The sequence below is a fragment of the Zingiber officinale genome, chromosome 11B (genome assembly GCF_018446385.1).
Source record: "Zingiber officinale cultivar Zhangliang chromosome 11B, Zo_v1.1, whole genome shotgun sequence".
Taxonomy (NCBI): domain Eukaryota; kingdom Viridiplantae; phylum Streptophyta; class Magnoliopsida; order Zingiberales; family Zingiberaceae; genus Zingiber; species Zingiber officinale.
In genome coordinates this window covers 6,473,840-6,545,928 of record NC_056007.1, presented here as the reverse complement: position 1 = coordinate 6,545,928, position 72,089 = coordinate 6,473,840, and the positions used below count along the sequence as shown (strand labels likewise).

The 72,089-nt window shown below is 37.6% G+C and overlaps 3 protein-coding genes and 2 long non-coding RNA genes across 6 annotated transcripts; 3 read left to right on the top strand and 2 right to left on the bottom strand.

The window, feature by feature from the left end:
• Positions 1–21,710: 21,710 nt before the first annotated feature.
• On the top strand, positions 21,711–22,677 carry LOC122035085 (protein LURP-one-related 15-like). Its single transcript, XM_042594470.1, has 3 exons — positions 21,711–21,996; positions 22,084–22,308; positions 22,392–22,677. Exons 1-3 carry the CDS (start codon positions 21,748–21,750, stop codon positions 22,548–22,550), a joined length of 633 nt encoding a protein of 210 aa, XP_042450404.1. The 5' UTR covers positions 21,711–21,747; the 3' UTR covers positions 22,551–22,677.
• Positions 22,678–27,503: 4,826 nt separating this feature from the next.
• LOC122035005 (protein LURP-one-related 10-like) lies at positions 27,504–28,573 on the top strand. The gene is made up of 3 exons (XM_042594366.1): positions 27,504–27,780; positions 27,865–28,080; positions 28,166–28,573. The coding sequence occupies exons 1-3, from the start codon at positions 27,535–27,537 to the stop codon at positions 28,394–28,396; spliced, it is 693 nt and encodes a 230-aa protein (XP_042450300.1). The 5' UTR covers positions 27,504–27,534; the 3' UTR covers positions 28,397–28,573.
• Positions 28,574–46,428: 17,855 nt separating this feature from the next.
• On the bottom strand, positions 46,429–47,408 carry LOC122035133. The gene is made up of 3 exons (XR_006126908.1): positions 46,845–47,408; positions 46,699–46,768; positions 46,429–46,595 (listed from the first exon to the last, which is right to left on the bottom strand). It is a non-coding gene; the product is annotated as an uncharacterized LOC122035133 (long non-coding RNA).
• A 4,542-nt stretch (positions 47,409–51,950) lies between these two features.
• On the bottom strand, positions 51,951–54,731 carry LOC122035132. Of its 2 annotated transcripts, none has more exons than XR_006126906.1 (4): positions 54,350–54,731; positions 54,156–54,225; positions 53,824–54,052; positions 51,951–52,103 (listed from the first exon to the last, which is right to left on the bottom strand). It is a non-coding gene; the product is annotated as an uncharacterized LOC122035132 (long non-coding RNA). The 2 variants fall into 2 exon arrangements; XR_006126907.1 differs by lacking the exon at positions 51,951–52,103 and adding an exon at positions 53,282–53,341.
• A 9,073-nt stretch (positions 54,732–63,804) lies between these two features.
• On the top strand, positions 63,805–66,472 carry LOC122033739 (protein LURP-one-related 15-like). Its single transcript, XM_042592903.1, has 4 exons — positions 63,805–64,053; positions 64,134–64,358; positions 64,456–64,595; positions 66,370–66,472. Exons 1-4 carry the CDS (start codon positions 63,805–63,807, stop codon positions 66,470–66,472), a joined length of 717 nt encoding a protein of 238 aa, XP_042448837.1.
• Positions 66,473–72,089: the final 5,617 nt, after the last annotated feature.

Genomic DNA, 72,089 nt, shown 5'->3' with positions numbered 1-72,089 from the left:
ATTTATTTTAGTCTTATTGACCTCAACTAACCAAGACTTCCTTTATCTAACATTTGGTCAATCTTGATATGTCAGGACTTCCATTGCTAAGCATCTAATCAATCTTAACTTATTGGGACTTCCTTCGCCATTCATTCAATAAACCTTGATATACCAAGACTTCACGGATGTCAAATATTCAATCTTCCATAACTTATTAGGATTTTCACCTTTTTCAAGTGTCTGATCATCTTTCACCAACTTGGACTCATATCTTATGTCAAGTGTTCAGTCCTCCATGAACCACTTGGGATTACTTCTTATTCCAAGTGTTAAAGTGATGTGTATAATCTACAAGTGTAAGGTTGTCGTTAAGTAATAAAAGATATCGAATCCACAAGAATTGGATATAAGCACTAAAGATCAATCACAGTGAATTAGCTAAACGATCAATGATTGAGAATTTATGGACTAAAGTAAAGAGAAGTAAGATTAGGAGAAAGAGGAAGAAAGAGAGAGAGAGAGAGTGAGAGAGAGTTGAGGATTGATTAAGGACTTTGGTTGAAGGAGACGTCCTAGGAGTTCAGTTTCATTGTGATGCTTATCAATGTACTAAGGATCACCAATTATACATCCTCTATTCCTATGTGCATGTAGGAAGTTTAATTCAGTATTGACACTTCCCTGTGGTGGTCATGTCAGAGTATCATCTCTATTAATATTCAATGATATCTAGTGGAAGTGATTCCTATGCAGTTCAGTCCTTGTCACTAGCCCCCCCCCCCCTCCGGGTCATTAATCCACAATAATATATAAAACACTTGATAACATGAACATAGAAATAACTCAATAAGTCTAATTCTACACTTCCTTGTAGAGAATTACTCTCCCTTTTAAGATGATACTCTAGATGTCCAGTTAAAGGATTACCCATATCACTAGGGTCTCCAGTCATATGAAATAGAGCATCCCCTCTGTAAGGTAAATAAAACCATATAATTATTCAACCAAACATGAGAATTAAGTATAAACACATCACACACACATAAGATAGAATGAATACAAGGAATAAGCAATATCATGTGATAAGGCAATTGGCAAATCCAAGAGTATACATCAATCACACATCACAATTACTCTCTTAATCCTAGAACAATAAGATCTACTCCATAACATGAAGGAAATAATCCAAAAATAATGAAATCATAAACTTAAAACCCAATCTAGAGAGAAGAAAGGGAGAAGAAACTTATCTAAGACGTTGAGTTATCTTCGGATCCAATCCCACGATTTCAGAGTCGAAGGAGATGGTGAAAACGGCTTTGGATTTTCAATTGAACTATAGAGAGAGCGAAGATTTGAACCAAGATGGATTTTTCAAAGGAGAGAACCTTTCTCCCTTGAAGAAGGGGAAGAACTCCCCTTAAATAGAGCAGGGCACGGGCCAGGGCACGGGCCAGGGCACGGCCCATGTTACTGCCATGCCCTTTGGCATGACCTAACCTTGAAGGTGCACTATTTGAGTGACATGGCCATGCCTTTTGGCATGGCCAAGGCTTGATCTGGTTCTAGTTGATTGGCATGATCGTGCCTTTTGGCATGACCCTAGTTTGATTGAGTTCTGGTGAGCAGGCATGGTCGTGTGAAACCATATGGCTAGAGGTGAACTCTTCTCTGAATGGAAGGCATGACCGAGCCTTTTTGGCATGACTGTGTGCTGTTTGGCCATAGGTGAAGGGGCACAGCCATGTGAAACCACATGACCAAAGCTTTGTTCTCTTCTTTTGTCTCTTCGAAGCATATTTCAACACCGATTTTACTCTAAAAATATATCCTGTTAACAACAAATCTAACAAAAGAAGATCTCCAACAAAGAGTGTAATTATACTAAAAATATGACAAAGAGGGATAAAAATGCATAGAACATATGCAAAGAAAGCAAGTGATTGTTTGTTAAAACATGCATAAAGTATATATATTCTACACATATCACACCTCAGACTTAAACTTTTGTTTATCCTCTAGCAAACTACCGCAATCTAGATCCATGTGCTAATATTATACATCATAATCTCTAGTGAATCAATCCAACTTTATCTACTAATTTCATTGATGAGTATGATCATAGAATAACTTAAGAATGACCTACCATAAGTTCTTAAGCATAGTGCAATAAGTGACTTAAGCTCTTCAAGTTTCAATCCCTAATCATAGTTAAGACGTCATCCAAATGAATTCCTTGTGTTCCTATCGATAGACACTTACCTGCCACACATTTTGTTCATATTTCTTAGTCTACCCAAAGTCACAAAGGCATGTCGACATCAAGAGAAACATAACATTTATTTTTCTAGTAACCTAACTCGGTCTTAAAAGAGTAACTTGCTAGTTTTCACTTGCGAAACTATTTTTTTATATCTCTTATTCTTCTCTCCTTTTTTTCCTCAAAGTGATTGCATTGTGCAACACTTGAATTTTTTTTTTTTGTGCTTTAAATGTAGCACTAACAACCATAGGGATATTCAGATTTTTCCAAAAATGCTTACATCATACGAGCATCATCTAGTAATAAAAATGTAGTCTAAGAAATCACCATGAAAACCTAAGTACTAAACAAATTAGATGAATCATGACTATTCTAGAGTTATTTACTATTTAAGCTTACGAAAAATGAAAATAAGATCCTTAAAATCGGGCTAACACTCAGATTTTTCTCATTACAATATGATGCTCACTTCATGTTATTAGAGATAGAGAAAAGAAGTTCACCAAACATACTAGCACTATCTCAAATAACAACATGGTGGCAAAAGGTGAATACGCTCACCCCCAGCGATCTCAAATAACAACATGAATCTAGATATAAACGTACAAATAGTTTTACTATTGGACAAGCTAGCAGTAAGGTGAAGATTGATGTTTTCAATATGCCACATAATCAACCAAAAAGATAGTCGAACTGACAATCAAAACAACTAAAGAAAAATTGCACTCAAAGCAAGAAATGACATGAAAACAAGTAAAATGAAACTAAGCTGAAAGAAAATGACACTATGTACAACACTCCCCAGACTTAAAACTTTTAACAATTAGATGAAATCAATACGGTGGAGGAGGGGGAAAATCAGGGAATTCAAGAAGATCAGGAAAGGTATTAATGAACCACCTAACACTATCTCTTAGATATTTATGATATTTATAGATCATGTTAATTTCAATGTGAATTTGTCTGATGAATCCCCTGAAATCCTCGTTCAACTTTATTTTATTCCTTTGAGGGTCCATAAATTCAGAATTTTTTTGGCACAATTCTCTCTCTCTCTCTCTTAAAACACTCACGCAAATATTGAAATTGCTTGTCTGACAAACATTTTTGTTTCATCAACAAATCATTATGTAATGCATGGTTATGATGAAGGGTGTCTAAAATAGGGAGAAGCTCTTGGAAATTTAATCTAGCAATGTCTCAACTACTTGAAGGGATATTTTTGGAGGGTAGCTTGGAGAAAGGATTGCTTATTGGAAATAGACAAGAGCCAATTATCCATAATTTGAATGGTGGTTAATCCTAAATTTGGTAATTATAAATAAAAATATTTTTAAGCATGAGACAGTACCCATTGTTAGTTAGAGCCTTAGAACCAATCATTTGATGATTGTTGTATGGACTCGTTTTATCATATTCTTGTATATAAATAAACGTATTTGTTTTTGGTTATTATACTTACTTGTATTGGTGCCAAATAACTAAGTATAATAGCGTCCTTAAGTAGAAGGTTCTTACCTATATCAATCGATTGGTTGAATCGATAGTGAGATGATATAGGGAACACTACTCTTAATCATTCTTAGTCAAGTATTAACATTCAGGAATAATGTTAATGCGACGAGACTAGCATGTAGGTCAACTCGATGACTTGATCTCACAAGTCATGGATATGGAGATATCAAGTTGACACATGAGTATGCATTGGAGAATGTATACTGAATGACCTGCCATGAGAAAGTATCATGGATCGTTATATGAGTGTCATATACTTTCTCATGTGGCTATTAGTATAACTACTAGTCCTTGGACCTGAAGTCACCATGGCTCCCTACATAAGGAGTTACGTACTTTGGCTTCATCAAACGTCACCCATAACTGGGTGGACTATAAAGGCGATTACTGGGTATGTAACAAATTATGCGGAGGGATGTGAGTGATGTAGATGAGATCTATCCCTCCTATATGACGGGAGTGACATCGATATTCTTGATAGAGTGAGACCACTAAGTGCATGACCATGCCCAAATGAGTCAATATGAGATATTGAGCTCATTTGATTGAGTGAGTCTATTTGGAGCTCAAGATTTAGATTGATTAGAGGATGACACGGTCTATGCCTCATATTGATCAATATAGATGTCTAGGATAGAAGGACAATGTCATATATTGTGAAAAGTCACAATTAGTAGTCACAAGGTGATGTTGGATCTCAACATTCTTATAACTTGGGTAGTAATGATGTGTTGCTAGATACCGCTCATTACTTATGCTTCTAAATGAGTTTAGGAGTATTGCCAACGTTATAAGAACCTATAGGTCACACACAAAGGGCAATTAGATGGAGATTATGTTTATTTGAAGAACCTAAAGGATTAGGTTCATGTCATGAACCAAATATGATTAAGAGTAATCCAAATTAGGCTAATTGAGTTGGTCTCAATTTGGTTCATGTGTTAGATGAGTATAATTTGGACTTAGACTCATTGAATCAATTTAATTCAATGAATAGAGATTCATTAAATTAAAATTGACTTGAACCAATGATTTGATTAGATCAACCATGGTCAAGTTTGACTTGACTTGAGAGGAAGATGAAGGGTCAAGTTTGACTTGACCATTTGCCACCTCATTGGTGAGTTGGCAAAGAGTGGGTCAATGATAATGCTCCACATCATCATGGTTGCTTAAGTGGGATGTCACCTCATGGGAGTTACCAAGAGTTGTGACTCTTGGCATTCCATGGAGGCTATAATCTCTCTTAATGTGGCCGGCCACATGAATTCAAGTGTAAGTTTCATTTTGTGTTGAAACCTCCTTTTTCCTCAAGCTCTCAACCTCTCTCCCTCTCCTCCTCTTTGGTTGAACCTTTCAAAGGTGCTAGCACACCTTTTTGTTAGGATTTTCCATCTCTTGCTTGTGTGGATACACATAGAGGAGTATCTACTTTGATACTCTCGAGATCCAGCGAACCTTGGACGAGTGAGATTAAGCGAAGGGCTTCGCATCAAGGGTAAATTCTTATCTTGTAGATCTAAAGTAGATCTAGGCTTAGAAAACTCGTACGTGAAAGCTTTTACGTAAATTTATTTCTTCGCACGGATCCGGTGGCGGGGTTTCGGGGTTTTCGCAACGCAAAAAGTGGTTTTTACGGCCCTAAAAATCCAACAGTGGTATCAGAGCCACGTGCGAAGCGCGTACAAGTTTTTATTTTGAATTTTATGAAATTCTACAAATCTGTAATTTTCTGTGTTTTTATGATTTTTATAGATTTTATGGGTAATTTTCTCGTAGAAGCGAAGCACAAGTGTTTAGACACTTGTAGGCTTCGACTACCGAGAAAATATTTCCGAAACGGCAAGGTTTCGCCCAGCGGGCTAAGGCACTGTAGGATCACTTAGGAACACTCGCGATGGTTATATCGCGGGTAGGGGTGCTTCCCCTGACCCCGCAAGGGACTTCGTTCCGCGATTGCGCCCGAAAATCGCTAAACGGGATCATCGGGAATTTTTACTCATAAAAATTGTAAAAATTGTAAGAAAAACTATAGAAATTTATAGAAATTACATAATTTAGAATTATGTATTATTTTTTTATGGTCATGGCCCAAAAGACCCAATTTGATTGGATATTGTGTATTGTAATTCATAATACGGCCTGCGTGCCGTCATGTGATTGTGCGTGTTGTATATTTGATACGCGACCTGCGCGTCGTGCCTTTCTATTTATTTATTCCTATTGTAAATAGTTTAGACTCGAATGTAACTCGAGTTTCACTTTTGTAATGTACAAAATGGAGCGGTGGAAGGTCCACTCGAGACGGAGTTACGAGGAGGGCGCGAGCAACACGAGGTGGTCAAAGGATGGAGCTTGAGAAGCTGTTGACCTTAGGTTGACCATCCGATCTTCTCATTGGCTTGATAAGATCGTAGTAGGGCCATGACTAATCACAAAAAGTTTAATTAATTGCTTGTGTGTGTATATGTGATGCATGCTAGATTAGTAATTAATTAGTGTCTTAACGATTAGATTAGATCTAAGTCGCGCACATGATGCACCTCCACGATTAGATTAGATCTAAATTGAGTATATGATACGCATCGACGATTAGATTAGATCTCAATCGTGTTAACTTGAAATGCCTACCATGCCGTGATACTCATCACTACCTCGATCGCATGTTGTTGTTGAATCTGCCAAAGCAGAGCAACGCATACTATCTTGGTAGGGTGCGGAGGGACAATCTTGGTCCCGCCTATCAATGCATGGGTGAGTACAACTCAATTAGATTGAGTAACTAGTTAACTCAATTGGATCGAGTTTAACTATAGGCATTTTCTAATTGTTGGTAGATATGACAAAATCACGTTTATATTAACCCTTGGGCGTATTAGCCAAAGCTAACTCGAGTTTTAATATAAATGTGAATCTTGATCCTATAAACAAGAGTTGTATAGAGATGTAATTGGTAATTAGTTATCTACCGATCATACTAAGTCTTGGGCGTTTTAGCCAAAACTAACTCAGGGCATAGTATGATGTGGATCTTGTCCCGCATGAATTATAGAATTTAGTGGGAGCATCATTTAATTAAATGCCTAATTAAATGATTACTAGAATATGATATTTATTTATTTTCTGCATTTTCTGTTGTAGATTGTCATGACGTCAAATACGAACTCTTTCTCCCTGCGTTCCGTCCTTGAGAAGGACAAGCTTAACGGAGCTAATTTCCTGGACTGGTACATGAATCTGAGAATCATTCTCACACAAGAATGTAAACTGTACATTCTGGAGCAGCCCATTCCAGAGGCACCTCTAGTCACTACCACGCGAGCTGACCGTGATGCTTACAAGAAGCATCAAGATGACGCATTAGATGTATCATGTCTTATGCTCGCGACCATGAAATCTGAGCTTCAGAAGCAACACGAGTTGATGGACGCTTATGATATGGTTGAACATCTTCGTCAACTATATCAAGGACAAGCGAGGCACGAGAGATTCGAGATCTCTAAGGCACTGTTTCAGTGCAAGATGCAAGATGGGACTCCTGTAGGCCCATATGTACTCAAAATGATTGGGTATATAGAAAACCTACATAGGTTGGGATTCCCACTTGGCCAAGAGCTGGCCACTGATCTGATCTTGCAATCCTTGCCAGATAGCTATAGTCAATTCGTTCTAAATTATAATATGAACGAAATTGACAAGCCACTGCCCGAGCTGCTTAGCATGTTAAGAACTGTTGAGCTCAACCTTAAGAAGGTTAAGCCCAACTCTATTCTGATGGTTCAGAAACATAAGGGCAAGGGCAAGCTCAAAGGTAAGGGAAAGTCTCAAGCCAAGGGTAAAGGCAAGGCACTGAAACCCAAAGGAGGGGTCACCAAGGATGCTACCTGCTTCCACTGCGGTCAGACCGGGCACTGGAAGAGGAACTGCAAAATCTACCTGGAAGATCTTAAGAAGAAGAGAAGTGAGACTTCCACTTCAGGTATATATGTTATAGAAGTCAATTTATCTATTTCTTCATCATGGGTATTAGATACCGGATGTGCTTCTCACATTTGTACTAATGTGCAGGCGCTGAGAAATAGCAGGGCATTAACAAAGGGCGAGGTGGACCTACGAGTAGACAATAGAGCACGGGTTGTTGCTGTTGCTGTAGGAACTTATCATCTATCTCTACCTTCTGGGCTTGTATTAGAATTAGATGAATGTTGTTATGTGTCTGCTTTAACTAAGAACATAATTTCAGTTTCTTGTTTGGACAAGAAAGGTTTTTCATTTATAATAAAGAACAAATGTTGTTCAGTTTATTTAAATGATATGTTCTATTGTAGTGCACCTCTGATGAACGAACTATATATTCTAGACCTTGAGAATCCTATCTATAACATAAGTACCAAGAGGTTCAAGTCAAATGACATAAACCAAACCTATCTCTGGCACTGTCGCTTAGGTCATATAAATGACAAACGCTTATCCCAGCTCCATAAAGATGGTTTGCTGGACTCATTTGATTTTGAATCATATGAGACATGCGAGTCATGCCTTCTAGGCAAGATGACCAAGACTCCCTTTAGTGGACACAGTGAGAGAGCGACTAACTTGTTAGGTCTTATACATAGTGATGTATGTGGCCCTTTCAATGTCACTGCTAGAGGTGGTTATAGGTACTTCATTACATTTACTGATGACTTCAGTAGATATGGTTATGTGTACCTGATGACACATAAATCAGAATCCTTTGAAAATTTCAAAGAATTCAAGAATGAAGTACAAAACCAACTTGGTAAAAGTATTAAGATACTTCGATCAGATCGAGGTGGTGAATACCTTAGCCATGAGTTTCGTGACTATCTAGCTGAGTGTGGGATTCTATCTCAACTCACTCCTCCTGGAACACAATAGTGGAATGGTGTATCTGAAAGGAGGAATCGTACCTTATTAGATATGGTACGATCTATGATGAGTCACACAGATCTTCCTATGTATCTTTGGGGCTATACTGTAGACACAGCAACCTTCATTCGCAACCGAGTTCCATCTAAGGCTGTAATAAGGACACTATATAGGATATGGACTGGGAGAGATGCCCAGGTGTCTTTTATGAGGATTTGGGATTGTGAGGCTTACGTTCGACGTCAAGTCTCGGACAAACTGAGACCCAAATCCGATAAGTGCTATTTTATTGGATATCCCAAGGAAACGAAGGGATATTACTTCTACATTCTCAGTCAACACAAGATAGTTGTGGCTAACACTGGGGTATTTCTAGAAAGGGATTTTGTTTCTAGAAAGACTAGTGGGAGTACGTTCGATCTTGAAGAAGTTCAAGATGTGGACCATAGCACAGAAGCCTCGATGGAAGTTGAACTGGAACCACAAAGTGTTATGGATGATGTTGTTCCACAAGGAGTTGAGGAACCACAACCAGTTCAAGTAGACCTACCTCTTTGCAGATCTGATAGGGTACGTCGTCAGCCTGAGAGATACTCATTTCTCTTGTCTGACCATGATGACGTTGTGCTCATTGAGGATGAGCCTACCTCCTATCAGGAAGCTGTGATGAGACCAGATTCCAAGAAATGGCTAGAGGCCATGAAATCCGAGATGGAATCCATGTACACTAACCAAGTATGGACTTTGGTTGATCCACCTGAAGGAGTCAAACTCATTGGGTGTAAGTGGGTCTTTAACAGAAAGACTGACATGGATGGACTTATTTATAAGGGTCGCTTGGTAGCTAAAGGTTTCAAGCAAATTCATGGTATTGACTATGATGAAACATTTTCTCCAGTAGCGATGTTTAAATCCATTCGGATCATGCTTGCTATTGCAGCATACCACGATTATGAGATCTGGCAGATGGATGTCAAAATCGCGTTTCTGAATGGAAACCTGCTCGAGGATGTGTACATGACACAACCTGAGGGTTTTGTAGATCCACAGCATACTGGCAGAGTATGCAAGCTGCATAGGTCCATTTATGGACTAAAGCAAGCTTCTCGGAGCTGGAATCTTCGATTCGATGATGCAATCAAATAGTTTGGTTTCATCAAGAATGAAGATGAACCTTGTGTCTACAAGAAGGTTGTAGGGAACACAGTTGTTTTCCTTATATTATATGTGGATGACATACTACTCATTGGGAAAGACATCCCTTTACTGCAATCTGTCAAGACTTAGCTAGGGACTTATTTCTCAATGAAGGACTTAAGTGAAGCATCCTGTATTCTAGGCATATAAACCCATATAAACCCATATAAACCTATATTAGCCAACTTATATTGAACCCATATAAACCCATATAAACCCATATAAACCTAAATTCATCATATAGGACTGCCTAACATCCCAGTTAGGACTTCCCAGTCAAGTATCCGGTCAACCTTGACCTACTTGACTCTTCTTCATCCAACCTGATCAGACCCTGATCAGTATCTCTCCGCATGGACAACTGCACCTGCATTGTCCATGTCTACATGTCTTTCTGTATTGTCAAACATCGAAACCATGACCAAAGTTTACGCTTGGTCAACTAGGTCAACCTTGACCTACTGGAAATTGCACCAACAATTAGGATTGCCACCTTTTTCAAGTGTTTGATCATCTTTCACCAACTTGGACTCATACCTTATGTCAAGTGTTTAGTCCTCCATGACCCATTTGGGATTACTTCTTATTCCAAGTGTTAAATTGATGTGTGTAATATACAAGTGTAAGGTTGTCGTCAAGTAATAAAAGATATCGAATCCACAAGGATTGGATATAAGGACTAAAGATCAATCATAGTGAATTAGCTAAATGATCAATGACTGAGAATTTATGGACTAAAGTAAAGAGAAGTAAGATTAGGAGAAAGAGGTGTTAGTTAGAGCCCTAGAGCCAATCATTTGATGATTGCTGTATGGACTCGTTGTATCATATTTTTTTATATAAATAAAGGCATTTATTTTGGTTATTATACTTACTTGTTTTGGTGCCAAATAACTAAGTATAATAGCGTCCTTGAGTAGAAGGTTCTTACCTATATCAATCGATTGGTTGAATCGATAGTGAGATGATATAGGGAACACTACTCTTAATGATTCCTAGTCGAGTATTAACATTCAGGGACAATGTTAATGTGACGAGACTAGCATGTAGGTCAACTCGATGACTTGATCTCACAAGTCATGGATATGGAGATTTCAAGTTGACACATGGGTATGCATTAGAGAATGCATACTGAATGACCCGCCATGAGAAAGTATCATGGATCGTTATATGAGTGTCATATACTTTCTCATGTGGCTATTAGTATGACTACTAGTCCTTGGACCTGAAGTCACCATGGTTCTCTACATAAGGAGTTACGTACTTTGGCTTCGTCAAACGTCACCTGTAACTGGGTGGACTATAAAGGCGATTACTGGGTATGTAACAAATTATGCGGAGGGATGTGAGTGATGTAGATGGGATCTATCCTTCCTATATGACGGGAGTGACATCGATATTCTTGATAGAGTGAGACCACTAAGTGCATGGCCATGCCCAAATGAGTTAATATGAGATATTGAGCTCATTTGATTGAGTGAGTCTACTTGGAGTTCAAGATTTAGATTGATTAGAGGATGACACGGTCTATGTCTCACATTGATCAATCTACATGTCAAGGATAGAAGGACACTTGTTATATATTGTGAAGAGTCACAATTAGTAGTCACAAGGTGATGTTGGATCTCAACATTCTTATAACTTGGGTAGTAATGATGTGTTGCTAGATACCACTTATTACTTATGCTTCTAAATGGGTTTAGGAACATTGCCAACGTTATAAGAACCTATAGGGTCACACACAAAGGGCAATTAGATGGAGATTAGGTTCATTTGATGACCCTAAAGGATTAGGTTCGTGTGATAAACCAAATTAGATTAATAGTAATCCAAATTAGGCTAATTGAGTTGGACTCAATTTGGTTCATGTATTAAATGAGTCTAATTTGGACTTAGACTCATTGAATCAATTTAATTCAATGAATAGGAATTCATTAAATTAAAATTGACTTGAACCAATGGTTAGATTTCATCAACCATGGAAGAGAAGTGGTCAAGTTTGACTTGACTTGAGAGGAAGATGAAGAGTCAAGTTTGACTTGACCATTTGCCACCTCATTGGTGAGTTGCCAAGAAGTGGACCAATGATGATGCTCCACATCATCATGGTTGCTTAAGTGAGATACCACCTCATGGGAGTTACCAAGATTTGTAACTCTTGGCATCCCATGGAGGTTACATTCTCTCTTAAAGTGGTCGACCACTTTAGATGAGGGAGTTAGTGCATTTTGTGTGCTTGGTGAGTAACTCCTTCTTCTTCCTCAAGCTCTTCTCTTCTCTCCCTCTCCTCCACCATTACTGATCTTCTAAGGTTGCTAGCACATCCTTAGAGATTCTCTCCATCGAGTTGTTCGTGTGGATACATATAGAGGAGTATCTACTTTGATACTCTCGAGATCCGGCGACGAACCTTGGACGAGCGGGATTGCGAAGGACTTCGCATCAAGGGTAACCTTTTTCTTTTGTAGATCTAATGTAGATCTAGGAGTAGAAAACATGTATATGAAAGTTTTACATAATTTTATTTCTTCGCACGGATCTGTGGCATGGGGGTTTCCGCAACGCAAAAAAAAATGGTTTTTGCGGCCCGAAAAATCCAACAAGAGGAAGAAAGAGTTTGAGAGAGTTGAGGATTGATTGAGGACTTTGGTTGAAGGAGACGTTCTAGGAGTTCGGTTTCATTGTGATGCTTATCAATGTACTAAGGATCACCAATTACCCATCCTCTATTCCTATGTACATGTAGGAAGTTTAATTCAGCATTAACACTTCCCTGTGGTGGGCATGTTGGAGTATCATCTCTATTAATATTCAATGATATCTAGTGGAAGTGATTCCTATGAAGTTCAGTTCAAGGGATTCCCTTGTCACTAGCGCCCCTTAGATCACAATGCATAAGATAAAGCACTTAATAACATGAACATAGAAATAACCCAATAAGCCTAATTCTATACTTCCTGGTAGAGAATTACTCTCCCTTTCAAGATGATACTCTAGATGTCCAGTTAAAGGGTTACCCATATCACTAGGGCCCCCAGTCATACGATCTAGAGCATCCCCTCTGTAAGGTAAACAAAATCATATAATTATTCAACCAAACATGAGAATCAAGTATAAACACATCACACATACATAAGATAGAATGAATACAAGGAATAAGCAATGTCATGTGAAAAGGCAATTAGCAAATCCAAGAGTATCCATTAATCACACATCACAATTTCTCCCTTAATCCTAGAACAATAAGATCTACTCTATAACATGAAGGAAATAATCCAAAAAATAATGAAATCATAAGCTTAAAACCTAATCTAGAGAGAAGAAGGGAGAAGAAGCTTATCTAAGACGTTGAGTGATCTTCGGATCCAATCCCACGATTTCGGAGTCGAAGAAGATGATGAAAACGGCTTTGGATCTTCAATTGAACTGTAGAGAGATTTGAACCAAGATGGATCTTTCAAAGGAGAGAATCTTTATCCCTTGAAGAAGGGGAAGAACTCCCCTTAAATAGAGTAGGGCATGGGCCAGGGCACGGCTCATGTTACTGCCATGCCCTTTGGCATGATTTGACCTTAAAGGCGCACTGCTTGAGTGATATGGCCATGCCTTTTGGCATGGCCAGGGCTTGATCTGGTTCTAGTTGATTGGCACGGTCGTGCATTTTGGCATGACCCTAGTTTGATTGAGTTCTGGTGAGCAGGCATGGTCATGTGAAACCATATGGCTAGAGGTGGACTCTTCTCTGAATGGAAGGCATGACCGTGCCTTTTTGGCATGACTGTGTGCTGTTTGGCCATAGGTGAAGGGTCATAGCAATGTGAAATCACATGACTAAAGATTTGTTCTCTTCTTTTGTCTCTCTGAAGCATATTTCAACACTGATTTTACTCTAAAAATACATCATGTTAACAAAAAATCTAACAAAAGAAGATCTCCAACAAAGAGAGTAATTATACTAAAAAATATGACAAAGAGGGATAAAAATGCATAGAACATATGCAAAGAAAGCAAGTGATTGTTTGTTAAAACATGCGTAAAGTATATATATTCTATGCAAATCACACCCCAGACTTAAACTTTTACTTATCCTCTAGCAAACTACCGCAATCTAGATCCATGTGCTAATATTATACATCATAATCTCTAGTGAATCAATCCAACTCTATCTACTAATTTCATTGATGAGAATGATCATAGAATAACTTAAGAATGGCCTAACCATAAGTTCTTATGTACAGTGCAATAAGTGACTTAAGCTCTTCATGTTTCAATCCCTAATCATAGTTAAGCCATCATCCAAATGAATTCCTCGTGTTCCTATCGATAGACACTTACCTGCCACACACTTGGTTCATATTTCTTAGTCTACCCAAAGTCACAAAGGCATGTTGACATCAAGAGAAACATAACATTTATTTTTCTAGTAACCTAACTCGGTCTTAAAAGGGTAACTTGCTAGTTTTCACTTGCGAAACTATTTTTTATATCTCTTATTCTTCTCTCCTTTTTTTTCCTCAAAGTGATTGCATTGTGCAACACTTGAATTTTTTTTGTGCTTTAAATGTAGCACTAACAACCATAGGGATATTCAGATTTTTTTCAAAAATTCTTACATCATACGAGCATCATCCAATAAAAAAAATGTAGTCTAAGGAATCACCATGAAAACCTAAGTACTAAACAAATAAGATGAATCGTGACTATTTTAGAGTTATCTACTATTTAAGCTTAAGCAAAATGAAAATATGTAAAATACCGGAAAATAGGCGAATATTAATAAGGGAATTTTTCGGAATTTTTGGAAATTTTTTGGGAATTTTTCGGAGCTCGTATGGACGAGTTAACGGGGACAAAAAGGGGGTCCGGAAAAGCCTGTTTTGGCTACCCCATTTAAATGGGGAAAAGTTGAATTTTTTCTTATTTCTTTTCCTTTATTTAATTTTTCCTTTTCCTTCATTTTTCGCCGTTTCCTCTGCTTCTTCTTCCTGAAAGCACTCGCGCCTCTCCTTGCCCTAACCCCCTCTGCGCCGATACCAGCCGCCTCCTCCGCTTCTCCGAGGCCGAAGCCTTTTTCCCTCTGCCCCTTTCCAGCGCCGCCGACCCGAGTAGCACCGCCGCAAACCGTGCCCTAGCCGCCGGCGACGTACTGAGCAGCGCCGATAACCGGTGCCCTAGCCTCAGCCCGCGACACCCGACTCCAGCGACGCCACTTCCTTGCAAATCTAAATATAAACTAATTAACAAGACTCAGTTTCGTAAGATTAGGATAAAATTAAATATAATTAAGAAAAAAATAAAATAAACTTAATTAACGGATAACTAATTTAAAAAAATCCAAAAGATGCAAATCTAAATATTTTGGATTTTCTCCTGCATCATAGATGCTATCTCTATTCGATGTTTCTAACTGAGCAATAACATGTTTTGACAATTTACTATCATCTACACGCACATGCATGTAGGTATGTCACTAGGATTCACAATGAGACATACTCAATCATATTTTCTTCCTTCAAGTATTTATAGAGGTAACTCCAGTCAAATAATAAATAACTCGGATAGAAATGTTTCACTACATCGATTTCAAGTGTGGAAATGAGCTAAAAGTCTAGGTATATTACCTTCCTATATACACCCAGATTTGTAAAAGATTCTTCCCAAGTTACATACATGCATGATGATACAAACCCCTTGTACAACGGCTTCATACTAAATTGTCAAGCATATATAGAATGTTAAGTAGTGCATATATATATATATATACACACCAAGATATTTTTTTTGAGGATGTTAAGTAGTGCATATATATGAATGTCTATATTTTGTATAGTATTGTTAATGACCATTGTAGAAAAGGAAAATTAGTGTATTGTGTTTGTTTTTAATTTTGTGATATATAGAATGTTTTACCCTCCTACCATTATATCTCCTTGTCTATTGTAATATGTTTCATAAAACTCAATGCAATTCCATACCATAAAATTAGCTCAGCTTTCTATTGACATCACTAATCATTTTTTGATGGCTCTAGTTTTTGTGTATATAATTTTAGTAGCATCTAAATGCAATTTCATACCATATATAAAATTAAATAACATCTCTTATACAATTGTTGTTTAAATTTCTTTCATAATGAATTGGTTTAATAGGTTTGGATTTGATCAGTCAGTTTGTAGATAAATTAATGGCTTGAGCTGGCATAGAACCTCTAGCCCTCCTTGATCAAAACAGAATTATTATAATCTCAAAATTTCAATCATCAATTATACTCTACTCTGTTACAATCTTAGCCAACGAAAAAAGATTTGACAACGTATTTACCAAAAGTTCATCTCTGTTTCTCAAACTTCTATACTCTCATCTCATATTTCTTCTGTTTCTCAAATATCTCAATCATTACTTCATGCTTATATTTCATAAGCTTTCAGATAATCGTTACATAATTTCAAGTTCCAACTCATAAGCATTCTAGCATGCTTATATAAAACAAATTGTTTTATGGAATATTTGATGAAACTTACTACTACTAAGTTTTTTTGTGATCACGTGTTACATAATGAAAGACTGCGATAATTGTCACTTCTTACAAATAAGACATGCCAAACTTTTGTTGATGAAGAATAAAACCCTAATTAGAAACTCATTTAGCGATGGATATTTTATTCCGTCGTTAAAAATTTAAGTGAAAAAATAAAATAAAATTTCCGTCGCTAAAATAGCGACAAAAAATTAATTCCGTCGTTATTTTAAAGATGGAAAAAAAATCCATCGCTATTAAATAGCGACCGAATAAATTTTCTGTCACTATTTTATCGATGGAAAGTTATTTCCATCGCTAATAAAATAGAATAAAAATAAATTCTGGTGAAAACTCTAGACAGTGATGGATTTAGAAATCAAATTTAAATTATATCACTAATTAGCGACTAAATTTAATTTTCATTGGTAACTACCTAGCGACCGAATTTGGAGTATACCTAGAGTTTATTGCATAATAGTTTAAGTACATCTTGAGTATATGTACAGCTAGTATATTCTATGACATGTATAGAAGAAATAGTTATTCTAGTTCAAGTATAGTATATTTAAAATATATATTAAAAGAGATAAAAGAGAATTATCGTAATTAATTAGATCAAATCATCAAATCAAATCAAATTAGTATTAGAATTATTCTAATAATTATGTTATAATTATTCTAATAATTCTTGGAATTATTCTTAGAATAATTTTATTATTTATTAATTGGTCAATTAACCAAGAACTTTTTGAACATTATATATTATATTATCTTTAGGGCAAACAATAAGATTTAATATTGCTCTCATATTATTTCTTTCTCTATTCCTATTCTTTCTCTTTAACATGATATCAGAGCATTTATTTTTCTTTTCATTGCGCCACCACCACTATCTTTTATTTCCTTTTATTATTATCCTTTTCCCTTTCTCAAGACAAAGTTTCCATTTATTAATCTGATTTTTTTTCTATTTCTATCTCCACTTTCCCTTCTTCTTCATCTTCTGTCGCTGCCGCCGCCGCCGCCAAGGAATTTTCTAGCAGTAGCCGAGAAGTGATTTTTTTTCCTTTCTCTACAATCGATGCCAACTTACTACGGGTGCATCTTCTTCAATTGCCGCCCTTTCTGAAGAAGTCGGCCCATTGCTACTGTCGATTTATTGTCGACACTAACCAAAAAAGGGGATTCATTGCTGCTAGCTCTTTTCTGCCACTACTAACCACAGGAGCATCTCCTTCGCAATCTACAGAGCCAACATTATCTATAGGACAAGTTATTTTACTTTAGATGTCAAATACTAAACACCATCAAGGAGACCAAAAATGAAATTCAGACCGATGTCAGATTTGTCGCATCATTGGTCATACTAGAAATATATGCCTAAAAAACTTGATTGGTCTCGGGTAAAATATCAATTTTTTCTCGAAAATGGAAATTTGATATTCAATGTTCTAGTCAATTTGACTCAAATTTCATTAGTGGTCCTACAGCCTCAAGATAACCGTCTATTTCACAAGTATATCCTAAAATCCTCTCATCTGTGCCTACTTGTGGTAAACCCCCAGAGTTTTTATCTACCGATTGGTATATTGACACTGGAGTAACTCATCATGTCACATCAAATTATAATATTCTTACAGACGTACTGTCATATTATGGCTTAGATATGGTTCAAGTAGGCTATGGTTCAGGTTTGCAAATTGCTAATCTTGGAAACACATATGTTCATTTATCTAATCGAACTTTTCACATGTGCAATGTCTTTCATATTCTATCACTAAAAATTTACTTTGTACACGTCAATTTTATCTTGATAACAATGTCATTTTTGAGTTTCATCATAATCATTATCTTATAAAAGATATAAGAACAAATGCTATTGTGTTTTATGGGAGAATAAAAAATGACCTCTACTATCTTCAGAGTTTTTCAATCAAAGCTTTTGTTGGTGAACGCACAAATAAATCAGCTTGGCATACTCGACTTGGTCATCCTTCCCTTCATATTATTCAGTCAATCGTCAATAGGTATGCTTGACCTACTTTATTAACTCCTCTCTATCTCATTCATGTAGGGTCTGCATAGAATCTAAAAGTCATAAGCTACCTTTCTCTTCATCCAATCATGTTTCAAATTTTCCACTTGAAAAAATCCATTCTGATGTTTGGGATCCTGCACCTATTTTGTCTAATCAAGGTTTCCAATATTATGTTACCTTCATTGATCATTTTAGTAAATATACTTGACTCTATCCTATGAAAACGAAATCTAATTTATTTGATATATTATGTAATTTTCAAATTCAAGTTGAACGATATTTTAATCGTAAAATACTCTATTTTTATTCTGATGAGGGAGGTGAATATCAAGCTCTCCATCGCCATCTTATCTCATGTGGAATTGTTCATCGAGTCTCTTGTCCTCACACTCCAGAACAAAATGACTCTGTTGAGAAAAAACATAGATATATAGTTGGAACTGCCTTAGCTCTTCTTCATCATGCATCAGTTCACATAAATTTTGGGATGAAGTTGTTAACACCGTCGTATATCTCATAAATCGACTTCCTACTTCATTGCGCAATCATAAGTGTCCTTTTGAAAAATATTATAATACTCCTAATTACACTTTCCTTTGAATTTTTGATTGCACATGTTATCCATGGTTACACCCTTACTCTAAATACAAACTTGACTCTCATTCACTACAATGTGTTTTTCTTGGTTATAGCAATTTGCACCATGATTATCGTTGCTTTCATATACCAACGGGACGAATTTATATTTCATGACATATTACTTTTGATGAGTCTCTATTCCCTTTTTCAGCAGCTTCTTCTATCTCTCCTCTAGATACAAGTGACACCTTCTTAATTGCACCTAATATTATCAGAAGTGATGGCATCCTAGGTCCTATTTCGGAGTTATCTAATAACTCCCCTATATCATCAGAATCACCTCAGGTTGCTGCTCCAATCTTCGAAGTCTCGCAAATTGAAGATAATATGCTCTCTAATTCTGGATCCTCAGATAATGCAAGTCCATCATCTACATCACCATGTCAGCCTACTTTCTCATCGCCATCAACAAGTGATTCAGATGATAATGCTCCTCGTCGCATGCTTCCCGTTAGAGACATTTATGAACGTTTCCCACCGAACGCAACTCGATATCCCCTTCCATAAGCTCTAGTGGTCTCCTCAAAATCTATTGAACCAACTTATTTTACACAAGCAAGAAATGATCCAAATTGGTGTAGTGCAATGGCTACAAAATTTGATGCACTTCTTCGCAATGGAACATGGAGTCTAGTTCCACACACTCCCTCAATGAATGTTGTGGGCTCTAAATGGGTATTCCATCTTAAGCATCGAGCTGATGGTTCTCTTGAACGACACAAAGCTCGACTTGTAGCTAAAGGATTTAGTCAACAACCAGGTATTGACTTTAATGACACTTTTAGCCCAGTCATCAAAATTACATCTGTCAGACTATTATTATCAATAGTTGTTAGTTCTAATTGGCCTGTACGACAATTGAACATTTCAAATGTGTTTCTCCATGGTCATCTTGAGGAAATTATATCATTCATCCATAACTTCCATCTCATGTTTACCAACTTAAGAAATCCTTATATGACTTTTGACAAACTTCTCGTGCATGGTTTCATCGACTATCTAATTGGTTACAAGCTCAAGGATTTTTTGAATCAAAGACTGACTCGTCTCTATTTCACAAATATAATGATAGATCTATGATATTTTTTCTTATTTATGTGAACGACATTCTGATAACCGGTAATAATCACGAGGGTATCACAACTTTATTAAGTCTTCTCAATCAAGAATTTCCTACTCGAGATTTGGGTATTGCTCGTTTTTTTCTTGATATTGAGCTTATTCCACATGAGGATGTTTATCTTCTCTCTCAGAGCAAATACATTACTGGACTTCTTTAAAGAGCCAAATGGATGGAACATGTCCAGTCTTTACACCAATTGCTATAAACAACTCTCCAACTTCATTCTTTCCTGCTCTATCTGATCCACAAATTTATCAAAGTATTGTTCAAAGTATTGTTGGAGCTTTATAATATATCACTATCACACGTCTTGATATTACTTTTACAGTAAATCATGCTTGTCAATTCGTGCATGCTCCAACTGAACAAAATTGGGATAATGAAAAAGAATACTTCGCTATCTCAAAGGTACTATTCTACATGGTCTTCTTTTATATCGTCAATCATCTCGAAATTTACATGCATATAGTGATGCAGATTGGACAAGTTATCTTGAAGATAGACGCTCTACTAGTGAATATGCAATATTTCTTGGACGAAATCTTATCTCATGGAATTCGGAAAAGCAACCTATGGTATTTCGTTCAAGCATTGAGGCAAACTATAAAGCTATAGTAAATACAACGTCAGAAATTATTTTTCTTCAATCATTTCTCTCTAAACTTCATCTTGCATTAAATATTACACCAAGAATTTGGTGCGACAATATTGGAGCAACATATCTCATAGAAAATCTAATATTTTATGCTGGTACAAAACATGTGGAAATTGATTTCCATTTTATTAGTAAATGTGTAGTTAATCAATAGTTATCCATCTCTTATATTTCTGCTGAAGATCAAATCGCTGATATCTTTACTAAGTCATTATCCAGATAATGTTTCAACAAGTTAGCAAGTAAACTCAATGTCAAAGATCTCCAGTTAAGTTTGTCGGGGGTAAAAGAGATAAAAGACAATTATCAGAATTGATCGAATCAAATCACCAAATCAAATCAAATTAGTATTATATGATTATTCTAATAATTTTATTATAATTATTAGAATAATTATCAGAATTATTTTTAGAATAAGTTTATTATTTATTAATTGATAAATTGATTGATCAAATATTACTGTTTAAACATTATATATTATATTATCATAAGATAAACATCAATAAATAATAAGATTTATTATTATTTGCACTCAAGCCACTGGGCACAAGCTGGCAGGATGCGGAAGCTCATCTAAACCAATTGGAGATAGATCGAACTTCGAAGAGAAGGAAAGTTTGTTTACCAGAAGTTATTTGAGTTTGCAAGAAGCTTCACTCCAACTCCAGCCAGCTCTCCTATTGCAGTACGCAAACAAGAAGATAAGACGAACGAACGTGCAATTGAATTTTCAAAAAACCCACGCTGACTTGACTTCTTCCTGCCGTAGACTTGACTTCTTCCTGCCTACGGATCGTGCATACGTTCACGTTGAGCGGTTGAGATATTTATTTAACAAGGCTGGGCAACACAACAGATCTCATCATCAATTAATACTGAATCACAAAATTAAATCTTCAAAGAGCTTGTGCAGCAGCAAACAACCATGACGGAATATGGGCAGACGGCGAGACATGTTGCGCCTGCCGAGCTGGTGGTCGCCCGGCAGTTCACCGTTCCTTACGCCATCAATTTAACGCTCACGAGCACTGGCGGTTTGTTCACCCCGAACGATCTTTACAAGGTCAAGGACACCAACGGCGACGTGGTGTTCATGGTGAAGGGCGTCTTCTTCAGCAACCGCCGCCTTCTCCTCGACACCGCCGGCAACCCTCTCCTCACTATGAAACCGAAGGTACGCACAAGGTTAATTTCATCATCAATATTTTATTTTGCCTTTCTAATTATACTCACGCTTGGCTGTTCTTGTTCATTAATTTAGGCATTTAGCTGGCACGGAACATGGAGAGTATTCAGAGGAGAGAGCACCAGCCCGAACGACTTGCTGTTCAGCGTGCGAAAGCCCAAGGTATTCCAGTGGAAGGACAACTTTGATGTGGTCTTGGCCACCAACACGGACGAAGCTTCCCCAGGTGACTTTAAGATAATTTCACGAAGCAAGAAATGCACCATTTGTATTGGCCAAACTGATGAAATCATGGCCCAAGTAAGCACAAAAATACATGAATTAAAGTTTTCTTTCCTTCCTTCCTCGCGGGTTTTGGAATTATTTAATTAATTAACATGCAGATGCATCGGGAGACTGCATTTTTTGCAAGGGACAAACTTGAAATAACAGTGAACCCGAACGAGGATTTCGCCTTCATTGTGTCGTTGATAGTCATTCTAGAAGAGATCAAGGCAAGTCGTCGTCGTCAGCAGCAGCAACATCATCATCATCATGGTTAATTAAATACAGCAATAACGGGTGGAGGAGGCGGTGCAGTTTCTCAATGCGTGCAGCAGCTATGCGAGGCATGAGGATGTTAAGTTTATACATGAACGTTTAATTAATTCTTGTCTAGTATTGCCCTAATGGCTACTTAGAGTATTGTCTTTGTTTATAATTTTATGATATATAATTCTCATTATATATATATATATATATATATATATATATATATATATATATATATATATATATATATAAACATAAATCCTAAATAATTATTATACCCTATAAATAATGTAATACTATATCATGTAAACACCTAATTTTTTTTTATTTTAATTTTTTTTAACCGAACAATTAGGAAGCCTAAATCTTAAAAGTAAAATCTTAAAATTTTTTAACACGAACAATATAATTTAATTAAAAATGGAAAAAATTTAGACGTACCCTTAGGGTTTAGACTTCCCAATTGAGTTATATAATGTTTAAGTTAAAAAATTTTAAGATTTTATCTCTAGAGTTCAGACTTTCCAATTGAGTTATAGTGTTCAGTTACAAGAAAAATTAAAAACAAAAAAAATTTAGGCGTACCCCTAAGATTTAGATTTTCCAATTGGGTTATAATGTTCAAGCTAAAATTTTTTAAGATTTTACATGTAGAGTTTAGTTTTCTAATTGGGTTATAGTATTTAGTTAAAAGAAAAATTAAAAACGGAAAAATTTAAATGTTTATGGAGTATAATAATATGTTTATGGAATATATTAATGTATTTGAAATTTATGGGGAAATGTTGATTTTTCTAATTTAAAATTTAAAAAATAAAAATTTAATTAAAAAAATGAGGCTGATGTCCTATGCGTACAGTTACACACTGTGCGACTATAGGACATCACGACTATATATATATATATATAGAGGCAGGCGGTTGAAGGCCGTCGAAGGTGGGAGGACGTACGTGACAAGCACGAGAAGACAAGATAAGTGGGTTAAATTGATCTACTGATCGATCCACTGTGGATTTTGACGCACACACCACCAAATCACACGGATATATATATATATATATATATATATATATTCTTCCGGCCTGATCAAACGAACGGATGCGTCTTTATTTACGTACGAGAGTTTCAAAACACTATTTTTTTCTTCTAATTTAGTAGCATCTACACAATTTGATAACAACTATCTAACATATAATTTGATAGTATCTGTAGGGAATTAAATTAAATAGCTACTATTATATAATTGTGATTGAAATGTTTTCAGTTAATAAGATTGGTCTAATAGGTTTGGATTTGATATGTCTCATCATCCCTAAGTTGATAGCTAAAATCCGTAGAACATATGTGTCACATAGTTCATCAATTTAATCTTATCTATCAAGGCTTAATATCATCAATTGTGGAAACCTCCCTTGTGAGACCAACTATGTTGGACTGTTAGAGTGACAGATTCTACTTTTATTAGGGATTTAATCGAGCCGAGTCGAGCCGAGCTCTTAGATGTTTGAGTTTGGCTCGTTTATAATCGAGTCGAGCTCGAGCTTTATTTAACGAATATATTTATGGCTCACGAGCTTATTCGAATTTTTATCGAACCTAAACGAGCTTAATAAATATAAATTATAAATTTAAATATTCATTAAAAACTAAATTATATATTTTTTTAAAAAAATAATATTCTTGTTAAAATTTATAATTTTATTCTAATAAATAAATTTAATATATTTATCTATGTTTTTCATAAGTAGACTGTAAAATCTATAAATTCAATATCAAAACTATTATTATTTTTATTTAAAAGTTTATTTATGAGCTTAACGAACATGTTCACGAGCCGAATATTGTGAAACTTGAGCTTGCATTTGTTTATCTTAACGAGCTCGTTAAACGAGCTCAAACGAATTTTTATCGAATCGAGCTTCGAATAGCTCACGAGCGACTTAACTCATTTACCTCCCTAACTTTTATATTACAACAGTTGTCCAAATCCTTTTTGGATGTTAATGTTCCATTTTCAGTAAGAGAGAGAGTAAGGTGAAGATGAGTATATGGAAATCATTTTATTTTCTTTACATATGATATTAAGTGTTTATGATTTATTGAATATCATCTTCTATGATACATTAAATATGAGCACTTCAAATAAATTGTAGGCGAACTTTTAAAGCATTTACAAGTCTTTAAATAAGAAAGAAAATAATAGAACTAGAGGATAAATCATAACGAGAATTAAATGAGTTGAAAATAAAAGTGAATAACAAGATTTGTAAGTTGTCTGTCTGACTCTATTATCATCTTTAGGACAAAATAGTGTTTTAAATTCTATATAGGTGCAAATAAAGGTGAGATAGGGCATAAGAATTAGAATCCTTCCTTCCCATCCCACCCTACTTCACATGAGTTGATAAAAAATGGCATAAATATAATTAGAATTAAAATATATATCATAAACTTAAATCATAATACCATACTTATCCTCCATACATATGTCATTTTTTTAAATATAATTTTGACCCATTTGTATTATAGAGAGGGGTTAGACAAATGGATCACATTATTTTTCCACTTGTTTTTTTTTAATTCTATTTCATTAATTTTTCGACAATTTATCAAAGGACGTACTTAGATTTACGAATTGACTAAAAGACACACTATACTTTGATATTTACCGAAGGACGCACTTAGTTTTCTACTCTTTTCATTCTTCCCCTTCATCATTTCTTTCTTCACTTTCCTCTCTCTCATGCATGCAAGTTCTTTTATTTTTCTCTCTCAAATCCACACAATCTCTCTTCACTTTCCTCTCTCATTAGGGTGCATGCATGCAAGCAAACAAAACGGGATTAGAATTCAGTGTATTTCTTTTGTTAATATTTTAACACCTTCAAAAAAAGTTAAAATATGTAATGACGACACTGTTGAACTCCATACAGTCTCAGAAATCCACAAGATATAAAATAGATCCAATCTTAGGTCTCTAAGTCCATCAGTGGATTTTTGTCAAAATCTACTGATAAACCTAGAGACCTCATATTGGATACATTTCAAATCTTGTGGATTTCTGAGGTTGCAAGGAGTTCAACGGTGATGTCCATTGCATATTTTAGTGTCTTCGGAGTTGTTGAACTGTTTTCAAATAAATTAGCTTAATCATAACTTCATGGGCCCTATATGGAATAATATTAGGCCCAACGTGGGCTTGATATGAATGAGTTTATATTTTAGCTAATTATTCCGATAACATTTCAATACCTCCTTAGACGCCGAAATATGCAATGGATAGTACCGTTGAACTCCTTATAACCTCATAAATTCACAAGACCTAAAATAGATCAAATCTGATGTCTTTAGGTCCACCAATGAGTTTTAATCAAAATCTACAAATGGACATAAAGACCTTAGATTGGATCAATTTTAGATCATGTGGATTTCTGAAATTACAAGGAGTCCAACGGTATTATGCATTGCTTACATACATGCATGATGATATATACAAACCCCTTGTAAAGGGCATCATGCTAGATTTGCCTGCTTATATTGAATGTTAAGTAGTGCATATATATACCTGCTTATATACATCAAGATATTTTTTGAGGAAGTTAAGTAGTGCATATATATGAATGTCTATATTTTGTATATTATTGTTAATGGCCATTGTAGAAAAGGAAAATTAGTGTATTGTGTTTGTCTTAAATTTTGTGATATATAGAATGTTTTACCCTCCTACCATTATATCTCCTTGTCTATTGTAATATGTTTCATAAAACTCAATAAATTTTATTTTTTTCTGAATTGATAGATTTTTTATTATATAAATCAAAGGAGGATATCCTCTATGAATGGACAATATATATAACTGTTCGACAGACTGTTGGATTATGTGATTTTATTAGTTCAGCAGAAGTTTCTCTTCCTTTTGAATTATTTATCAGACTAAGGTAAACCATTCTGTATTGTGAGTGCTCAGCTTTCTATTAACATCACTAATCATGTTTTTACGGCTCTAGTTTTTGTGTATATAATTTTAGTAGCATCTAAATGCAAATCCATACCATAAAATTAAATAACATCTCTTATACAATTGTTGTTTAAATTTCTTTCGATTAATGAATTGGTTTAATAGGTTTGGATTTGATTAGTCAGTTTGTAGATAATTAAGGGGGTGTTAATTGGTTGATGGGTTTGGGAATGAGGGAATGAAATGATAGTAAAAGATAGTATTTGGATTGTGGGTTTGGGAATGACATTTTGGGAATGATTACTAGATTTATGGGAATCAACTAAACCCATATAATTTGATGGGTTTTATTTCCATTCCTATTCTCATTCCACCCTACTATCAAACTCATACCCATAGTCATTCCTATCATTTAATCAAACGCCCTCTAAATTGATGAATTGAGCCGACATAGAACCTCTAGCCCTCCTTGATCAAAACAGAATTATTATAATCTCAAAATTTCAATCATCAATTATACTCTACTCTGTTACAATCTTAGCCAACGAAAAAAGATTTGACAACGTATTTACCAAAAGTCTCTGTTTCTCAAACTTCTATACTCTCATCTCATATTTCTTATGTTTCTCAAATATCTCAATCATTTCTTCTATTTCTTATGTGGCAGCTCATTTGTGCTTATAGTCAAGCCACGGAGAAGAAGGTGGCAGGAGGCGGAAGCTCATCTAAACCAATAGGAGATAAATCGAACTTCTTCGAAGAGAAGGCAAGTTTGTTTACCAGAAGTTTTCCGAGTTTGCAAGAAGCTTCAGTCCAACTCCAGCTAGCTTTTCTCTTGGAGTACGCAAACAAGAAGATAAGACGAACGCCGGAACGCGCAATTGAATTTTCAAAAGCCACGCTGACTTGACTTCCTCCTGCCTACTGACCGTGTCTACGTTCACGTTGAGATATTTATTTAACACACAACAGATCTCACCATTAATTAATACTGATTCACAAATCATTCACGGAGGCTTGTGCAGCCGCAAACAACCATGGCGGAATATGGGCAGACCGCGAGACATGTTGCGCCTGCCGAGCTGGTGGCCGCCCGGCAGTTCACCGTCCCGTACGCCGTCAATTTAACGCTCACCAGAACTGGCGGTTTGTTCTCGAGCGACCTTTACAAGGTCAAGGACACCAACGGCGACGTGGTGTTCAAGGTGAAGGGTGTGTTCTTCAGCAGCCGCCGCCTCCTCCTCGACGCCGCCGGCACCCCTCTCCTCACCATGAAACCGAAGGTACGCACAAGGTTAATTTCATCATCGATATTTATTTTTTTCCCTTCAAATTACACTCACGAAATTGGTTCTTGTTAACTCCAGGGATTTAGCAGATGGAGAGTATTCAGAGGAGAGAGCAGCAGCCCAGACGATTTGCTGTTCAGCCTGCGAAAGTCCAAGACATTCCGGCGGAAGGACAACTTTGATGTGTTCTTGGCCACCAACACCGACGAAGCTGCCCCCTGTGACTTTAAGATAATTGGACAAAGCAAGGAATGCACCATTTGTATTGGCGAAACTGATGAAATCATAGCCCAAGTAAGCATGCATAAACACATCGAATAAAGTTTTTTCTTTTCTTTATCAACTATATTAATTAATTAATTAATTAATTAAACTGCAGATGCATCGCAAGACTGCATTTTTTGCAAGGGACGAACTAGAAATAACTGTCAATCCCAACGAAGATTTCGCCTTCATTGTATCGTTGATAGTCATTCAAGAGACGGAGGCAAATCGTCGTCATGATGATCTTCATCATCAGCATCATCTTCATCATCAGCAGCATCTTCATCTCCATCATCAGCAACATCATCATCATGTTCTCCATCATCATCATCATCATCATGGTTAATCGAATACAGCGACAGCGATGCAGCTTTCTCAATGCGTGCAGCAGCTATGTGATGAGGAAGGAGGATGTTAAGTGCATACATGAACGTCTATAGCTAGAGTATTATATTGTATTTGTTTATAATTTTATGATATATAATTCTCATTATTGTTGCCTATTATAATATATATTCGTTCTGTAAAACTCAATAGATTTTATTTCTTCTGACTTAATAAATTTTAATTATATTAATCAACAAGTGGAGATCATTTACAAACGAACGAGATCTACCTGTTCAGTCATAAATGCTAAGCTTGTTTTAGCTAGGGCTGTAAATAAGTTAAGTTGAGTTGAGTCAAGACGAGTTTCAGAATGTTCAAGTTTTTTTTGATAAGATAATCGAGCTAAATCAAGCCGAGTTTGAAATGAATCATACTTTTGAAATGATTGTTCAAGTTTGACTTGGTTTATTTTTTATGAGCTTGAGTTTGAGTTTGATTCTTTTAGATGTTATCAAGCTCTCAATTTAAAAGTAGATCCGCTACTTTAGCGGCCTCCTAATACTGGCTCCACGGATATGGAGGGAGGTACATGCAGGTACATAGGTAATACACGCATGGTGGAATAAACCCCAGGTCGTCAATTCCTGAGAATCAACTCCTGGCCGTTACGTCAGAGATGTCATGCATCCACCATCTGCGCTACGCCCTGGGGACATCGAACTCTCAATTCAAGCTTGGCTTGAATTTGGTAATAACTTAGTTCGTTTAGATGTTATCGAGCTCTCAATTCAAGTTTGTTTGATTGTTTGAAATTTTTAATTGTTTGATTGGTTATTGAGCTTGATAATTAAAATTTATTTATTTTATTTTATTATTTATTTAGCATATTGAAAAGAATTTTATTAATGAATATGGTTCGTGAACATTATTCATGAACGTTGTTCACGAACGTTAACGAATTGAACATACATATGTTTAGGATTGTTTGTTTAGCTTAACGAGATATTCAAATTTATTTGTTATATTGAATGAATATAAATAAACTCTTATTAAGTTGAATACCAAATTTATTTACGAACGCTTGGTTCATTTACCATCCTAGTTCTAGTTGTATAAGTATAGAGTTATTTGTGATACTATAAAATTATACTGATAGTTAAATTTCTTCCTACCTGATCAAACCAACGGATGTATCTTATTTATGTACGAGAGTTTCAAACCACTATTTCTCTGACACTAGGAGGAAAAATGGTTCCCAAAATAGGTATCCTTTCGTGCTTATACATATATAACTTAAGACATATAATATAAATTCGACATATAGTATTTTGAAAAAAAAAATTCAAACTTTTCAAAAGGTTTTCAACATTTTAAGATTTAATTTTGTAAAAAAAAATACAAATCATTTGGAAAACTAAATTTTACAAGAATGTTAGAAATTATTTTTCAAGATGATTTTTAAAACATTTGTTTTTTTTTCAAACTATCTTTTCAAAATATTTTTTGAAAGGAGTTTCAAAGAATTTATCCCAGCAAAATAATTTTAGAAATATTTACAAAATAGTTTTCCAACAAAATTTAAAAAAATTGTCAAAGATATTTTTTAAAGTGAAAAAATAATTTTCGCAAAAAGATTATAAAACTTTTCAACAACTTCCCAAAGTGTTTTTGAAATATATTTCAAAGGATATTTGAAGCAACTTTCAAAACACTTACATTTTATTTTTCAAAACAGATATTGAAAAAGTATAAGAATTATTTTTCAAAACAGATATTGAAAAAATATAAGAATGTTTGCGAAACAAGTTCTAAAATGTATTTTTGAAAGTATTTTATAAAATATTTTTTGCAAAAATTAAGTAAAGTTTGTTTTTTAGTGTACCTTTTTAACGTAAATTTTTCAAAGCAAATTTTGTAAAGTTGTTTTTAAACTGAATTTTTAAGGTAAAATTTGCAAGGTAATTTTATGAAGTAATTTTTAAAATAATTTCTAAGACATCTTTCAAAGTATATAAAGTAATTTTAAAATTTAATTTTCAAGGTAATTTTGAAAGATAATTTTGTAAAGTTTTGCTAGTTCCATGAATGAAGCTATACAAATCGTAAGTGAAATGGGGATTGAACCTAAATTTCGAGAAAAATGTATTATTCGAAGAAAGAAATAATTTGATAAAAGTGACAATGATGATGTGCCACGATGATGAAGAGTCTTTTAGAGTTGAATATTTTCTATTTATAATTGATCAAACTCGATCTTCTCTTCAAGTTCGATTTGAATAATTTAAACAATATCAAGAGATTTTTTGGTTTTTATTGAATTTGGAAAAGTTAAAGAGTGAGCCTTTAACTAGCCTGACGAAGTCTTGTATGAAGCTTCAACAATTTTTGAGCCATGATAGACGTTCAAATATTAATGGTGATGAGTTGTGTTTAGAGTTGATGGTCGTGAGATGCTATTTAACAAATGAAAAAAGAACAATTGATATACTATAATGTCTGACAAAACTAAATGATTTATTCCTAAATACTTACATTGCCTATATATATATATATATATATATATATAAACTCTAGTAAAAGTTAACTCTTCTTGGTAATGTGAAATTTTTATCATATGAATTTGCACTTTGGATATTTGACAAAAAAAATAAAAACCTTAAAATTTTTAGGGTTTGGATTTTGGTGAACCAGGGAATGTGTACAGGGGAGACAACACTTGCCTGAATGGCTTCCTATTCAGTGTGGGAAATTCCAAGCTACTTGCTTCAGTTGGACAAGTTCCAAGTGATCTTAGCCACCAACGCCAACCAAACTGCCACGTGTGACTTTAAGATTGATGGAACTGGAAGGAGTACCAAATGCACCATTTCCAATAATATGCCACCGGAGATTCATAGGATATTAGCTGAATTTAAATTACATGGAATTAAATTTATTTATTTGTTAAAATGACCTAAGCTGATAATTTCTAGTAGGGGTTGGTTTATGCTAATTGATGAGTGTAGACCGAGCAGTAAAGTCCGAGCGGATTGAAGGATTGGGTGAGTAAGTAGTAGACTGGCCGACCGGGAAGTAAGGCCGAGCAAGTTTGATCGAACAGAGCAGACATGCCGAGCGAGAGGCCGATCGGGCAAGCATACAAGCCGAGCAAGAGGCCGGTCGAGCAAAGTAGATAGTCCGAGAGAGAGGTTGATCGGGCGAAGTGTCCAGTCCTCCATGATCCACTTGGACTTCTTTCCATCATATGTCCAGTCACCCTTGACCCATCTGGATTTCCTTGTGCTAAGTATCAGGTCAATCCTTTGACCTACTTGGACTTCCCAATACCAGGTGTCCGGTCAACCTTGACCCACCTGGATTTCCACTTGTCTGGCTTCACTCATCAGGTCTTTCCATCTGCCTAGCTTCACTCACTAGGACTTTCACCTACCTTCACTCACTAGGGTTTTTACCTGGCTTCACTCACCAGGATTTTCCCACTGTCCGGCTTCACTCACCGGGACTTTCACCTGCTTGGCTTCACTCACCAGGACTTTCACCTAGCATCACCCACTAGGATTTTCCAACTACCTAACTTCATTCACTAAGTCTTTCACCTGGCTTCACTCACCAGGATTTCCCAACTGCTTGGCTTCACTCACCAGGATTTTTCAACTGCCTAGCCTCCAGTTAGAACTTTCCCAGTCAAGTATCCAGTCAACCCTTTGACCTACTTGACTCTTCTTTACATCTAACTGGTCAACCTTGACCAGAGGAGAATTGTATCAACAATCTCCCTAAACGAACGATTACATTTTCTATATCCATGTATTTTCAAATATCGAAACTCAAACATCAAGACTCAAGCCTAGGGATATTGCACCAACAAGACCAAATACAAAATATCTCCTGTATACATGTCAATCATATGCAACCACCAAAATGTAGCATCCAAAATGGAGCAATTACAAACAATAAATGCAATCCATGTATATGTTGCAAATGGCATGGTCACCCCTGACGTCAGTTAGCCACCTCACACACGATGGTGAGGTCGAGTGGGTAGGGTTATGACAACTGTGCACTCTGTCATCACTACTCCTGAGTGACCGAATGGACAGGATGCTGTCGGAGTACACCTATCATCCTACCCTAAACATAGTGGGGGAGCCTAAGCTCTCATCTCCCTATGTCTTAGTCAAGAAGGGGGATCTCTGCCCGCTATCACGGTGCAGTTACACTACCCATGAGCAGACCAATGTAGCCCTGACAGAGCAAACTACATACACCCTGCCTGATGTACCACTAACCCATTAGTGGTTGTATGTGCAGATCATGTAACTGGCAATGTGCTCAACTATAAAAGAGTCGACAATCGCTCAGCATGTAATCATGTAAAATGGTACATGACACTAAAGCAGGTAACTCCTAAAAATATCAACCTCCATATAATATGTACCAAAAGGAATACCGAGTCCATAACAAGGATCTAGGTATACATGCCAGGTAATAAATTTAAGTACACATGCCAGATAATAAAACTAGGTACACATGCTAAGTATATCTAGTAGCTAGACCTGTGCACAGTAATGCATTGTATGTCACTACTTCTATGAACGTAAGTACACATGGCAAGAATCAGGAGGCATAGACACAAATGCATAACAAATAACAATATAGGCATACTACGGGTATCAAATAGTGACATACCAAGCAGATATAAACATAACTATTACACATATCAGAATGACAATATCAAAAAAGATAAGTCAAAGGTACCCGCCTCAAAAGAAGATCGTATTAGATAAATCTCACGTCGTGATGCTGTCTCAACAGAGTCCTGCATCAAAGTATTTTATTTAGCTAAGTTTTTATGAATTAAATAGCTAAATAAAATTCCTAAAACTAGTTAGGGGAAATCCTAATCAAAATGATCCTTAATTGTCCTTATGAATTAATCCAATTAGAGAAACCAACTCATACATGAATCTCTAGACCATAATCTAATAGATTAAGCAACCCTAACTATTTCACCTTCCGATTAGGACTTACTACAAGAATAAAGCAACCGAAAACTCACCTAAATCTATACTTACCCACTGCTAGAGGAGGTTGATGCTAGATCCAGTGGCTACAACAAGGTGGAGTCACTAATCTCCACATGAGAACCCTGAAACAAAGCCAACCTTAGCATCCGATCCTTATAGATCCTGGAACTTGGAATCAAAGCTTACCCTATGCAGCCAGTCCCTCTCCGATAATGGAGTGGCAAGAAGGCGACGCTTTCTTGATCTGCTGACACAACATAATTAGAGGGGTAAACGTGCCCAAAGGAGTAGATCTACCGTGATCGACTCGGTTGATTGCTGGAAATGGTGGTTGCTTACCCTACGATAGTTGAATGATGTTGATGTCGTTGGAATTTGGTGTGACACACCCGTCGATGGACTATGGGAGAGGCCGGAGGTGGAGAAGGCGCACGGATTCAGTTGCTGGCGGTGGATCAATCGCAAGAAAGGGGCAGAGGGTGGCTAGGGCACAGGCGACAGGGCTCAGGTAGCTGATGGTCGACTAGCGCCGATTTGCGGCGTCAACAAGGGCGGTAGTGGTTCGGTGTCGCTGGATGGCGGTGAGAAGATGAGAAGGCGGTGCTGCGACATAGGTGATAGATCGGGAGAGGAGAGGACTCGAGGCTTTCCTTGGCCGATGGTTTTGTACGTACGCGTGGGAGACGAGGCGTCATGAGGCAATGCCGTTGGGTTGGGGAAGATGAAGAGGAGAAGAAGGGATGAGTCAGCAGCGGGGGGATGAGAAGGAATCGAGAGAAGAAGGAGGGAATGAGAGGAAGCTTCAACATATGAGATTTAGGGCACTAAATATAGCTTATTTACATAGGGTTTAATTTATTAAACCCTAAGTTAATTCCTCAATCAACTCTCACTTAATAGGTATTCCAAACAAACTTTTCACTATCTCAACCAATTCATCCCCTTAAACTCATCCTACGAGCTCTAAAAAATTCCCAGAAGACTCCTAAAAATTCCGTTAAGGTTATTTGTCCATTAAACCTTATTATTATTTTCATTACGGTATTTTACATCTAGTCTGAGTCGACCTGATTTGGTCGACCGATCCCTGGATTCAGTCGACTGATCAGGCCAGTTCCTGCAAAACAGAATTAAACAGAATATTTCTGTAAAATAAAGTTAGCACGGTAATGAGTAGTAAGATGCATGAGTAGTATTTGATAGTAGAACTATCCTGATCTCAACTTGGAAACCTTCTCGGTTTCTTTAGTTAAATCAGCGACTTAGGGTTTGTTCCTTTCTGGAACATGACCTCACTATCGCTCTTCTCCAGTTGCTTACCTCAACTTACCTACCAAATATTTGGTCCTCCAGACATGTTTGGACTTTCTCTGCTCAGTGTCTGATCACCTAATTTATTAAGACTTTTCCTGCAATAATACATTAGCTAGCAGCAATAATAGTAATACATAATACTATGGTAAAACTAAACTTACATTTACTAAGATTTGCTGGTCCGGTCGACCGCTTAGAGTTCACTCCTTCAAGACTTCTCATTACCTAAGGTTACCTCCCCTAGGATTTTCTCCATCTGGCTTCACTCACCAAAACCTAGAGTTACTTCCCTCTAGGGTTTTCTCTACCTGGCTTCACTCACCAGGACCTAAGGTTACCATCCCCTAGGGTTTTCTCCACTTGACTTCACTCACCAAGACTCAACATTGGATCGGTCCACCAAGGATTCGATATCGGGTCCTCCAGATCTATCAAATCCTTCTACTTGGCTTCCATGATCTACCAAGATTTTCTTTGCCTAGCCGCAACTAGGACTTCTCTTGCCTAATCATAGTTAGGACAAGTCACTCGGTTGACTTCTCACCCTTGCCTAGTCGCGACTGGGACTTCCCTTGATTAAGCTCTATTAAGCATATTTGTCGAACATTAAAACCTTGGAGGTTGATTGCATCAATACAACCAAGTCAAAATTAGGTCTTGTTGCCTTTTGATGTTTTGTGTCTAAGTGTGCCAGAACCTAGGAGCATAGGAAATCGAGCAAAAGATGCAGCTAGCAAGAAGGACGACATAGGAGAAAGATGACAGGCTCGGTGAATCAAAGGAAAGAGGCGCTGCGGAAGAGTACACTAGCGGACAAGAAGGAGCCGTATGATATTTATGAGGGACGAGAAGCCGGAGCGGAAGGTTGCTCGAGAAGGCCAGAAAATGGGTTCAGGTGAGCCCTATTCCGGATGGCCGAAATCACCCAAGCGAGCGAAGTCGAAGCAAAGACTCGGATAGAAAGTCAATGAGGAGTTGATTGTGGTCTGAGCGTCCGAAGCTACTCCAGATTCCTAGACCGATTTGGTCCAACTGGGGTGCCTTGGCAAGGCGCCCCTATGCGAAGGTGGTCTGGGCGCCTAGAGTTGTTCCAGGCGCTCGAACTACAGAAATTTTATCCAGATCCGTTGTGTCGTGGATAGAGTTTTATCCACGCTAATGCGCCCGGAGCCCTTCCAGACACTCGGAACTTGGCTAAAAATACAGCCCTAATCTCAGTAGTCAGAACAACACTTGTAAATAATCTTCTCTTCTGTTCTACTTTGTGATCTAGTGCTTAAACTGCTGTAAAAGGCTTCTCCACCATAAGGAGATTTGATACTGAGCTTTTAATGTCTTAGACTAGCAATCTTCTGATTGCAAACCAAGTAAAAAGATCTGCCTCTACTTTCTTTTTTGTTAATTAGTTTACTATTAAACAAGTGTGTCCTAATTTAATTTAAAAAGTCAAGAAAAGTATTTTGCTTGTTTTATATTATGTTGGGCAATTCATCCCCCTCTCCCCTCTTGCCGGTCGCCAAAGGACCAACATAATCGATTGATATGGCTCACCAATTGATTAGTTAGGTGAAAAAGAGTCATTTTGAAGGTTTAAATGGTTGGATCTGCCGTGATAATCAATTAGGAATAAGGACAATCGATTAGGTGACATTTTCCGATCCGAAAACAACTCTAGAAAAGGGGGTTTAGTGGAGTTTTGAAGGCGTCGATTCATGACGGTTTGGAGATAAAGTGTTACTGCATTTCCTACAATAAAGAGGCAATCCAAAGTAAGAAAAGATCAAGAAAATTAAGGTACTTTATTGTAAAATCATTTTCAATTTCTTTCATCTTTGCATTCTCGTTTCTTGTTGTATTCTTGTGCTCAAGCGTGTAAGAGTCTTCTCTGCCTCTGAAATATTTTTGAGAAGGAGGAAATTCTTAGGGGAAGCTATGAGCAATAATTAGACCCTTGGATTAGTTACCCCAAAGAGGTGGATACCAAGTAAAATCAAGATATAATATATGTAGTGTCTAAGTTGATTAAAATTCCTGTTGTGCATTCAACGATGAACATAAAGCAATGACAAAAAGCGATCGAAATTATACATCCCCTCCTTTAACTCGCATGGTCCTAACATCATGTCCCTTGTGATTGCCTATCGGTAGTTTTTGAACGATAAATGAGTATTGCTCAAAAGGCTTGACTTTGAAACTTTGAAAGGTGGATAAAATATTTTTAAAATTAAGTGCACCGCCTTTTGGGAAATATGAAATCATGGTGAGTTTTTCTAAAATTTCAAAACTTTGAATGCATCTTTGATAAATTGTCAAATCCCTTTTTTCATATGTTTGAGTCAACCTATCCCTCGCTTATTCTAAGACAAAAGAGTTAGAGATGCAAGAAGAAGACAGAAAATTAATCATATATTTGCTGGGATGCTTATAAATAAGGCGGGGACCCTTATTTATCGCGTAGAGAGTCCCTTATAAAAAACATCTGGATTATATGTACAGCTAGTATATATTCTATTACCTGTATAGAAGAACTAGTATAAGAATAGTATATTTAAAAAAAATGTATAATACAAGACATTTGTGCTTATGTGTGACACTCAAGCCACGAGGCAGCTCATTTGGAGGTAGGATTTCTCTGGATCATTTCTTATGGTTTAGGGGATGTACCATTTGTATTTACTATCGGATCACGGTTGCGATTCCTTTCTGGATTTATCGTTCTCATCAGGATATAGTTTTTGTTTGGAGCGGGCGCGCCCAGTAACCTGATTACTTATCTACCACCGGAAGCCTTCGGGCGGCCTCTGGCTGTCCGCTCCGAACAAAAACTATAATCTGGTGGGGACGGTGAATCCAGGAAGAGACACTATAAAAATGTCTGTAATTAACGACGGGAGTACCATCTAAATTTTAATTCTTGGCAAATGTCGACTGATTTCAATTCAGTCGGCCATTGCCGACGGAACGCTAATTCCGTCGGTAATTACCAACGAACCTATTATTTCGTCGGTAATTACCGACGGATTTAAATAATTGGTCGGAGATTTCCGACAGAAATGCATTTAGTAGGAAATCCGCGAAGATCATGGCGTCATACATTACCGACGGAATTAAGTTCCCGTCGGTCAACACCGACGGAAGTAGGTTTCCGTCGGTTGGATTCTCCCACTCGTTAGATTTTAAACCCGTCAAAATTTACTCCCGTTAACCAGAGGTAATCACCGACGGAATTATTAAATCCGTCGATAATCACCGTCGGAATTAATAATTCCATCGGTAAGCACCGACGGAATTAGGTTTCCGTCGGTAACTACCGACGAAACCCTGATCCCGTCGATGCTTACTGACGGATTTAGGTATCCGTCGGTAGTTACCGATGGAACCTAATTTCGTCGGTAATCCACTTTAGAATTAGGGCACCGATCGAACCTTTCTCTTCGCGCGATCCCCTATTTTCCTCTTTCTCTCGGTGATTTTCCAGCGGCGATCTCTCTTGCAAACTCCGGCAAACTCGTGCCCTCTCCTCCCGTTCACCGCGATCCGCAACTAGCGACTCAGGTATGCTCCTCTCCTCTCTCTCTTTTCGTTTTCACACGGCCGGCGGGCGCGGCCTGCTCGCGGCCGGCGGGCGCGGCCTGCTCGCGGCCAGCGGCCGCCGCGGGCTGCTCGCGGCCGTCGCGGGCTGCTCGCGGCCAGTGGCCGCCGCGGGCTGCTCACGGTTGTCGCCTGCTCACGGCCAGCGGCCGCCGCTGCCTGCTCGCGACGCTGCCTGCTCTTTTCCTTTTGGTTTCATTGCTTTTGCTTGATGTGGATGGTGCATGCATGCTCACTGTCTCTTCGATTTGCTCATAGAAATGCCTTCTTCGATCAAACTATGAGATTTTAATCACTTTCTTTCATTGTGATATACATCTATGTGTGTGTGTTTAATTACAAACTGCATAATGCATGAATCAATTAATATTGTTAATGTTGAAGTAGAGGCATTTTGCAATTCTCTCTTTTCTTTTCTTTGCTGCCCCTTGATCTCTCTTTAGGTACTTCCTTAGATGTTTACCTATCTTATACTCATCAATTGTTTGTAAATAGTTTTCTCAATTAATTAATTAATTAATTAGCCATATATATAATGGTTAATTTAACAGTCAAGTATATAAAATGGTTAATTAATTAATTACCTTTCATATTTTTTGTTTTTTTTTTAAAAAAAAATTATACCATTGCACCATTGGAGTTGCTAATACTACTTATATATGCATGATATGCATCCTTATTTTGGCACTTTGTACTATTCAAATGTCCTTTTGATTGAAATTAGTTTTATTATTTTATGGCACTTGAAAAAAAATCATAGTTTCATATTAGATTTGTTTTACTTTCATATATGTATGGTTATTTCATTTGATGATGCTCTAAGGAACAACATACGTATATTTGTTTCATTTATTTGCCTTAGTGTAGAGGAGATTTATGTGGCAAAAAGGCGATTCGCTCGCCCCCAGCGCCCCCGCCAACCCGTTCCTAGGCCAACACGGAGGAGGTAAATCACGGGTGACTACTAGCCATTAGTGCAAATGGTCAAGACATGGGGGAGGTTATGCTCGATCACGTCGAGTTTCGACCCCAAGACCTCATGTGGCAACACCCCATGTCTTAACCATCGCACCGCCCCGAGGGGACGTGTAGAGGAGATTTATGGTAATATGGTACGATGATCGTGAGATGAAATTGTGCACATAATTCCTTATTTAAGCTTATTTCAAGTGATACAAATTTAATAATGTTTCAAATTATATTCTTTTTAGGTTGTAACAATGTATATAAACAAAGCTTGGATGTACAATCGATTAGACAATGGTTTTATCAGAGATGATTTTATTGCTGAAGTTGAACAATTTGTGAACTTTACTAAAAGTCATCCAGAATATATGAATGGTGCTGAGTTACAGTGTCCCTGCAATCATAAAAATTGTCAAAATAGACCATTTCGTGATGAGGATACTGTAAAAATGCACATATGTAGAAATGGTTTTGTGACAAATTACTACAATTGGTACTATCACGGAGAGCCTTATTTATATGAACCAATTGGGCCTTCTGGTGGTTCGTCTTCTGGGACTACTGTTACCGCTCCTGAAGCACCAAATAATATTGATATTTCAATGCAATCAATGGTTCAATATGCGATGAATGTAGTTGATTATTCGAATATAGATGAAATACCAACCCCTGAATATCAACAACTATATGAAATGTTAAAGGCTAGTGAAAGAGAAGTGTGGGAAGGCATTCCTTCTGGTCATTCTCAACTATCAGCTACTGCAAGGTTATTGAATATGAAAGAAGAACATCATTTCTCAGAAAGATGTTACGATGACATTTGTCAATTGATGTCAGAGTTGCTCCCTGCTGATAACATAATGACTGATAGCTTCTATGAAACAAAGAAATTGATCAGAGGTTTAGATTTGTCTGTAGAGAAGATTGATTATTGTATAAACAACTGCATGATATTTTGGAATGAAGACAGTGATTTGAATGAATGTAAAATCTATACTCACCCTCGTTTTAAGCATCGTACTCGCATACCAGGGAAGAAAAGGAAAAATATTGCTTGGAAAGTGATGTATTATTTTCCGTTAACTGCTAGACTTCAACGCTTGTATGCATCTGCAGCTACAGCTGGCCACATGTTGTGGCATCATGAGCATGAGCATGAGCACGAAGGAGGTATAATGTGTCATCTTTGTGATTCTCCTGCATGGAAACATCTTGATACTGTGTTTCTCTCTTTTGCAATGGAACCACGTAATGTGAGATTGGGACTTTCTGCAGATGGATTTCAACCATTTGGCCAGTCGGGACAACAATATTCATCTTGTCCAGTTATATTAACACCGTACAACTTACTGCCATGGATGTGCATGAAAGATGAATTTATGTTCCTTACCGTGCTTATTCCTGGTCCAGCCAATCCAAAAGATAAGATAGATATTTTCTTGCAACCTCTAATTGTCGAGCTGAATGAATTATGGAATGTAGGGTCGATGACTTATGATATTGCAAGTAAAACTAATTTTACATTGCATGCTGCCTTATTATGGACGATCAGTGATTTTCTAGCATACTCAATGTTGTCGGGATGGAGCACGGCTGGTAAATTAGCATGCCCACATTGCATGACAGAGTCCGATGCATTTTCATTACCTTGCAGTGGGAAGGTATCTTGGTTTGATAATCATCGTAAATTTCTGCCACTGGATCACCCTTTTAGGCGAAATAAGAAAAATTTTCTAAAGAATGTTGTAGTCAGAAAACCTCCCCCGGCAGTCCATGCTTCAGGTGAAGAAATCATTGAACAAATAGATAGTTTTGGATTTCTCCCAGTAGCTCAGCCTAATTATGATGAGATAAATAAATATCTTGTTAGGGTGTGCAAGTGTGGTTGGAAGAAAAGGAGGATATTCTGGGAGTTGCCTTATTGGAAGTATCTACTCATTCGACACAATATAGATGTGATGCATGTTGAGAAAAATTTCTTTGATAATATCTTCAACATTGTGATGAATGTACCTGGAAGAACTAAGGGCACTGCAAAATCACGTCAGGAATTAAAAGAACTAGTCAACAGACCAGAGTTGCATCAGAATGAAACAACCAATAAATTTACAAAAGCTTGTTATACATTGGACAAAGATGGTAAACAAGCTTTATGTAGTTGGTTAAAAGACATCAAATTTCTAGATGGATATGCTTCGAATATGGCTCGATGCATTGACATGAACGAGATTCGCATCTGGACCCCTTCGCTAAATAATGGTCTACTCGGGTTACTATGTTAATGGTTTCAAATTCCATGTGACACAACAAGATTCGCAGATATTAACTTTTAATTCTGGTGTTTGCGTTAAAGGATCTATCGACACCAATAACACTGAGTTTGATTACTATGGTAGACTTGAGGAAATTATAGAGGTTGAATATCCTACATTACCGATAAAAAGGTGTGTGCTGTTCAAATGTTCATGGTATGATCCGACCCTAAGAACAGGTATCTGTTGGATCGTGAAACATCAATAGAGGGGGGGGCGTGAATATCAATTCGAAAAACAACGAGTATAAACGTAGCGGAATAAGAAAATTGAACACAGTGGATTTACTTCGTTCAGAGCCTGTGACGACTCCTACTCGAAGGCCCGTACTCGTGAGTACTTTCGTTGGGCAATTCACTAGAAATTCGAAATATAGATTACAAGTTAAGTACAATATTGCTAATAAGGAAAAATTACCGACAATAAAAAGACTTAGAACATAAAGGAAAAGTTTGTCGGAGATCGCAGCGCAGCAGGAGCACAAGGAAGCAGATTCTTCGTTCTGAGAGTTGTGTCCTTGAAGCTTGCTCACCCCCTCCTTTTATAGCCCTTTGGAGGGGTCTCCAGAGCTTATCATATCCCAAAAATTCGGATCAGATGAGGAGAGTTCGAATCTGGCTGATCCGAGTCGTCTCCAACTACTTGTTTGACACAGTCATCTTCCGAAGGTCATAACTTTTGACTCCGAACTCGGAATCAAGCTCTGTCAGTTGCTACGCGTGTAGAATTTGAAGCTCTACATTTGTATCTACAAAATAGAGTTAGAAAAATATATGTATAGACATTTTATATAGATTTATGAGTTAGGTCCTGTCTTCCTGAGACCAGAACCTAGTCAGGGTCTCAATTTAGGGATCCAAAATGGACCTAAACTGGACTGACGCCTACTGTCCCTTAACTGAGATGCGTCCTCACAGTCACTCTCCTCCAGTGACTTACCTTTACTTACCTGCCAGACGTTCGGTCAGCCCTTCAACCCGTTTGGACTTTGTGCCAGCTATCCGGTCAGCCCGTCGACCTAGTTGGACTTCGTGCCAAGCGTCCGGTCAGCCCGTCGACCCGCTTGGACTTCGTGCCAGCTATCTGGTCAGCCCGTCGACCTAGCTGGACTTCTCGCCAAGCGTCCGGTCAGCCCGTCGACCCGCTTGGACTTCGTGCCAGACATCCGGTCAGCCCGTCGACCTGTCTGGACTTAGCCTGCATACTCGATCAAAGCATTAGATAACGACAAACCTAACTTAACCTATTTGTCATTCATCAAAACCTGGGTTAAATCGTTAGTGCTAACCACACCAACAATCTCCCCCTTTTGATGGAATGACAACCTGGTTAAGTTAGTGAAAAATATGCAAGTAAAAAATAAGCATTTAAAGGGTTTTTAAGTTAGTTTGTATTTTCAATTTTGGTTTAGCTAACTTACCACCTAACCCTCCCCCTTTGGCATTCATCAAATACAATCATGGATCAAGTAATCATAAATACAAAAGAAATTTAAAAGATACAAGCATGAGTAAAATTAACTTGGGGGAGTTTGAATGATTAAAGGTTTTTGCTTTAAAAATATCTCTGAACCTTTTCAAAATAGCTAAGTTATGAAAAAATAGCTAATTTTGTAAGATAGCTAAGTTTTGAAACATGCTTTTCAAACATAAGTGTTACAAAGATAATTTTATAAAAGTAAGATTTTCGAAACCAGACTGATAGTAATTTATAAAACTCATTTTACAAAAATCTAGATTAATAGTAAAGTTAAGTAAAACTTTACAAATTAGATTTGTAAAAATAAGTTAGTAAAAACTCATTTTGCAAAATTCAGATTTTCAAAACTAAGTAAAGTCTAATTTATAACATCACAAGTGAAGTCAACTTGTAAGCTAGATTCAATTCTCAAAATTAAGGAAAACGATTTTGAAAAACTTAGATTGTGAACCTAAAGTAATTTAATTTTCAATAACAAAGTAATTTTTAAAACTAATTTTTGTAAAATTTGATTTTACTTAATTTTGACAAATTTGATTTTCAAATTCAATTTTTTTTTAAACTAAGTTAAAATTTTTTTTAAGATCTAAGTCTTTTAAAAATAACTTAGTTTTTATAAGAGTTAGTTTTCAAAAAGAAATTTTTAAGAAAATATTTTTCAAACACAAATTTTAAAATATTTTAAATAAAGGGAAAATTTTAATTAATTCCTCCCCTGAACCTGACATAAAATTTTGGAAATATTTGCTAAAAATATTCAAAGTAGAATTTTCTAGAGAGATTTTAAAGAGAAGATTAAAAAAATAACAATTAAGGAGATAATTAAAAAAATAAACCTCCCCCTGAATTTGATACTCCTTTAATGTATTAATCCTCCTTATTTATTACTCCCCCTTAATATAATGCTAAGGTTTGAGTGTGTTAAATTTCAAGTCCTAACATATTTGTCTACCTAAGTGTTCTAGGGGATTTGGTAACACTTATATTATTTACATATTTATCTCTGTATCCTTGATATAATTGTTTATTTGAGTTTGATTAATCAATAATTAATATTAGATTCAGGTGCTTAAGCTTCAGTTTAAGGTTTAATAAGATAAACTTTATTAAATCAAAAACAGTTGGCCTTTATCAATAATTTATTGATTAATTTTGTCACGCCCCAGGTAGTCCCTGTCCGAAGAAATTTCGGCAACATCTCCCCTGTACGGGTGATAATATGAATCTCAGTATACATATATCTATACCTCGACCACACTCGGCCGGAACAATACACACAAATAGTAAACAATCCACGCAGTTATATTCAACATTTCTACACAGATATAATATGAATAATCCACGCAGTTGTATAAAGAAAAGATGATATAGAAATCAACGAAGATATACGTACACATCCTACTCCACTACAACGAAGAAACGAAATCCACGAAGTAATGAAATATTCGCAGCGGAAAATAAAGTAACAAACCCGAATGTTCGATATAAAGTCCACAATAAAAACTCACATCACAAGTACACGTATAAAAGCGAATGCAGAAACCGATATATAGAAATCCTCGCGACAAAGGGGCTAGCGACTGGAATCTCTCCTGACGGCCTCAACCTGAAAAATAGTAACAACGGGGTGAGTTCAAAGAACTCAGCAGGTAATCCAATAGATATGTACAGCAACATATAACTACCAGTAATATCCTAAGGTACAGTCTCCTAAACCATAGGACCTACAGTACAGTCTCCTAACAATATAACAGGTATGCATAGCTAATCATGGAGTACAGTCTCCTGACTAATAATAAGAAATGCATAACTGAACAAATAAGAATTGTACTCACTAGGGCCTCCTATCCTGATATAAGGTAGTCAGACCAAAATATATAATGTATCCTGATGCATGTCAATCATATGCATCCACCCAAGTCAAACATCCAATATGCAACAATCACAAACAATAAATGCAATCCATGCATATGATGCAATAATGACATGGTCACCCTGACGCCAATCAGCCATCTCACATATAATGGTGAGACCGTGGGTAGGGCTATGACACTTGCACTCTGCCATCACTACTCCTGAGTGACCGAGTCAGAGTACACCTATCCTCCTACCTCAAATATAGTGAGGGAGCGATGCTCTCAACTCCTGCAGACGCTGAGGGAGGGATCCCGGCTGCAACCCCGCTGTATCGTGCTACCCATGAGCACCCCGGCGGTGCACCACCGAGCAACCTGCCATACACACCCTGAGTGCTGTGCCACTACCCATGCAGTGGTCACGCTGTGTGCAGGCCCTCATGTAGCTGGTCGACGAGCTCAACAATAATGGAGTCGTCAATCGCCCAGCATGTAATCATGCAATATGGTGCATGCGGCTACAGTATGTCATACCTGGACATATCCTCCTCCATATGTGTAGGTGCCAAAAAGATAAACACATATATAAGAAGGATAATAAACAGCATGAATCCAATATCACATATCCAACATATCTATCATCTAATCCAGTATAGAGGGAAGCACAATAAAAACATCTATCTCTATGAGCACAGATAAACATAGCCAGAAAGGAAAGCATGTCAGACTAATGTATAACAGTTATCAATAGAAGCATGTATCAGGTATCAACTAAACTACATCCAGGGGAAATGATAAACTACCAATCACTAATAACCGCTTACAGATATCAAATAAACTATAACCGGGGAAGTGATAATCTACCAATCACTAGTAATCATATATAAACTATACATATCATAAGACAATCTCGAAAAGATAAGTCAAAGGGTACCCGCCTCAAATAGAAGATACAGTCAATCCAAATCCGAAGTCGAGACGCCCGTCTCGAATCAGAGTCCTGTGTCAAATAAATAGTTTTATTTAGCTAAGTCAAATGAATAGCTAAATAAAATCCCTAAACACTAAATTAGGAAAAAAACCCTAATCAGCACAATGCCAACATACCCAACTAAATCTAATGGTCGATTAGGGTTAGTTACCTAATCCCTAATCACCAATTAGATTAGAACCCTAATCACATCGATCACAACCTACCTAATTAATCTAACGGTCAATTAGGATTAGTTACCTAATCCCTAATCACCAATTAGATTAGAAATGCAATCTTAGATTAAATCCAATAGTTGACTAGGGTTAATTGTCTTAACCCTAATCATTCCATTAATTTAATCTAAGCAATTAAATCTAATCAAAATCAACATAACCCTAATTCAAATCTACACATCATGTATCAACTAATCATGGATTAATCAAATGTATTCCTAATCCAATACATGAATCTAATTCATCAACACATAAACCTAATTCCTCAACATGTAACAAAATCCCTACACCTTACCTCAAGTCCCAGCTGCTATTGATGCTGGATCAAATGGTTATTCCTATCGGAACCAAGATCACCTTCTCAGATCCTCACTGGTTTCCACAGAACATAATCCTCCTGAAATCCTTCCCTATTCAATTGGGTTCAAGGTGAGATCAAGAACACCAACAGTACACAACCTCATCACCTGCTGGAAACAACTGGATCACAAAGGAATCAAGCAAAGACCACAGATCAACAAGAAATGGAGAACTCTAATCCAACAATACCTAATTCCAACTAGAACCTACCTCCAACCGGGACCTCAGTCAACAGCAACATAGAAGGGATCCAAGATCACCTTCACAGAACCTCCCCTCCCTAGATCGGATCAAGATTGGAATCAAGCACAAGATTGGAGATCACGGATCAAACCATAGCTAAACAATTCACCTACCTCAAAGATAGGCGACAACCAAGAGACGAGAAGGAATCGGTTGCTTACCTTCAAGGCCGGCAACGACACTGAAACAGAGCTAGGGCTCGGCAGGAACAATTGGATAAGATCGCAGAGAACCGGGATGAAGGAAACCAGAAGAGGGGAAAGGGAAGGTCTACCGGTTGAAGAGGATGCAATATCCGGCTCCTCGCCGTGCCCTAGCCACCGAGAGGTCGTCGGACCGTCAACGAGAGAGAAGGTCCGCGGCTGGATTGAAGCTCAATAGATGCCGATGCCGGCAAGGAAAGATCGCCGGGGCTGGAACCCTAATCCCGTGGCATCGCTCGTCCGCGAGAGAGAGCACAGAGGAGAGATCAGGAGGAAGAGAGGGGAGAAGGGCGCGGCTTCGAGCAGGGGAGATCGGGGAAGGAATGAGTTAGGGATCGGCGATTTTGGGAAACAAAAGGAAAAGAATTTGAATTTATAAATAAAACATTTCCTCACTTAAATTGGTATCCCAAACAGGCTTTATCCGTGCCCGCCGATCGATCCCCTCAAAACCCTCCATACGAGTTCCGAAAAATTCCCAGAAAATTTCTAAAAATTTCGGAAAAATTTTATAAGGCTATTTCTGAAATAACCCTATTTATTTAAATTTTTCGAGATCTCACATCCTCCCCTACTAATAAAAATTTGGTCCCCAAATTTCGCTATAACCAATAGCAACCACTGAAATATAACCATGCAGTATAAATGCTGAAGATACTCTAACCCACATACCTCAAGTAAAAAGATGAGGGTATCGAGCTCGGATCGTATCCTCGAGCTCCCATGTAGCCTCCTCGTCAGAATGATGCTGCCATCCGACTTTAACCAGTCGGACAGTCTTGTTCCGCAGCTGGCGCTCTCTATGGTCCAGAATCCGCACCGGAACCTCCTCGTAAGTAACATCAGGCTGAATAGGAACAGATACATCTGACAGAACAAGATACGTGGAATACATCGTGAATGCCAGCTAGAGATGGTGGTAGCGCCAGACGTTAAGCTACTGCTCCAATCCTCTCCAAGATCTGGAATGACCCAATATATCGGGGAGCTAGCTTACCTCGGAGACCAAATCTCTTCACCCCTTTCGTGGGTGAAACTCTAAGAAATACATGATCACCAATGGAGAACTCCATGGGTCTCCGTCTCTGATCAGCATAACTCTTCTGACGGTCCTGAGCCTTTGACATCCTCCGTCTGATAGTACGAACTAACTCTGCATCCTGCTGAGCTCTCTGAGGTCCTATCAACTGGGCCTCCCCAACCTCTTCCCAGAGGGTGGGTGTCCGACAAGGCCTACCATACAACGCCTCAAACGGTGCCATCTGGATAGCCGAATGATAGTTGTTGTTGTAGGCGAACTCCACTAATGGCAGGTGGTCCTCCCAACTGCCTCCGAAATCTATAACGCAAGACCTCAGTAAGTCCTCCAATGTCTGAATAGTCCGCTCTGACTGCCCATCTGTCTGCGGATGGAATGTCGTACTGAAACGAAGCTGTGTGCCCAAGGCCTGCTGCAGACTCTGCCAGAATCGGGACGTGAATCGTGGGTCTCTATCTGATATGATGCTCAAAGGAACACCATGTAATCTAATAATCTCACGACAGTATAACTCTGCTAATCGATCCAGAGAATAAGTCTTCCGGATCGCTAAAAAGTGTGCGGATTTGGTTAATCGATCAATGATTACCCAAATCGCATCATGGCCTCGTCAAGTCCTAGGCAGTCCTACCACAAAATCCATAGTAATATGCTCCCACTTCCACTCTGGAATAGGGATCCTCTGAAGTAACCCAGCAGGTCTCTGGTGCTCAGCCTTCACCTGCTGACAGATAAGACATCTAGCAACAAACTCCGCGATGTCCTTCTTCTTACCATTCCACCAATAGGAACGCCTCAAATCTCGATACATATGGGTCCCACCTGGGTGGATAGCAAATCTAGAACGATGAGCCTCCTGAAGTAACTCCTCCATGACTTGGTGAGACTGAGGTACACATAATCTACCTCGGAAATAAACAATCCCCTCATCATCTCGTGTAAACTCGGTCTGCTGTCCGGAAGCTATCTGGCTGCTAATGAACTATAAATGCTGATCTCCGGCCTGGGCCTCTCGAATCCTCATCCTGATCGACGACTGAGCAACCATGGTAACAAGAATACCCTACTCTGTCCGTCCCTGCTCCTCAAGGCCCAACTCGGAGAATCCCTGAATCAAGTCCGTGACTAAAACTCGGTGACAAGCTAAAGTCCCTCTGGACTTCCTGCTAAGTGCATCAGCAACCACATTAGCTTTACCCGGATGGTAGCTAATAGTACAATCATAATCCTTCAGGAACTTCATCCATCTCCTCAGTCGGTGATTGAGTTCCTTCAGTGTGAAAATATATTTGAGACTCTTATGATCAGTAAGAATCTCAAAAGTACTACCATAAAGATGATGTCGCCAAATCTTCAAAGCAAAGATAATAGCGGCTAGCTCTAAATCATGTACTGGGTAGTTCTTCTCATGCTCCTTCAACTGACGAGAAGCATAGGAGACTACCCTACCATGCTGCATCAAAACAGCGCTCAAGCCCTGAAGAGATGCATCTGTGTAAAGTACGAATCCGTCATCACCAGAAGGTAAAACCAAAACTGGTGCTGATACTAATCTCCGCTTCAGCTCCTGGAAGCTAGTCTCGCAAGCCTATGACCACGTGAACTTCACGCCTTTTCTGGTCAAACGTGTCAATGGCATAGCAATACTGGAGAAACCCTCAACGAATCGTCTGTAATATCCAGCCAGTCCTAAGAAACTGCGGATCTCCTGGACTGACTTCGGCTGCTCCCAGCTAATGATAGCCTCGATCTTCTGAGGATCTACTGAGATACCTCGGCTGGACACCACGTGTCCCAGAAAACCAACTGAGGATAGCCAAAATGCACACTTGCTGAACTTCGCATACAGATGATGTCGTCGCAGAGTCTCCAAGACTATGCGAAGATGTTGTGCGTGCTCCTCCTCAGAACGCGAATAGATCAATATATCATCGATAAACACAATAACAAACTGATCTAGATACTCCAGAAAGATACGGTTCATCATATCCATAAATACTGCAGGAGCATTGGTAAGCCCAAATGACATTACCAAAAACTCGTAATGTCCGTATCTGGTGCGAAATGTTGTCTTCTGAATATCAGAATCTCTGACTCTCAACTAATGATATCCAGACCGCAAATCAATCTTGGAATACACTGAGGTATCTCTAAGCTGATCAAATAAATCCTTAATCCGTGGCAAGGGGTACTTATTTCTGATAGTCACTGCATTCAGCTGCCTATAATCGATGCACAACCTCAGAGTACCATCCTTCTTCTTGACGAATAGTACAGGAGAACACTAAGGTGGAATACCGTGGGGTTCTCCACAAGGACACTGGAATGCTCCTGCCCGTGCATGTCGTATGCAACTGCTGCAGGGGAAGCTGTCATCTGCTGACGCTGTGAAGATTGGGCTTTCGGCCCTCCTCGCTGAGTCCCAGACTGACCAAATTGTCCTCCTGAAACAGAAACTCCGGAAGCTACATGCTGAGCCTTCAGCGAACAGTCTCGGCTCAAGTGCCCAGGTAGTTTGCAATAATAGAAAACTGACTGCCCCAGGGTGCATGCAGAGGTGATGTGATCTCGGGACCCACATCGGTTGCAGTGAGAGTCACCGGTAGACTGTTTCCGGTTCTGCTGGGAAGACCGGGAAGGTCCAGATGAAGATCGTCCCACTTCTGGGGTCGGCCAGATGACCCAGAAATACCCTGACCCGTTTGAGTGCGACTGCTCTGTTGCTGTCCTGTAGTCTATGGCTGCTGGATCTATCCGGAAGTCTTATCAGTCTATTTTCTCTTCTTATCCGCATTTGCTCTCTGCTGAGCTGACTCAATCATAAGAGCCCTATCCAGTGTCTCTGTGTACTATACCAAGACCGACAATCTTCACCTGAAGATGCCCGTCTAGTCCCTGGACAAACTGAAGCATACGAGATCTGTCATCGGCAACCAACTCAGGACAGAATTTGGCCAATCGATTAAATTCGGCATTATACTCCATCATTGAGCGGTTATTCTGCCGAAGACTCAGAAAATCCTGCTGACATGTCATCCGATACGCCCGGGGAAAATACTGACTCTCGAATGCTTCTCTAAATCTCGCCCATGTAATATGCAGCTCGCCTATAATCGAGCGCTACGTGGTCCACCATATCTCTACCTCATCTCGTACCTCAAGTATGCAGTAGTAGCCACGACTGGAGGGGGTGCCGGGTATACTGAAGATGATACCACTCGTGGTACTGTCGAGGTATGTACATCTGAGGTCGGAACTGTCGGGGTCTTATAATCCGACGTGCCTATAATATCCTGACGAGTCTGTCCTTGTCGGACAGGCTCGACCCTAGCAGACCTCTCTGGAGACTCTATCTTCGGAGAATCTATCGGCCTCTTACGTGTGCGTCCACGTCTAAGTACTAGAACACGTGTATGTGTCATATCAGTAAACAAAATATTACCCAGATATCACTACAGGTATAAAACTATAAAATTACCTGTTTTACCTGTTTTACCTGTTTTACCTGTTTGTCGTCTGGAGATGTCCTGTCGCTGCTTAGTCCCAAATAGAACCAATAACACTTCATCAAAATACCTCGGAATTCCGAAACGATAAAATCGACGGAAATCCGTACAAATCCGAAATACCGAAATATCCAAGCTAAATCAAAAATTTAGCTCTGATACCAAAAATATTGTCACGCCCCAGGTAGTCCCTGTCCGAAGAAATTTCGGCAGCATCTCCCCTGTACGGGTGACAATATGAATCTCAGTATACATATATCTATACCTCGACCACACTCGGCCGGAACAATACACACAAATAGTAAACAATCCACGCAGTTATATTCAACATTTCTACACAGATATAATATGAACAATCCACGCAGTTGTATAATGAAAAGATGATATAGAAATCAACGAAGATATACGTACACATCCTACTCCACTACAACGAAGAAACGAAATCCACGAAGTAATGAAATATTCGCAGCGGAAAACAAAGTAACAAACCCGAATGTTCGATATAAAGTCCACAATACAAACCCACATCACAAGTACACGTATAAAAGCGAATACAGAAACTGATATATAGAAATCCTCGAGACAAAAGGGCTAGCGACTGGAATCTCTCCTGACAGCCTCAACCTGAAAAATAGTAACAACGGGGTGAGTTCAAAGAACTCAGCAGGTGATCCAATAGATATGTACAGCAACATATAATTACCAGTAATATCCTAAGGTACAGTCTCCTAAACCATAGGACCTACAAGATCCTCTCTAACAATATAATGTACGATGAATAAATCAGAATGAGTAACTGTATATGTAATACATTTACAAAGAAGAATAATAAGAAATGCATAATCAAATAAATCAGACTCACCGCGAGGTTTGGGTGAATGATCGCGACATACATGATAAAGATAGTCGAACAAATACGCATGTATCCGTATGACATGTCAATCATACGCATACCCAAGTGTAATCTAATACGCAACAATCACAATAAATGCAATATGTGCATATGATGCAATATGACATGGTCACCCCGACGCTAGTCAGAGTCTCACACACGATGGTGAGACCGCGTGGGTAGGGCTGTGACACCGTGCACTCTGCCATCACTGCTGCCGGAGTACACCTATCCTCCTACCTCAAATATAGTGAGGGAGCGCAATGCTCTCACTCCCGCGATGACGAGGAGGGATCCCACTGCAACCCCATGTGTCGTGCTACCCATGAGCACCCCGACGGTGCACCACCGAGCAACCCGCCATACACACCCTGAGTCCCATGCAGTGGTCACGCTGTGTGCAGGCCCTCATGTAGCCGGCCGACGAGCTCAACAATAATGGAGTCGTCAATCGCCCAACATGCAATCATGCAATATGGTGCATGCGGCTACAGTATGTCATACCTGGACATATCCTCCTCCATATGTGTAGGTGCCAAAAAGATAAACACATATATAAGAAGGATAATAAACAGCATGAATCCAATATCACATATCCAACATATCTATCATCTAATCCAGTATAGAGGGAAGCACAATAAAAACATCTATCTCTATGAGCACAGATAAACATAGTCAGAAAGGAAAGCATGTCAGACTAATGTATAACAGTTATCAATAGAAGCATGTATCAAGTATCAACTAAACTACATCCAGGGGAAATGATAAACTACCAATCACTAATAACCGCCTACAGATATCAAATAAACTATAACCGGGGAAGTGATAATCTACCAATCACTAGTAATCATATATAAACTATACATATCATAAGACAATCTCGAAAAGATAAGTCAAAGGGTACCCGCCTCAAATAGAAGATACAGTCAATCCAAATCCGAAGTCGAGACGCCCGTCTCGAATCAGAGTCCTGTGTCAAATAAATAGTTTTATTTAGCTAAGTCAAATGAATAGCTAAATAAAATCCCTAAAAACTAAATTAGGGCAAAAACTCTAATCAGCACAATGCCAACTTACCCAACTAAATCTAATGGTCGATTAGGGTTAGTTACCTAATCCCTAATCACCAATTAGATTAGAACCCTAATCACATCGATCACAACCTACCTAATTAATCTAACGGTCAATTAGGGTTAGTTACCTAATCCCTAATCACCAATTAGATTAGAAATGCAATCTTAGATTAAATCCAATAGTTGACTAGGGTTAATTGTCTTAACCCTAATCATTCCATTAATTTAATCTAAGCAATTAAATCTAATCAAAATCAACATAACCCTAATTCAAATCTACACATCATGTATCAACTAATCATGGATTAATCAAATGTATTCCTAATCCAATACATGAATCTAATTCATCAACACATGAAACAATTACCCTACACCTTACCTCAATTCCCAGCTACTGTCCTGTTGATCCACAACACCAAGTAATATTGATGCCAGAAGGAGATGTTGCTGGTTTGTAGGTTCTGCCGAAACCAATGAAGTTGTGGAAACCAAGATCACCTTCTCAGATCCTCACTGGTTTCCACAGAACATAATCCTCCTGAAATCCTTCCCTATTCAATTGGGTTCAAGGTGAGATCAAGAACACCAACAGTACACAACCTCATCACCTGCTGGAAACAATTGGATCACGAAGGAATCAAGCAAAGACCACAGATCAACAAGAAATGGAGAACTCCAATCCAACAATACCTAATTCCAACCAGAACCTACCTCCAACCGGGACTTCAGTCAACAGCAACATAGAAGGGATCCAAGATCACCTTCACAGAACCTCCCCTCCCTAGATCGGATCAAGATTGGAATCAAGCACAAGATTGGAGATCACGGATCAAACCATAGCTAAACAATTCACCTACCTCAAAGATAGGCGACAACCAAGAGACGAGAAGGAATCGGTTGCTTACCTTCAAGGCCGGCAACGACACTGAAACAGAGCTAGGGCTCGGCAGGAACAATTGGATAAGATCGCAGAGAACCGGGATGAAGGAAACCAGAAGAGGGGAAAGGGAAGGTCTACCGGTTGAAGAGGATGCAATATCCGGCTCCTCGCCGTGCCCTAGCCACCGAGAGGTCGTCGGACCGTCCGCGAGAGAGAAGGTCCGCGACTGGATCGAAGCTCAATAGATGTCGATGCCGGCGAGGAAAGATCGCCGGGGCTGGAACCCTAATCCCGTGGCATCGCTCGTCCGCGAGAGAGAGCACAGAGGAGAGATCAGGAAGAAGAGAGGGGAGAAGGGCGCGACTTCGAGCAGGGGAGATCGGGGAAGGAATGAGTTAGGGATCGACGATTTTGGGAAAGAAAAGGAAAAGAATTTGAATTTATAAATAAAACATTTCCTCACTTAAATTGGTATCCCAAACAGGCTTTATCCGTGCCCGCCGATCGATCCCCTCAAAACCCTCCATACGAGTTCCGAAAAACTCCCAGAAAATTTCTAAAAATTCCGGAAAAAATTTATAAGGCTATTTCTGAAATAACCCTATTTATTTAAATTTTTCGAGATCTCACAAATTTTTACTTGATTTAATAATTTAATACTTAATAAAATAAATTAAATTTCATATTAATTGATTGAGTTGTCAATGAAAGTGTTAGTTATAATTATTTTTTTTTATTTACTTCCTTTTAAGTGGGATTAATTTAGTTTGAAGTTAGCATGAAGTTAAAATTATTAGACACAGTTAAGTAAGGTTTAATTCAAGTCAATTTTAGTTCTCAAATGAAGTTAAACTTAAACAGTTAAGTTCTACTTATTAATTACATAATTAAGTTTAAAGTTAAAGTTAACGGAATTTAAGTTTTTAAGTTAGGTGTCTAAGTTTTAAATGGATTTAAAATAATAATAATTATTATTATTTTTAAGGGATTTCTAATAGGATTTCTAAAATAGTGTTTAAAAGGATTTTAAAATGATTTTTATAATTATTTAATGGTAATTAACATACGTTCAATTCAATTTTGATTTTAGATTTAAATTAATATCAATGATTAATTTAGGTTTAAGTTTTAAGTTTTAAGTTTCAAGTTAAATTTTTAAATTTTAATTGTAATTTCAATATTAAGTTTTAATTTTCAGTTAGGTTAAATTAAGTTTAAAAATAATTTTAAGATTAAAATAATATTTAAGGTAAAAAAAAAGTTTAAAATCTAAATAATAATTTTTAAAGTTTAAATAATCAATAAGAATAATTTTTTTTTTAAGTTAACAAAATTTTATTAAAGTGAAAAATAATATTAAGAAGAATTTTTCAAAATGATTTATAAAAGTTTTAATTTTTAAAAGACTTCTTTTTTTTAAACTGATTTTTGAAAGAGTTTAAAAGTAATTTTTAAATAATTTTTAAAATGGTTTTTAAAAGAATTTTTAAATATTTTTTAAAATAATTTTTAAATGACTTTTAAAAGAGTTTTTTAAAAAAATTTAAAATAATTTATAAAATGATTTTTAATAGAGTTTTTTAAATAATTTTTAAAATAAATTTTAAAATGATTTTTAAAATGATTTTTAAAATAGTTTTTAAAAGGACTTTTTTTAAAAAATAATTTTTAAAATAGTTTTTTTTAAATATTTTTAAAATAGTTTTTAAAAAATATTTTTAAAATAATTTTTAAATAGTTTTTAAAAGGATTTTTAAAAGACTTTTTAAATAGATTTTTAAAATAATTTTTAAAATAGTTTTTAAAAATATTTTTTAATAATTTTTAAAATAGTTTTTAGAAGTAATTTTTTAAAAAAAATTAAAATAGTTTTTTTTTTAAAAAAAGATTTTTTAAAATAATTTTTAAAATAGTTTTTAGAAGTATTTTTAAAAGGATTTTTAAAATAGTTTTTAAAATGATTTTTAAAATAGTTTTTAGAAGTATTTTTAAAAGGATTTTTAAAAGAGTTTTTTTTAAAAAAATATATTTTTTAAAATTATTTTTAAAATAGTTTTTAGAAGTATTTTTAAAATGATTTTTAAAATAGTTTGTTTTAAAAAAAAAAAATTTTTAAAATAATTTTTAAAATAGTTTTTTAAAAGGATTTTTTAAAGGTTTGTAAAATGATTTTTTTTTAAAGAAAATAATTTATTTTAAGTTAATTTTTTTTAAACTAATTTTTTATTAAAAATATTTTTTAAAATAATTTTTATTTTAATTTTAACTTAATTTTAATTTTAATTTTACTTTAATTTTAAATTAATTGCAATTTTAATTTTAATTTAATTTTCTCTAATTTAAATTTAATTTTAAGTCCTTAGTCATATCACCCGATCTAAATTATTAATCGGGGAACCCTATTCTTTTGTGAAGTTGATTTGATTATAGAGTTTGGTTTAACTTGTGTTAGATTCAGGTTTAGTTTTGGTCTCAACAAATAGGCATTCTTCGGATAAACCTCTGGGCTCTGGTGAGTCATCTAGACATCATTAGAGTAACCATGCCGTCAAAGTTTTCCGAATAGTCCTATCCACGGAGCTTAGTACTAAACCTTGGTCTAACTAGTTAGGATCCATTTAAGGGTAGCTTCGGTCAGTTCCACTTGGCCAAATGCACCAGATCGAAGTCATATCTTTCTAGACATGCGATGTCCAAGCTTCCCTAACGTACTATCATCCAAAAACTTCACCAGTACCATGATTCAAGTTAAACCTGGTCCCTTTTTAACTAATCCTAATCACCCTGCCGGGTTAGTTTATTTGGGTTACCTTGTCGGGTATGTTAGTTTTAGAGGTGTCAGCTATTCTGGAGCCTCCCCCTGAATTATTGGCCTTCAATTTAACCTTTTTGATTTAGGTTTATATCTATTTCTTTTATAGTTATAATTAACTTGGTGATAATTTATATTTTGTTGAGTTTTAAAATGTTCAGATTTTGAATTTTTTGATTTAAGTTTTTATTTTGATTTTTGATTTTCTTTATCAGATTTTATATAATATATTTTATCTTTAGGTATGTAAAGTTGATTAAGTCCTACTTGCGTGGTTAAGCACGCTTTCGGGACTCAAGCTTTACGTGTTGGTTTGAATTGGGTTATTAATGATTTAAAGGTTTTATTTGAGTTCGACTTATATCCGAGTCCGGTTTTATTATAACACGCCTTTTGATTATTCAGGATTAAGTCTAGATTTTTTGATCTTGTAGTGAATTTTTCTAACATCTCTTTTAAATTGTTAATATCATTTTTTTAATGAAAAATTCTCCTCCTCAAGTGTTAGATCTTGAGTTGGATTTGAATTTTTGATTTGTTCCTTGAGGTCTTGATTTTCCTCAAGGAGTGATTTGTTTTCATTTTCTATTTTAACTAATTTATTATTTAAGCAGGAAATAATTTTTTAAAAAAATTTGTTTAAATCGAAATATACCTCTTCCGGGCCTTCGGAAACAAGTACGGACTCGTGGCTCGATTCGGGTTCGGACCCGTCTTTCGATTCGTCTTCCGATTCAGCTTCGCGGGCCATCAGCGCGAGGTGGCTCTGGTGCTTCTGATCTTCTACCTCCGATTCGTCCAAGGATGAGTCGTCCCACGTCGCTTTGAGAGCCTTCTTTTTGGTCGGCTTCGGTTTGTCGTTCTTTAGTCTCGGGCACTCGTTCTTGTAGTGCCCCTTCTTGTTACATCCGAAGCAGGTCATGTTCTTTTGTTCCGTGGGAGAACTGATCTTTTGAAGATCCTTCTTGCTGAAGCTCCTTTTTCTCCTGGTGAATATTTTTCTTACCAAGTTCACCAGGTATTCTTCGTCTTCGGAATCTTGGTCGGAATCTTCTTCAGATTCAGGCTTGCTCTTCTTTTCTTTAGAGGAGCCTGCAAATAAAGCAACACTTTCTCGGCTCTAGCATTAGTTTGTTCATGCAGTTCTAACTCACAAAAAAGCTCGTCTAACTTTAATTTAGATAAATTTTTAGAAATTTTGTAGGCATCTACGATCGATGCCCACAAACTATTACGTGGAAAAACATTTAGTGCGTACCTTATTAAGTCTCTGTTTTCCATCTGGTGGCCTATCGCGTGGAGTCCGTTGAGGATGTCCTTGATCCTCGCTTGGAGCTGACTTGCCGTTTCTCCTTCCTGCATTTTTATATTAAAAATTCTATTTAAAAGTAAGTCTCTTTTTGTTACCTTCGCGTCGCTCGTTCCTTCGTGCAGCTCGATCAATTTGTCCCAAAGCTCCTTCGCGTTCTGATGTGGTCCGACCTGATTCAGTTCTTCTCGTGTTAGACCGCAGTGTAGCGTGTTAATTGCTTTGTTCTCAGTCGATGCCTTTTTCCTCATGTCCGGAGTCCACTGTTCTGGGTCTAGTGGATTTCCGGAGTTGTCGACTGGAGGTCTGTAGGCTTTTATGACGCTGAACCACTGGTCGTAGTCTGTCTTCAGGTAAACCTCCATTCTTTTCTTCCAGTACAAAAAGTCGTCCCGGTTGAATAGGGGAGGACGTACTGTGCTGAAGCCTTCTAATTGAGACATGTTAATCTGCACACACGAAATTAAGCAAAAAAAATATCCCAAGACTTTGTCTTGGATTAGCAGTGCGGGAAGAGTTTAATCAAAATGAACTAAGTTGGTGTTGCACCAATTTAGTCTTAGTTGCAACGAAAGAAAATATCCAAAACAAGTAATGATACTAGTTTGGACTTATGCGAAAAAACTGAAATTCAAAAAAAAAAAAAAAAAAAAAATTTCACCCCCTGTCTGATTGGTGGTTGCACTAAATCAGAGCGGTACCCGTTCTGATACCACTTGTTGGATAGTGAAATGTCGATAGAGGGGGGGGTGAATATCGATTCGAAAAACAACGAGTATAAACGCAGCGGAATAAGAAAATTGAACACAGTGGATTTACTTCGTTCGGAGCCTGTGACGACTCCTACTCGAAGGCTCTTACTCCGTGAGTACTTTCGTTGGGCAATTCACTAGCAATTTGAAATATAGATTACAAGTTAAGTACAATATTGCTAATAAGGAAAAATTACCGACAATAAAAAGACTTAGAACAGAAAGGAAAAGCTTGTCGGAGATCGCAGCGCAGCAGGAGCACAAGGAAGCAGATTCTTCGTTCTGAGAGTTGTGTCCTTGAAGCTTGCTCACCCCCTCCTTTTATAGCCCTTTGGAGGGGTCTCCAGAGCTTATCAGATCCAAAAAATTCGGATCAGATGAGGAGAGTTCGAATCTGGCTGATCCGAGTCGTCTCCAACTACTTATTTGACACAGTCATCTTCCGAAGGTCATAACTTTTGACTCCGAACTTGGAATCAAGCTCTGTCAGTTGCTACGCGTGCAGAATTTGAAGCTCTACATTTGTATCTACAAAATAGAGTTAGAAAAATATATGTATAGACATTTTATATAGATTTATGAGTTAGGCCCTATCTTCCTGAGACTAGAACCTAGTCAGGGTCTCAATTTAGGGATCCAAAATGAACCTAAATTGGACCGACGCCTACTGTCCCTTAACTGGGATGCGTCCTCACAGTCACTCTCCTCCAGTGACTTACCTTTACTTACCTGCCAGACGTTCGGTCAGCCCTTCGACCCGTCTAGACTTTGTGCCAGCTATCCGGTCAGCCCGTCGACCTAGCTGGACTTCGTGCCAAGTGTCCGGTCAGCCCGTCGACCCGCTTGGACTTCGTGCCAGCTATCTGGTCAGTCCTTCGACCTAGCTGGACTTCTTGCCAAGCGTCCGGTCAGCCCGTCGACCTGTCTGGACTTAGCCTGCATACTCGATCAAAGCATTAGATAACGACAAACCTAACTTAACCTATTTGTCATTCATCAAAACATGGGTTAAATCGTTAGTGCTAACCGCACCAACAGTATCAGAATACATCCAAATTATAATTTAGTTGAGGTTAATGCAAATAGAAGGTTCAATAAGTTTGAACATTTCATTTTTGCAATACAAGCGGGTCAAGTTTTTTATCTTGAATATCCTACGAAGAGAAGAAGAGCCAGCAAATGGTTGTCTGTTTGTCGATTGAAGCCTCGTTCAACCATAGAAATGTCGAACACCATTACTGCTCAAAACCATGATGCATTTCAGAATGACGAAGTAGAGAGACATTCAGTTGATTCACAACTCCAATCTACATCACAATTACTTGTAGATGGTAATGCCACTGACGATGAGATAGATGATGGAGAGAAATCCAGCAGTGAGGATTTTGCTGAACTAACAGAGTCTAGCGATGACGACTTACAAACTGTTAATGTTGAGTAGAAATGCGTCCAGAGTCTAGCATTGATTAAATTTTAGCATTATTATTCATCTAGTAAGTTATGCTTCAATCATGTTTTGTTGCTTATTTATCATGTTATTAAATACTTATTATGATATGCTGTAATATTTTTTTGTAGATATCTGGTATCATGGCAGATCTTCTAGCACCACTCCGTGGATCCACCGTACTTAGGGTTGTTGGAGAGTCGTAAGTATTTTTTTATTATTAGTAATTCAAGTTCTTTATTTATAACTTATATCTTATGTCTTAATATTGTTTATATGCAGATTTACTCCCGACGACCATCGAGTATCGACATATATCACACGAAAATTTAAGGAAAGAGTCTGCATATCTAGGACTACGTACATGGAGACATGTAGATGCTGCAACTAAGGATTTTTATTATCATGAATTTGTGGTAAGTAAATTTAATATATACATTATATTTATCCTTTAATATACTAAAATTTTAATTTTTAATTGCAGAAAAAATATACGTGGGAGGATGGGCATGAGGTAGAATTTGCAGCAACTTGGAATATTTATTGTGCCAAGTTGTACAAAGACCTATTATACTATGTGAGAAAGGATGACACATGACCAGCTTATGTATTCGACGAGATCTGGAGTGCATGGACGGTCACTTGGTCTGCAGACAGATGGCAGACAAAGGCTCTAAAAGCTCGAGCGAATAGGAATACAGAGTCAGGTGGCTCGAGTACCGGATCTGCTCGGCATACATCAGGATCTCGATCCATTGTTGAGCACGCTATGGATCTGGTGATTTTAATTTAAAGTTATATGATTTAATTTTTTTATTAATGAACTTGTATAATTTTAGTCAAACTTATTTGTGCATGCAGGAGCGTTCTTTAGAAAGACAACCCACTTGCCTGGAGATCTTTCTCAAGACTCACCAGAGAAAGGATGACACATATGTTGATGCTCGATCAAAGAACATTGGGGTTTGAATTATTAACTTGCAATTTATATTTAATCTTTAATAATAATAAATTAGCTTTAATAATTTTGTATAAGATATAAATTGTATATTTTTTCTACACAGGAGGAAATGACAAGCAGGGTTGCTCAGGCATCTCAGCCACCAGTAGAGGGAGGGGAGTCACAAGATTTATCCACCCAGGAAATAAACGAAATTTATTATGATGTTGTGAGTGGAAGGATAAAGAACTCTTCCCTCTACGGCCTTGGCTCCCAAGCCAAGGTGGTATTTGATCGCTTGAGGACTCCTAGGGGTCGTGCGAGTTCCTCTTCTTTTTCTTCCGAGGTGGAATTATTAAGAAAAGAAAACCAAGAATTGAAGACTCAGATGACTACCATGGATCAGAGGTGGGAGAAGAAGTGGGCTGCTCAGGAGCAAGCATTGGCCCAGATGCAAGCAATTATTGCTAGATGGGACCCATCTCAGCAGCCCTAGTCAGAGGAGACCCCAGACCCATCAGACCCCGCTAATGATTAGATTTTTTTTTAGGTATGTTCAACTATAACTTGATTATTTTTTTAGAATTTCTTAGAATTTAATTAAGTCAAATATATTTATTCTATTGGGATATTATTAGATGCTTATCTTAAAGTGTTTTACATTTTTCAGGAGTTCATACTGATACATTCACCATCACCACTATTATTGGTTATCCAAAATATAATACAGGTATTTTTTTTACAAGTAAAATTAGTTATATATTACAATGTTTGAGTTATATTATATTTGCATCGATTCATTCTAATCATAATCTCTTGTATTTGACTTTTACAGGATTATATTTGGATATATCTATAGGTGATGTATCATGGTATGTATTTTGGATATTTTGTATTTGTCGTTCACTTATATACTTTTAAATACTTATGATTGTGAGCACTTGATATTTGGAATTTATTATATTTTGGAGATTTTATATTTGTCATTCACTTATGTTTATGTATTTATTGTATGTTGTATTTTGGAGATTGTGGATTGATTTATATTGTGATCTTATTGTTGTATGTTGTGATTTATATTGTGTGGATTGTTATATGTATGAATTGTGTTTGTGATGTCATCGCTTGTGATGGCTTGTATTCATATTAAAATCGTATATGGGAAATGAGCAAAACAAGAGCAGGTTTCCAAATTTTTTTCCAATTTATACCGACGGAATTGTGATTTCCGTCAGTAAATTATCGCAAGTACAGTACAATTTGCGATATATTACCGACGGAAACCTATAATCCGTCGGGAATTCCCGACGAACCCATTAATTCCGTCGGGAATTCCCGACGGAATACAGATTTCCGTCGGGAATTCCCAACGGAATTAAGGGTTCTGTCGGGAATATACCGACGGAAGTAAGGGTTCCGTCGGGAATTCCCGATGGAATACAGATTTCCGTTGGTATATTGCCGACGGAACACATTCAGTCAGGCATTGTCGTTACCTGCCGTTTACTTTTTTTTACCGACGGGAAAAATATTCAGTCGGTAACTTACTGACGGAAAATGTAATTCCGTCGGGATCTACCTACGGAATAGTATTTCCGTCGGTAAATTGAATTGTCGACCAAATTACTCCCGATAACATGTATTCCGTCGGTAAGCCGTCGGTAATGGCATATACCGACGGAATATTCAGTCGTTAAAAATAGTTTTTTTTTAGTGAGATCATAACTATTTGCGACTGGATCATGATCACGATCCGATCGTAAATACGAATGATACATCCTTTGGATCATAAAAAAGTGATGGAAGAGATCCGTGTTCGCTCATTTGTGCTTTTGTGTGACACTCAAGCCACGGGGCACAAGCTCACAGGAGGCGGAAGCTCATCTAAACCACTAGGAGAGACAGAACTTCGAAGATACGGAAATTAAAGTTTGTTTACCAGAAGTTTTGTGAGTTTGCAAGAAGCTTCAGTCCAACTCCAGCTCTCCTATTGCACTACGCAAACAAGAAGATAAGACGAACGAACGCGCAATTGAATTTTTTTTTTTAAAAAAAAAAACCTCGCTGACTTGACTTCTTCCCACCCCAGGATCGTGCGTGTCTACAGCCTCGTTCCCGTTGAGATATTTATTTAACAAGACTGGAAAACACACAGATCTCACCATTAATACTGATTAATTCACAAAACCTTCATAGTGCCTTGTGCAGCAGCAAACAACCATGGCGGAATATGGGAAGACGGCCAGAGATGTTGCGCCTGCCGTGGTGGTGGTCGGCCGGCAGTTCACTGTTCCGTACGCCGTAAATTTAACGCTCACCAGCACTGGCGGCTTGTTCTCCCCGAACGACCTTTACAAGGTCAAGGACGCCAACAGCGACGTGGTGTTCAAGGTGAAGGGTTTCTTCTTCAGCAGCCGCTGCCTCCTCCTCAACGCCGCCGGCAACCCTCTCCTCACCATGAAACCAAAGGTGTGCAGAAGTTTTCATCATCAAAATTTTGTTTTGCCCTTCAAATTATACTCACGCTTGGTTAATTACATTAACTCCAGGCATTTAGTTGGCATGAAACGTGGAGAGTATTCAGAGGAGACAGCACAAACTCGAAGGATTTGTTGTTCAGCGTGCGAAAGCACAAGATATTCCAGTGGAAGGACAACTTTGATGTGGTCTTGGCCACCAACACCGACCAAGCTGCCCGGTGTGACTTTAAGATAATTTCACGAAGCAAGAAATGCACCATTTGTATTGGCCAAACTGATGAAATTATAGCCCAAGTAAGCAAGCGTAAACACATAGAATAAAGTTTTCTTTCCTTTCTGTTTTTCCTATATATATGAAACAGTGGTATTAACTAATTAATTAATACTGCAGATGCATCGCAAGACTGCATTTTTTGCAAGGGACAAACTAGAAATAACGGTGAATCCCAACGAGGATTTCGCCTTCATTGTATCGTTGATAGTCATTCTTGAAGAGATGGAGGCAAATCGTCATCAATCAAGTGCTGAAGGGTGAGTAGGTGGAGTGTGCACACTCGCGTGTAATATACTATATTGAAATCGCATTGACCTTTTATAATAAAATTATATTAATTAAAACATTTTAGTATTAAAATACTAAAGTAGAGTCATTAAGGTAAGTACCTGATTTTTGAAAATCTGAATTATTTGGGTCTTTGAAATTTTGAATTGTTTGAATTTTCGAGTGTCATCCTTACGACTTCCCTATGAAAAAAATTAATTTAATTTAATATTATATTTATCTTAGTAAAAAAAAACTAAGAAAAGTATATTTTTTAATTAATGATGAAAAAAATTCATAATAATATGCCGTAGCTGAGTCTCGAACTCTAGATCAATGATTGTTTCGCTTGTGGAATTACTAATAAACCTTGGAATTATTTTTAGTGTGAATAAAAAAAAAGATTTTAACGTAAATTTATTTTAGGCTTCACCAAAGTTAATTAGTAAAGGTATATATATATATATATATATATATTTTGTATAGTATGACTAATGTAGAAAAGAAAAATTGGTGTGTTGTGTTTGTTTTTAATTTTGTGATAGAATGTTTTACCCTATCATTAAACTAAATAAACTTTATTTCTTCTGGATTGATAAATTTTGATTTTATAAACCGATGGAGGAGATCCTCTAGGACAATCTAACTGTTCGACTATAAATGTTAATTAAATTTGTGATTGTTGCTATTGGAAATAAAACGGTTGAATTATGCGTTTTTATTAGTCCAAGCAGAAGTTTCTCTTCCTTTTGAAGTATTTATCAGACTAAGTCAATGGTTTTTGCTGAAAGTAGACTAACAGGTAGGGCAATGGTGTAATGGTTAGACCTTTTAATAGATAATTAAAGAATCTAAAGTTCAAGTCTCAGCTGTGATGTACTGTAGAAGATTTTTTTTTTACAGTGAGAAGCAGGCCTAAGAATACTGGCTATTTGGATAAGCCTCTATGAGTGTTTCTCGATTTATCCTAGTGGCTGATGGAAAACTTCTGTGAGACTAAACCGGTCATCTCCAAGATTAGTCAGTTCGAAGAGTTGGTATATGGATTAAAAAAATTATAAACTAAAACATTTCTCCATCCTTGCTTGTTTTTTTTTCCCTCCATTTGAAGTAAATAGAGCTTAATGGATTGGTGAATTTGATACTCAAAGGATGGAAAAATGATGCGGGTTTGACAGCACAATATTTTTAAAGCCATAATTTTTGACTTGGGACTCGAAATCAGGTTTTAAGCCACGCGTGCATAATTAAAAAATCTGTGTTTGTTTTTTGGAATACCCATAATGGTTAAGTTTCAGGTCCAAATTCTATTAGTTAGGCCCTCAATCGAACCTTTGAACATATTTTTACTATTTATGGTAATGTCCATTTTTATGGTATTTTGGGTACTTTTGGTATTTCCCATATATATGGGTTATGATATATCTATAATAGCGCCTTGTTTTTGTTAATAAGGATTTCTATTAAAAAATTTCTTTTTTCGATGAGATTTCTTTTCTTTTTTGATCTTATATATGAGGATTTCTTTCCTTTCTTTGAGTGTTAGGATATGAGCCTATATAAGTATTATGTTTTATATTTTGAAGATAGTTTTTTATTAATGCAAATTTGGGCAGAGCTACTATTTTCCTACTTGGAATTTTTCTTTGAACCAATAGGTTTATAAGATCACTTCCAATATCCATGCATGAATTAATAGATTTGATAGTCGATTTCAGTATTAATGTGTGAATTAACGAAATTGATAGTTATTTGCTGTATCAGTTTGGTATCAGAGCCAAGTCATTCTTGTGGATTCATGCCATTGAGAAGACAACAACGTGTTGAAGATATCAATAATATGTACGAGCATGACATGGAGCAGTAGGTTTGAGCTATTGACGAATGGGTCGAACAGATTGACTTGGCTGTGAAAAGGATGACAATGTTGTTTGAAAACCACAATAGAAGAAATCTGGTTTGATGTCATCATTGAGCAAACTTAGATCTAGAAATGGATGACGGAGAGGAGGAGGAAGCTGATGAAGAGGAGGTTCCCCTTAAGTGACACAGAGTGATAGCCGAGGAGGATTATAGGCGCTAGCTAGGAGACGAGGATGAGAATTGAAATCCCTGAGCTTCATGGTAGTTTACAACCTGAGAAGTTCCTGAATTAGCTAGCCTTAGTGGAGGAAATCCTGGAATTCAAAGAAGTGCCTGAAGACAAGCATGTGCCCTTGGTTGCAACTAGAATGTGCAGAAGAATGACGACATGGTGGCAACAACTAAAATTGACCCAAACAAATTGGCCAAAATTACCAATTAGGAGAAGATGACGAAGCTCGTGCGAGAGACCTTCTTGCCATACAATTTCTAATGATTAGTGTATCAAAGGTTGTAGAATCTGAAGTAAGGTACCTAGTTAGTGGAATAATATACCTCTGATTTTTTCAACTAATTGTAAGGAACGAAATTCATGAGAGGGAAGTGTTGGGCCCTTTGGAGGCCGCCAAGAGGGGAGGAGTGAATTACCCTGAAAAAATAAATCAACCCTTTCTCCGACTTTCAACTAAATAAGAACACTTGTAACTAAAACAAAAAGAGATTAATAAAAAGGAAATAGACACAAAGGTGTTGGTGCTACTCGGAATACCGTTCTATTTCCCTTGTACAAAAATTTGTACAAGCACAGAACTTTTCCTAGCAACTCATGTGCTCTTCATAAGTTAAAATTGGATTGGAAACGAAACTTAACATTTTTACTCCAAGTTCGTTTTTCAAAGTTAAACTTGGATTGAAAACGAAACTTAACATTTTTACTCCAAGTTTAGCCCTTGTGTTCTTCAGAAGTCAAACCATATTACAGAAGTTGATTAAATATCTATTTCAAGGATTGGCTTCCAGGTCATTGGCGAGGCACTAGACCTTCTTGGTTATGAGATCATCCACCACTTCTTAGACAAAGTCTTTTAAAGAAATTGAATATTTAAACTTCTTACAGTAACCTTAGGTTTAACTACAGAGACCTTAATCAAAGCACAAGATTGAAACACAAAATCGAAGCACAGAAATAAAAACACAAAATCGCTAGCCTCTTGTGTTGGTATTTCAGGATCCATACAAAGAACACAAATTAATTATACAGCTGAAACAAATAATTAGTTATACCTTTCTTTCCAACTAAAGACCTCTTGATCTTCTGTTATATTCCTCTCCTCCTCTTGGACGTCATGTGGGCGATGATCTATCAAGATGAAATCCACCCGAACCTTCTTCTTTGCCTACAAGTTTCAGCCACACAAGGAATGCCAAAATAGGAAACTTCCTTCTCTTCTTCTTCCCCTCCAAGCAAACCGACCACAAGAAGATGGAGCTTGATGTGTCGTCGGCCTTAAGAAAAGAAAACAAAGGGAGAAGAGAAAGAGAGAAGGGTCGGCCACCAAGGAAAAGAGAAGAGGGAAAGCTTAGGTTTCGGCCCTAAGGGAACAAGAGAAATATGGAGATGTATTATTCCCATAAGGCACCCTCTTTCTCTCTTTTATAATCCTTGGTCATGGCAAAAAAGGAAATTTTAAAAATAATTAAAATCTCTCTCTTTTAAATTTCCTATTGTGATAGCTATAAAAGGAAAGTTTTAAAAATTATTCTCTCTCTTTTAAACATTGTAGATGTCTACAAAAAAAGGAAAGATTAGAATTAAAGCTTCTCTTTTAAATCATGGTTACAAAAAAGAAAAGTTTTATCAAAATTAAAATCTTTCTTTTAAAACCATTATAGATGGCAACAAAAAAGGAAATATTTTAAAATTTAAAATTCTCTTTTAAAACCATGTGGATGGTTATAAAAGGAAAGATTTTAACAAAAATAAAATCTTCCTTTTATTCCTTTAGTGGATGCTAAAAAGGAAAGTTTTAAATAAAATTAAAACTTTCTTTTAATTCCAATCATGGTTGGCCATAGCTTGGGCAACAAAAAAGGAAAAAACTTTAAAATTAAATTCTCCCTTTTAAATCCTTTTGTGGATAGCTATAAAAGGAAATATTTTAAAATAAAATTTCTCTTTTAATTCCTTGTGGCCGACCCCTTGCTTGGGCACCAAGCAAGGCTTGGCCAACCACATCTTGGACACCAAGATGGGCTTGGGTGGATGCGAGGCTTATATCTAGAGGCTACAACAGGGACCTAGAGGAGAAATTAGTTTTCGTCTCCTGATGAGTTTGAGCTTCCTGTGTTCGCCTCGAACACCTGACTCAAGTTCATCAATAATAACTCATACCACTAAAGAGTTATTATTGAACTACCACACCAAACCTATATTACATTATGGGCTCCTTCTTATTATGAGTGTGTTAATCTCCCTGTGTTTAAGATATCGAATGCCCATTAATTAAATGAGTTACTGACAACTTACTTAATTAATATCTAGCTTCAAGAGTAGTACCACTCAACTTCATTGTCATGTCGGACTAAGTCCACCAGTAAGGTTTACATGACAATCCATATGAGCTCCTCAAGGGGACATCATCAACCTAGATTACTAGGACACAGTTTCCTTTTATAATCAACAACACACCATATAAATAATATTATTTCTCAACTTATCGGGCCTAGTGATTTAATGAAATAAATCTCACCCATTGATAAATTAAAGAAATAAACACTAAGTATATGTGCTTGCTATTATATCAGGATTAAGAGTACACACATCCATAATAACAGAGGTTCTGTTCTTTTATGCAGTCAGTATAAAAAGAAACAACCTCAAATGGTTCTGCTCAATACACACATAGTGTACTAGTGTAATTTTATAGTCAAGATAAACTAATACCAAATTACACTACAACCATTCCAATGGTTTGTCCTAATCTATCTTAGTTGTGAGCTACTATTTATAATTTATAAGGAACTGATAACATGATCTTCTGTGTGACACCATACACCATGTTATCTATAATATAAATTAAATGAACAACTGTATTTAACTAAATGCAGACATTTGACCAATGTGATTCTCATTTCAAAATAAATGTTCATACAAAAAGCTAAACTTTTAGTATACATCCTAACAATCTCCCACTTGTAAAATACCGAAAAAATAGCGAATAAAGTTAAAGGAATTTTCGAAATTTTTAGAAATTTTTCGGGAAATTTTCGGAGCTCGTATGGACGAGTTGTCGGGGATAAAAGTGGGCCCCGGGAAAAGCCTGTTTAGGCTACCCATTTAAGCGAGGAAAAGTTTTTATTTTTCTTTTCCTATTTTCTTTTCCTTTTCTTTTATTTGTTTTCTCCGCCTCCTCCCCCACGTGCCGAGACTTCGCCGACTCCTTCCCCGTGCCCTAACTGGCGCCGAGCGGTTTCTTCTTCTCCTCTCATTGGATTTCTTCTCTGCCGCGCTGACCTCCGATCACAATCAACACTGAGCCCTAGCCCCGGCTGACCCGCGATTTCCTTTCTTCACCGGCCGCCTCCTCCTCTTCGCCGAGACCCCCTCCTCTTTCCCAAGTGCCAGCGACGGTCGGCCACCGCGAGTCCTAGCCACCTTCTCTGTCGTGTGTTCAAGGTCTTCACTCCACTCTCCCCTGCCGACAGCCGCCCCTCGCAGAGCGATCTCGCGAGCCACCGCCGGCCGAGCCCTCTCGATTCTTCCTCCTCGCCGAGCGATGGTGTCGTTCGCCACCGCAGCCGACGCCGGCCAAGTTTCGGCTTACCCATCTCTTCCTCTCTTCTGGTAGAACATCACCAACCTCTGTGGCCGATCATTTGATGTTGCCACTGGCCACTGCCACCGGCTAATTCGGATGTGCCCTAGATCGCCGGAATCCAGAAGCTTGCGTTGGTTTTTGATTTGGAGCAGCAACCCAAGCATTGGTGTCCCCTTCCGTGCCCTAATTCCACTGTTGGATCTACTTCAGCCATGTTGTGCTCTAGATTCTCTCTGTCGGTGCCACTCTCTTCTTCATAGCAGGTTCGTGATCTTAGAGGTAAGGGAGTTGCCCTAATTAGTGAATCAGGTACTTGATCCTTGTGTTGTGACCACTTGATCCTCTATTTGTTTTGAGTAGTGAAGTGACCAGCAAGAATAGTGTGCTGTGGTTTGTTGATTTCCAGCAGCAACCCCCTCCAGCAGCCCTTGCTCCAGCTGCGATCACGACTGTGAATTGAGGTAAGGAGTAGAGGAATTGTTTTTTTTGTGATAGCGTACACATATGTGAGACTAGGAAAGGTTTAGAATGTTAGGATCGATGTGTTAGGACCAAAAGTAGCTAGAGAGGGGGGGGTGAATAGCTCGTCGCGTTCTCTCGTTGCTCAACGTTGCTTGGCGTTGTTTGTTTCTTCTAAGATGTGCAGCGGAAAATACAGAAACAAAACACTCAACGCTAACACTAGGATTTTACTTGGTATCCACCTCCAAAGGAGGTGACTAATCCAAGGATCCACACCACGCACACACCCTCCACTATGAATAACACTCCTTTATGGTAACTACCAAAGGCGGAGAAGCCTTACAACACTCTCAATACAAGAAGAAGAAAGGGAAATACAAGATAAGCAAAAGCTTACAAGATGTGCAGTAAAAACCCTAACCCTAACTTCTCTTCTTGTTGTTGATCCGCCTCTTGACTTGGAAAACCTCCAAGATCCTTCAAGAACTGGCGATCTTAGCTTCAAGAGCGCTGTGGAGGAGTTGGCGAGAGATCTGGAGTGAATCGGTGAAGAGATGCCGCAGCCATCGCACGCCTGCAGCTTAAATCGACGCCAACGGTCGGAACCCGATCGATTCAAATGTTCCCAATCGATCGGGGAGGCTTTGGATCGATCCACGGATCGATCCAGAGCGCCTCTGTGCTCTAGGAAAAACGCCTGGATCGATCCACGGATCGATCCAGCGCTTATCGCGCGAAGCAGGCGCGTCCCAATCGATCCACTGATCGATTGGGACATCTGGATCGATCCAGAGGCTTTCTGTTCGCTGGGAAAAGCCTGGATCGATCCACTGATCGATCCTCTGATCGATCCAGCACTTGGTTTTTGCCCAAAACCAAGTTCCAAGACTCCCAAACCAACATCCGGTCATCCTTGACCTGTTGGTACATCATGCCTAGCATCTGGTCACTCCCTTGACCTGCCAGGACTTCCCACCAAGTGTCCGGTCAATTCCTTTGACCCACTTGGACTTTTCTCGTCATGCCAAGTATCTGGTCACTCCCTTGACCTACTTGGACTTTCCTATTCAGATGTCTGGTCAATCCCTTTGACCTATCTGTATTTCCTCGTGCCAAGTATCCAGTCAATCCTTTGACCTACTTGGACTCCCCAACACCAGATGTCCGATCATCCTTGATCCATCTGGATTTTCCCTTGCCTGGCTTCACTCACCAGGACTTTCACCTAGCTTCACTCACTAGGGTTTTCCATCTGCCTAGCTTCACTCACTAGGTCTTTCACCTGGCTTCACTCACCAGGACTTTCACCTAGCTTCACTCACTAGGGTTTTCCATCTGCCT

Excerpts from the sequence above, each read along its gene's own strand:
- LOC122035085 (XM_042594470.1), top strand. The coding sequence starts at position 21,748 with ATGACGGAATATGGGCAGACGGCGAGACATGTTGCGCCTGCCGAGCTG. Across the intron at positions 21,997-22,083 it reads TCCTCACTATGAAACCGAAG|GCATTTAGCTGGCACGGAAC; the intron begins GTACGCACAAGG and ends TCATTAATTTAG. Across the intron at positions 22,309-22,391 it reads CTGATGAAATCATGGCCCAA|ATGCATCGGGAGACTGCATT; the intron begins GTAAGCACAAAA and ends ATTAACATGCAG.
- LOC122035005 (XM_042594366.1), top strand. The coding sequence starts at position 27,535 with ATGGCGGAATATGGGCAGACCGCGAGACATGTTGCGCCTGCCGAGCTG. Across the intron at positions 27,781-27,864 it reads TCCTCACCATGAAACCGAAG|GGATTTAGCAGATGGAGAGT; the intron begins GTACGCACAAGG and ends TGTTAACTCCAG. Across the intron at positions 28,081-28,165 it reads CTGATGAAATCATAGCCCAA|ATGCATCGCAAGACTGCATT; the intron begins GTAAGCATGCAT and ends ATTAAACTGCAG.
- LOC122033739 (XM_042592903.1), top strand. The coding sequence starts at position 63,805 with ATGGCGGAATATGGGAAGACGGCCAGAGATGTTGCGCCTGCCGTGGTG. Across the intron at positions 64,359-64,455 it reads CTGATGAAATTATAGCCCAA|ATGCATCGCAAGACTGCATT; the intron begins GTAAGCAAGCGT and ends TTAATACTGCAG. Across the intron at positions 64,596-66,369 it reads CATCAATCAAGTGCTGAAGG|TTTGGTATCAGAGCCAAGTC; the intron begins GTGAGTAGGTGG and ends TTGCTGTATCAG.